General features: G+C 40.4%; 1 protein-coding gene, 1 long non-coding RNA gene and 1 pseudogene across 7 annotated transcripts in view; 1 reads left to right on the top strand and 2 right to left on the bottom strand.

Annotated features, from left to right (window-relative positions):
- Positions 1 to 9,006: 9,006 nt before the first annotated feature.
- Positions 9,007 to 22,926, top strand: LOC138353097 (gelsolin, cytoplasmic-like; annotated as a pseudogene).
- Positions 22,927 to 26,746: 3,820 nt separating this feature from the next.
- LOC138353098 (uncharacterized) lies at positions 26,747 to 38,962 on the bottom strand. The gene is made up of 2 exons (XR_011223047.1): positions 31,703 to 38,962; positions 26,747 to 31,199 (listed from the first exon to the last, which is right to left on the bottom strand). It is a non-coding gene; the product is annotated as an uncharacterized lncRNA (long non-coding RNA).
- A 6,964-nt stretch (positions 38,963 to 45,926) lies between these two features.
- LOC123770855 (agrin) overlaps positions 45,927 to 72,089 on the bottom strand; it is a 419,139-nt gene continuing 392,976 nt past the window's right edge. For 5 of the 6 annotated variants that reach the window (XM_069305808.1, XM_069305809.1, XM_069305810.1 and 2 more), the window contains 9 exons: positions 71,159 to 71,402; positions 68,601 to 68,765; positions 68,057 to 68,188; positions 66,707 to 66,825; positions 54,431 to 54,512; positions 52,794 to 53,192; positions 49,146 to 49,335; positions 48,774 to 48,921; positions 45,927 to 48,542 (listed from right to left, as the gene is read on the bottom strand). In XM_069305808.1, coding sequence (XP_069161909.1) covers positions 48,391 to 48,542; positions 48,774 to 48,921; positions 49,146 to 49,335; positions 52,794 to 53,192; positions 54,431 to 54,512; positions 66,707 to 66,825; positions 68,057 to 68,188; positions 68,601 to 68,765; positions 71,159 to 71,402 — 1,631 coding nt within the window. In that variant the 3' untranslated portion in view covers positions 45,927 to 48,390. The remainder of the gene's footprint in view (positions 48,543 to 48,773; positions 48,922 to 49,145; positions 49,336 to 52,793; positions 53,193 to 54,430; positions 54,513 to 66,706; positions 66,826 to 68,056; positions 68,189 to 68,600; positions 68,766 to 71,158; positions 71,403 to 72,089) is intronic. The other variant, XM_069305813.1, reaches the window with a different exon arrangement.

Raw genomic sequence — 72,089 nt, forward strand, 5'->3', positions numbered from 1 at the left:
GGCCAAAAATCGTGCGAATTTTGCCGCTACCGGCAAAAATCGCGCGATTTTCGCCGCTACCGGCCAAAAATCGCCGATTTTCGCCGCTAGCGGCCAAAAACCACGCGATTTTCGCCGCTAGCGGTCAAAAACCGCGCAATTTTCGCTGCTAGCGGCCAAAAATCGTGCGAATTTCGCCGCTAGCGGCCAAAAATCGTGCGAATTCTTCCGCTACCGGCCAAAACCGCGCGATTTTCGCCGCTACCGGCCAAAAATCGCGCGATTTTCGCTGCTACCGGCCAAAACCGCGCAATTTTCGCCGCTAGCGGCCAAAAAGCGGGCTATTTTCGCCACTAGCGGCAAAAAATCGTGGAATTTCGCCGCTAGCGGCCAAAAATCGTGCGAATTTTGCCGCCACCGGCCTAAAACCGCGCAATTTTCGCCGCTAGCGGCCAAAAAGCGGGCTATTTTTGCCGCTAGCGGCCAAAAATCGGCGATTTTCGCCGCTAGCGGCCAAAAACCGCGGGATTTTCGCAGCTGGCGGAAAAAATAGCCCGATTTTTGGCCGCTAGCGGCCAAAAAGCGGGCTATTTTTGCCGTTAGCGGCCAAAAAAAGGCGATTTTCGCCGCTAGCGGCCAAAAACCGCGCGATTTTCGCCGCTAACGGCCAAAAACCTCGCAATTTTCGCCGCTAGCGGCCAAAAATAGGGCTATTTTTGCCGCTAGCGGCCAAAAATTCGGCGATTTTCGCCGCTAGCGGGCAAAAATCGTGCGAATTTCGCCGCAGGCGGCCAAAAATCGTGCGAATTTCGCCGCTACCGGCCAAAAACCGCGCAATTTTCGCCGCTAGCGGCAAAAATTGCCCGATTTTTGGCCGCTAGCAGCCAAAATCGCGGGATTTTCGCCGCTACCGGCCAAAAATCGCGCGATTTTCGCTGCTACCGGCCAAAACCGCGCAATTTTCGCCGCTAGCGGCCAAAAAGCGGGCTATTTTCGCCACTAGCGGCAAAAAATCGTGGAATTTCGCCGCTAGCGGCCAAAAATCGTGCGAATTTTGCCGCTACCGGCCTAAAACCGCGCAATTTTCGTCGCTAGCGGCAAAAATAGCCCGATTTTTGGCCGCTAGCGGCCAAAATCACAGGATTTTCGCCGCTACCGGCCAAAAACCGTGCGATTTTCGCAGCTGGCGGGCAAAAATCGCGCGATTATCGCCGCTAGCGGCCAAAAACCGCGCAATTTTCGCTGCTAGCGGCCAAAAATCGGGCTATTTTTGCCGCTAGCGGCCAAAAATCGGCGATTTTCGCCGCTAGCGGCCAAAAACCGCGGGATTTTCGCAGCTGGCGGAAAAAATAGCCCGATTTTTGGCCGCTAGCGGCCAAAATCGCGCGGTTTTCGCCGCTACCGGCCAAACACCGCGCAATTTTCGCCGCTAGCGGCCAAAAAGCGGGCTATTTTTGCCGTTAGCGGCCAAAAAAAAGGCGATTTTCGCCGCTAGAGGCCAAAAACCGCGCGATTTTCGCCGCTAGCGGCCAAAAACCGCGCAATTTTCGCTGCTAGCGGCCAAAAATCGGGCTATTTTTGCCGCTAGCGGCCATAAATTTGGCGATTTTCGCCGCTAGCGGCCAAAAATCGTGCGAATTTCGCCGCTACCGGCAAAAATCGCGCGATTTTCGCCGCTACCGGCCAAAAACCGCGCAATTTTCGCCGCTAGCGGCCAAAAATCGCCGATTTTCGCCGCTAGCGGCCAAAAACCACGCGATTTTCGCCGCTAGCGGTCAAAAACCGCACAATTTTCGCTGCTAGCGGCCAGAAATCGTGCGAATTTCGCCGCTAGCGGCCAAAAATCGTGCGAATTCTTCCGCTACCGGCCAAAACCGCGCGATTTTCGCCGCTACCGGCCAAAAATCGCGCGATTTTCGCTGCTACCGGCCAAAAACCGCGCAATTTTCGCCGCTAGCGGCCAAAAAGCGGGCTATTTTTGCCGCTAGCGGCCAAAAATCGGCGATTTTCGCCGCTAGCGGCCAAAAACCGCGGGATTTTCGCAGCTGGCGGAAAAAATAGCCCGATTTTTGGCCGCTAACGGCCAAAATCGCGCGGTTTTCGCCGCTACCGGCCAAAAACCGCGCAATTTTCGCCGCTAGCGGCCAAAAATAGGGCTATTTTTGCCGCTAGTGGCCAAAAATTCGGCGATTTTCGCCGCTAGCGGGCAAAAATCGTGCGAATTTCGCCGCAGGCGGCCAAAAATCGTGCGAATTTCGCCGCTACCGGCCAAAAACCGCGCAATTTTCGCCGCTAGCGGCAAAAATAGCCCGATTTTTGGCCGCTAGCAGCCAAAATCGCGAGATTTTTGCCGCTACCGGCCAAAAATCGCGCGATTTTCGCTGCTACCGGCCAAAACCGCGCAATTTTCGCCTCTAGCGGCCAAAAAGCGGGCTATTTTCGCCACTAGCGGCAAAAAATCGTGGAATTTCGCCGCTAGCGGCCAAAAATCGTGCGAATTTTGCCGCTACCGGCCTAAAACCGCGCAATTTTCGTCGCTAGCGGCAAAAATAGCCCGATTTTTGGCCGCTAGCGGCCAAAATCACAGGATTTTCGCCGCTACCGGCCAAAAACCGTGCGATTTTCGCAGCTGGCGGGCAAAAATCGCGCGATTTTCGCCGCTAGCGGCCAAAAACCGCGCAATTTTCGCCGCTAGCGGCCATAAATTTGGCGATTTTCGCCGCTAGCGGCCAAAAATCGTGCGAATTTCGCCGCTACCGGCAAAAATCGCGCGATTTTCGCCGCTACCGGCCAAAAATCGCGCGATTTTCGCCGCTACCGGCCAAAAACCGCGCAATTTTCGCCGCTAGCGGCCAAAAATCGCCGATTTTCGCCGCTAGCGGCCAAAAACCACGCGATTTTCGCCGCTAGCGGTCAAAAACCGCACAATTTTCGCTGCTAGCGGCCAAAAATCGTGCGAATTTCGCCGCTAGCGGCCAAAAATCGTGCGAATTCTTCCGCTACCGGCCAAAACCGCGCGATTTTCGCCGCTACCGGCCAAAAATCGCGCGATTTTCGCTGCTACCGGCCAAAAACCGCGCAATTTTCGCCGCTAGCGGCCAAAAAGCGGGCTATTTTTGCCGCTAGCGGCCAAAAATCGGCGATTTTCGCCGCTAGCGGCCAAAAACCGCGGGATTTTCGCAGCTGGCGGAAAAAATAGCCCGATTTTTGGCCGCTAACGGCCAAAATCGCGCGGTTTTCGCCGCTACCGGCCAAAAACCGCGCAATTTTCGCCGCTAGCGGCCAAAAATAGGGCTATTTTTGCCGCTAGTGGCCAAAAATTCGGCGATTTTCGCCGCTAGCGGGCAAAAATCGTGCGAATTTCGCCGCAGGCGGCCAAAAATCGTGCGAATTTCGCCGCTACCGGCCAAAAACCGCGCAATTTTCGCCGCTAGCGGCAAAAATAGCCCGATTTTTGGCCGCTAGCAGCCAAAATCGCGGGATTTTCGCCGCTACCGGCCAAAAATCGCGCGATTTTCGCTGCTACCGGCCAAAACCGCGCAATTTTCGCCGCTAGCGGCCAATAAGCGGGCTATTTTCGCCACTAGCGGCAAAAAATCGTGGAATTTCGCCGCTAGCGGCCAAAAATCGTGCGAATTTTGCCGCTACCGGCCTAAAACCGCGCAATTTTCGTCGCTAGCGGCAAAAATAGCCCGATTTTTGGCCGCTAGCGGCCAAAATCACAGGATTTTCGCCGCTACCGGCCAAAAATCGTGCGAATTTCGCCGCTACCGGCAAAAATCGCGCGATTTTCGCCGCTACCGGCCAAAAATCGCGCGATTTTCGCCGCTACCGGCCAAAAACCGCGCAATTTTCGCCGCTAGCGGCCAAAAATCGCCGATTTTCGCCGCTAGCGGCCAAAAACCACGCGATTTTCGCCGCTAGCGGTCAAAAACCGCACAATTTTCGCTGCTAGCGGCCAAAAATCGTGCGAATTTCGCCGCTAGCGGCCAAAAATCGTGCGAATTCTTCCGCTACCGGCCAAAACCGCGCGATTTTCGCCGCTACCGGCCAAAAATCGCGCGATTTTCGCTGCTACCGGCCAAAAACCGCGCAATTTTCGCCGCTAGCGGCCAAAAAGCGGGCTAATTTTGCCGCTAGCGGCCAAAAATCGGCGATTTTCGCCGCTAGCGGCCAAAAACCGCGGGATTTTCGCAGCTGGCGGAAAAAATAGTCCGATTTTTGGCCGCTAACGGCCAAAATCGCGCGGTTTTCGCCGCTACCGGCCAAAAACCGCGCAATTTTCGCCGCTAGCGGCCAAAAATAGGGCTATTTTTGCCGCTAGTGGCCAAAAATTCGGCGATTTTCGCCGCTAGCGGGCAAAAATCGTGCGAATTTCGCCGCAGGCGGCCAAAAATCGTGCGAATTTCGCCGCTACCGGCCAAAAACCGCGCAATTTTCGCCGCTAGCGGCAAAAATAGCCCGATTTTTGGCCGCTAGCAGCCAAAATCGCGGGATTTTCGCCGCTACCGGCCAAAAATCGCGCGATTTTCGCTGCTACCGGCCAAAACCGCGCAATTTTCGCCGCTAGCGGCCAAAAAGCGGGCTATTTTCGCCACTAGCGGCAAAAAATCGTGGAATTTCGCCGCTTGCGGCCAAAAATCGTGCGAATTTTGCCGCTACCGGCCTAAAACCGCGCAATTTTCGTCGCTAGCGGCAAAAATAGCCCGATTTTTGGCCGCTAGCGGCCAAAATCACAGGATTTTCGCCGCTACCGGCCAAAAACCGTGCGATTTTCGCAGCTGGCGGGCAAAAATCGCGCGATTTTCGCCGCTAGCGGCCAAAAACCGCGCAATTTTCGCTGCTAGCGGCCAAAAATCGGGCTATTTTTGCCGCTAGCGGCCATAAATTTGGCGATTTTCGCCGCTAGCGGCCAAAAATCGTGCGAATTTCGCCGCTACCGGCAAAAATCGCGCGATTTTCGCCGCTACCGGCCAAAAATCGCGCGATTTTCGCCGCTACCGGCCAAAAACCGCGCAATTTTCGCCGCTAGCGGCCAAAAATCGCCGATTTTCGCCGCTAGCGGCCAAAAACCACGCGATTTTCGCCGCTAGCGGTCAAAAACCGCACAATTTTCGCTGCTAGCGGCCAAAAATCGTGCGAATTTCGCCGCTAGCGGCCAAAAATCGTGCGAATTCTTCCGCTACCGGCCAAAACCGCGCGATTTTCGCCGCTACCGGCCAAAAATCGCGCGATTTTCGCTGCTACCGGCCAAAAACCGCGCAATTTTCGCAGCTAGCGGCCAAAAAGCGGGCTAATTTTGCCGCTAGCGGCCAAAAATCGGCGATTTTCGCCGCTAGCGGCCAAAAACCGCGGGATTTTCGCAGCTGGCGGAAAAAATAGCCCGATTTTTGGCCGCTAGCGGCCAAAATCGCGCGGTTTTCGCCGCTACCGGCCAAAAACCGCGCAATTTTCGCCGCTAGCGGCCAAAAAGCGGGCTATTTTTGCCGTTAGCGGCCAAAAAAAGGCGATTTTCGCCGCTAGCGGCCAAAAACCGCTCGATTTTCGCCGCTAGCGGCCAAAAACCTCGCAATTTTCGCCGCTAGCGGCCAAAAATAGGGCTATTTTTGCCGCTAGCGGCCAAAAATTCGGCGATTTTCGCCGCTAGCGGGCAAAAATCGTGCGAATTTCGCCGCAGGCGGCCAAAAATCGTGCGAATTTCGCCGCTACCGGCCAAAAACCGCGCAATTTTCGCCGCTAGCGGCAAAAATAGCCCGATTTTTGGCCGCTAGCAGCCAAAATCGCGGGATTTTCGCCGCTACCGGCCAAAATCCCGGTAGCGGGATTTTGCTACTCAGCAAAATTTTGCTACTCAGCTGATTTTGCTAATCAGCTCTTGATACTGGTGATGGCTCGAAAGGGCCACCACTTACGAGCTATTCATGCCCGTGCCACCTATTGGGTGGCTTCATCTTCATCTTAACACATTCACAAGGGAGACATCTCCCATCATGCAGGGTGCATTCGCACCTCCACAGATCTCCAGTATCAGCTCTTGATACTGGAAATGGCTTAAAAAGGTCACCACTTACGGGCTATTCATGCCCGTGCCACCTTTTGGGTGGCTTAATCTTTATCAATCAATCAATCTCCTCATCACAATAGACTTGATAATGGTCCAGGACGGACTGAAACGTCGTCGTCCCTTCAACTTCTCCCACTGCATGTGGGAAGGGGGGTGCAGCGCCGGTCCCCAAGTGTCCCGCTGTCCGCAGCTAATACTTTGCCCAGTCTAGTTGCTAGTAAGCCCTACTTGTAGTCACACCCCCTTCTCCTTATCCATTAGGTCTTTTACGGCCTCTTGGCCGGGTACATTACGTGTTATGTGGTCTCTCACTTATTAGTTATTCTTTGTGTCCTGCCTGTTATATCCTAGTGTTATATAATTACTACACATTTGCACTCGGCCTTAATTCTAGTACCAGTTAACCTTTAGGTTTCTGCAGAATTAGTTTCCATGTCACTATAGGCTAAGGTCTCATACTTACTACGGGTGTACCTTTTAAGTTAAATCTAGTCCTCGGACTTGGAATTGTTACTGTTAATTCTTACTTTATATATTTACTTTATATATTTTAATATAAACGTTATATAGTCCTTAAATTATATATTTTGAAACTTTATATATTTACATGTCCAATATTAAGTTTAATAATATCAACTTTGTTATAAGCCTATAATATAAACCGTGTTTAATATAAACTTTATATAATTACTTACTTTATATTTGAACTTTATACATTTACATGTTCTGCAGAATTTAATCTTCAATAAACTTTAACGCCCCATACTGCCAGTATCTTTCTCCCCCTGGTCAGAAAACTCCAATTAAAACTCCGAGTTGCGTGGTGACCGCCGGCCAGGTCGGACGTTCCTGAGGGCTCTCCGCTCCTGGCTAGTGTTTACGTGGGGTGATTGCTGGTTTGCCCTGCTGGTGGTGGTTTGCCACTGACAGGGTGACGTTCGACTTAGCCATGGGGACGTCTCGCCCTCCAGTGAAGAGAACGTTGTCGGCTGGTCTGGCGTTTACGGTGCCGGTGGACGTGCTACATGTACAGCTGTCTGACCTGGTGGGCATAAGAACATAAGAACAAAGGTAACTGCAGAAGGCCTATTGGCCAATACGAGGCAGCTCCTATTCTATAACCACCCAATCCCACTCATATACTTGTCCAACCAACGCTTGAAACAATCGAGGGACCCCACCTCCACCACGTTACGCGGCAATTGGCTCCACAAATCAACAACTCTGTTACTGAAATAGTATTTACCCAAATCTTTCCTAAATCTAAACTTATCCAATTTATACCCATTGTTTCGTGTTCTGTCTTGTGTTGATATTTTTAATACCCTGTTAATATCCCCTTTGTTATGTCCATTCATCCACTTGTAAACCTCTATCACGTCACCCCTAACTCTTCGCCTTTCCAGTGAATGCAACTTAAGCTTTGTTAATCTTTCTTCATATGAAAGATTTCTAATTTGGGGAATTAACTTAGTCATCCTACGTTGGACACGTTCAAGTGAATTTATATCCATTCTATAATACGGCGACCAAAACTGAACTGCATAATCTAAATGGGGCCTAACTAGAGCAAGATATAGCTTGAGAACCACACCAGGTGTCTTGTTACTAACGCTGCGATTAATAAATCCAAGTGTCCGATTTGCCTTATTACGAACATTCATGCATTGATCCTTTTGTTTTAAATTCTTACTAATCATAACTCCCAGATCCCTTTCGCAATCCGACTTCGCAATCTCAACACCATCTAGCTCGTATCTTGTAACTCTATCATCATTACCTAGCCTCAGAACTTTACATTTATCAGCATTAAACTGCATTTGCCAATCATGTGACCATTTCATAACCCTATCTAGATCAACTTGAAGTGATAGCGAGTCCTCCTCCGAATTAATTTTCCTACCGATTTTCGTATCATCGGCAAATTTGCAAATGTTGCTACTCAAACCTGAATCTAAATCATTTATATATATATTATAAACAACAGAGGTCCCAGGACAGAGCCCTGAGGTACTCCACTAACAACATTATCCCACTCTGACTTAACCCCATTTATACTAACTCTGTTTCCTTTGGAATAGCCATGCCCTAATCCAAGTTAATATAGCACCCCCAATACCATGAGCTTCTATTTTTTTAATTAGTCTTTCATGTGGCACTGTATCAAAAGCTTTGCTAAAGTCAAGGTACACAACATCACAATCCTTACCACTATCAACTGCCTCAACTATGCTGGAATAAAAAGTTAGCAAATTTGTTAAACATGAACGGCCATTTGTAAAACCATGTTGCGACTCATTTATTAATTTATGTTTTTCAAGATGGAGACGAATTGTATATGCAATTATTGATTCAAGTAACTTTCCCACAATAGACGTTAGGCTAATTGGCCGATAGTTTGACGCAAGTGCTCTATCTCCTTTCTTAAAAATTGGTACCACATTAGCTACCTTCCATGACTGGCACTCTGCCTGACTCTATTGATTTATTAAATATGGTAGACAGTGGCTCGGAAAGCTCCTCTTTGCATTCTTTAAGCACCCTGGCAAACACTTCATCCGGCCCTGGGGATTTGTTTGGTTTTAGTTTTCCTAATTGTTTAATTACATCCAGCTGCTTCAGGGCCACCGTGCTGTGGTCAAGTTCCGCCTCCAGGCTGCCTTTCAGGCGTTTCTCGAGCGGTATAATAATGACTATAATAATGAAATATGCATAGTTTACCTTTTAGGTAATAACTCAATATGCTGCCAGATTAAATTACTTTGAAAAACATAATTGTATTGATGGCATTTTAAATAATGAACAAGAAAAAATGAGTGATCATAAGTGGCCACCAGCTACACACACCTTTATGGTAATTAGTAATTAATCTTAAAGACGTACAACAATGTTTAATTAATTTTGACCGCTTTTTTACAAGTGAGAAAAAATCTCGGGTTGGTAATGATGCGTCTTTTCTTTAGGACTGCTTCCTTCTCGACACTGGCTCTGGGGTGTACGTGTGGATTGGCAGTGGCTCCAGCAAGAAGGAGAAAGTCAAGAGCATGGAGATGGCAGGTAAAGAAAGTTATTACTGTATTATGAGAAAGTGCCAAGAAGTAAGGCAGGTTAAAGCATAATGTTAACATCACAGTGCTAAGTCTAGAGATTTTTAAAAGGAATAATGTATGGTAAATCTTGCAATTGTAGTATGTACAGTATTTATAATTGCAGATAATATCCTAATATAAAAGCAGTTCTGATTGAAGGCCATACTATAAAGCATTATAATACAGTAATACAAGGCTTGGAACCTTTTTTTTTTTAATAAACTTGCCCTCAAATGTACAAATGCTGAGGTTTATTCTATTAATTACATTACCTTGTATCCATGTGAAGCTTCAGGACAATTAACAAGAAACTTGATATAGTATTTATGAGTAGTAACAGATACTTCAGCATTTCAAAATACTGTACATCCAATTTTTAGCCAACTACATGGAGAAGAAAGGATATCCCAAATGGAGGAGCGTACAACGTGTGGTTGAGAAAGCGGAACCGGCTGTATTTAAAGCATACTTCAAGACGTGGAAGGAGCCCCAAGAACAACTTGGTCTCGGCCGTGTCTTTACTCAGAGACAAATGTCAGCAGGCAAGTCCTAACTTAATGTTGAATACAGTGTGTGAATTTTTTAAACTAATGATTTTATTGGTTATCCAAAGAATATTTATTTGAAAAATTACTGCCTTGGGAAAGGGCATTGAAATTGTTTTTAATATACTGTACTGTAACAACTTGTTTAATATTTGACATTAAGATTCAATGCATCCAATTTTATTTTGGTAGCAATGCATTGATTTTCTCTACATAGTATTTTTGGGCCTTTCAAATGAGACCACCATATGGGTTAAATATTAATTAAAATGTAATAAATGTAAATTTAAACCAATATATAAATGCAATTACCAACAGTGTTTGTCAAAGGTGCATGTGATGTATATTGTGTTTGAGCCACCTTAAGAATGGAGTGCGTATGAAGCTGTCACTGTGTTGTAAGCTAGACTGAAGAAATATTTTCCCTGTATCACAGGTCTCGGATTTTCCGATACTTTACAGGGTTCCATATGTTTGATGAGGATCTAGCTTCTCTTGATTGATACATCATCTTATGAGGCTTGACCTCAGTCCTGTAATTTGTTTTTTTGGTGGGTGGGTGTTCTTCTACCAGTATTTTATGTTTTAAGGTGGTCAGGCTCTTTCTCTACCTGCCTTGAAGCACATTGGTTCCCATCCTCCCACATTGGGTTATAAGACTTAAAAAATTTGGATTATCCATCAAAATGTCAAGATGATAGTTGTAATTAATAATTCATTGTATCGGGGACAGGCAGCCAGTGTATTTATTCACGATAGGCTTATATCGCGGTCCCCCTCAAGGTTGAATTACTTACCCCCCCCCCCTCTCATCCAGGATGCAACTCTACAACAAGCTGACTAACTTCTGAGTACCTATTTGTTGCTAGGTGAACAGAACCATTAGGTTATAGGAAATCCTCCTAACCATTTCTGTCCCGCTCGGGTTCAAACCCAGAATTCTCGATTGGGAGCCGAGAGCAAACCCGACTGTACTACCGAAACCCTCAAGTAGAGGGTTGTTGTGTAGAGGATAGGGGTTCTGTGCTGCCCTTGTCACAAAGGGGCAGGGAGGCCTGATGGCTGAGTAGACAGCACTCGGGATTCGTAGTCCTAAGGTCCCGGGTTTGATCCCCGGCGAAGGCGGAAACAAATGGCCAGAGTTTCTTTCACCCTGATCCCCTTGTTCACCTATCAGTAAATAGGTACCTGGGAGTTAGTTGCTACAGGCTGCTTCCTGGGGATGTGTAAAAAAGAGGCGTGGTAGAGACTCAGACCACGGGGACCCTAAGCCCCAAAATCATCTCGAGATAATCTCAATATAACCTCAAGATAACCTCAAGAAGGGCATGCTGAGTCTACCTGAGCCAGTGGGGTACATCTTTGGTTCAGTCTTTTCACAGGTGGCAGGATACTTGTCTACCACAGTATAGGATGGTTCTCTGGATAAAAACTTTTGTTCTATCTGGAGAAAGGATGGCTTATGGTTTCCAGCTTAGCCCATCTTCATTTGTGGCCGAGGATTAAGCATTGTCAGAAGTGATATTAGAGGAACCAGTCTGGCTTTATTTTGATCTTCCTTGGGTGTAAATCTCTTGGCCAGAGAGCATATGGGGAAAATGTTATATCCCCCCACAAAGTATGTTGTTATTTAATTTATTTTTTCCTTGAGTTTGATTTAGGAATCATCCATATACAGAGGATGATAAACTGGCCTTTCAGAAACATTTGACATCTTGTCTCCCTGCTCCTCAGATCAGGCAGGACCTCAAACATTTCTCTTTGCAAAATATGGGCCAAGCTTATGAGGCTGATCGAGTTCTCATGAAGATTGGTTCGCTTCTGATTTCTGGTTTTAGTGCCAGATCCCTGCTACCTTCTGAATGCTGGCAATGCCTTTTTTTTTATTAGAAAGTGGCAGCTATTTTGCCATTCATGTATGTGAGAGTTGTGGGATCTTCTGTGTGTAATGCGACCTGGTAGGTGAGCATCTGGACAGCACTTAACAAGACTGTCAATTCTCCTTTTGTTCCTTGTGAAGGAAGCTGCCAGCTGCTGGATATACAGATTACCACACTTGTCACATCATCTTGTTGCAGTGGACTTGAAAGCTCTCTTACTTGGTAGAGCAATTAAACAAATATTTTTTAGTAGTGTCCACCTTCCTAATCAAGGTTGGGAGGCTTTGCCCAAGATATTTGCCCTGTTGGGGCCTGCCACTGTTTGCTGAACTTTTGTCCGGTGCTTTACTTGCAGATGTGCAGTTTTGAGTGTTCAAATCCCCCTATTTTGGTTTTGCATTCTACTTTTTTTCTTGACACAGGCAAATGTCACTAATGAATCATGTAGAGGGGACATGATTAACAAATAAATCTCCTAAATCATGTTTTTGTCATACCTGAAATGTTCTGCATATTAGTGTCTTTTATGTAAAGTGCATGTCTTCCCTATGAATTTTCCAATTTCATGAATGAAATGTGTATACTGTACTTTCATATACAGTAAATGAAATATTATGTTGTGACAGAAATGTCTACTTGTTGTTTGCACTTTTTGCTCTTTCTTCAAGCTCTTTCTAATTTCAAACGAGAAATAAGATAATTTACAGAAGACTTTATATACCAATATGTGGTTACAAAACTATGAGAGATGAAATGTATTGCTCCTCCAACAGAATACTGTATTGTAGATATTTAACAATGCAAGTGAAACTAATGCAATTGTCCTCTTCAGTTACAGCTACAGAGACGGACTTTAATGTTAGCTCCCTGCATGCTGAGAAGCGCCGCCTCTTGCAAAAGAATGCAGGTCCTGCCTTTGGTTTCATGCCTGATGACGGCTCTGGCAAGGTTTGTAATAAAAAAAAAAGCCTGTTTATAAGAAATTAACTATTGGTTATATGCTCATTAGTCTGTTCTTTGGCACTTTAACTTCTCCTCAAGTGTCACATTACCTTACTTTATTTTTTTCAAGATTTCGTATTTTCATTGTCTCCGAGTGTGGTTTTCACATTATATATTGTGCCTTTAAAAGTTCATAAATTCACTTTTAATAAATTTTTGTACTTTGGTGTCCATCTTTGCAGATTGAAATTTGGCGCATTGAGAACTTTGAACTTGAGCCTGTCGATGAAAGTGCTTATGGGTTCTTCTTTGGTGGGGATTCCTACGTCATGAAGTACACATACGAGATCAACGGCAACCAGCGTTACATTCTTTACTTCTGGCAGGTAAGTTCAGTGATGTTGGAAAAGCTTTCAAATTATACAATCATAATCAGAATTAGACATTCTTGGTAGAGGATATCTAATTCATATTCTTGTACACTTTGGATACCTTAGTTTCCTCAAGTTTGTTTATTTTGATCTTGTACTGTGTGATACACTCATTTAATGTTTAAAATTACAAGGTGCTATTATTTAAAGAATTTTGTTTAAATAGTACATTCTCATAAAGCCGCTGACACCATTTCAGGCAAGTCTTAAAGCTATCAAATTAGTTGCCATTAATTATACTTCGGGAGTTTGCAAGTTACTGTAAAAGATGAACAGCCAATCATAAATTCTTGACCCTGATGACCGAGATACATCAAGAATTTTCAGTTAATGAAAGTACAGTACAATCCACTTTTAAATAAAGTAATTAACATGAGTTATAGTTAATATGCTGGCCCTTTCTGTTTGTTTAGGTAATGTTTACTGTATATAATATTAGTACTAGGGAAAAAATGATGATGATGATAAAATTGAGTTTTACGACTGTTTGTGGTACCAGAATCGATGTACTGGGAAGCTACTGAAGCCTCCCAGAAAAGACCATTTCCTTACATTTAATACTTATATATTGCACTAACAATATTGAAATGTTATGGTAGAAAATATTTTATTATTTAGAAATGTACAAATGCAAAGCCATGATAAATTGTGTTGCACTGATTTTTAATTTTCTTGTCCTAGGGAAGTGCCAGTAGTCAGGACGAGAGGGCTGCATCCGCTATTCACACCTTTCGCCTCGACAATGAGCTGTGTGGCAAGGCTGTACAAGTGCGTCTTGTCCAAGGATATGAGCCAGCACATTTCCTAAGAATTTTTAAGGGTAGGTTAATAATTTTTCATTGATAATCAAAACAATAGAGTATGTGGTCTGAACTTTAAAATAAAAATTCTGTAGGTAAAATTTGAGATGGGAAAATAATGTCAGTTTAAAACACTTACACTTTCATTATTTTGTAATTAACATGCTTAGTATTACTTCTCTATTATTGCATAACAAACAAATCTGATGACCTACTTTGTGGCTTGAAGTGTAAAATGCTATTCTTTTGTGTAGAGCAGAATTAATACAAAATGGTAAAAATGTTTTAAGGTCGTATGGTGGTATTCCTTGGTGGTAAGGCTTCTGGCTTCAAGAATGTACATGACCACGACACCTACGATGTTGATGGTACAAGACTCTTCCGGGTAACTACAGTATTTTATTATTTCTCTGTAGGAGTTAAACTTCTGATATGCAGCAGATTTCTGTTTAGGCTTATGAAAGATATCCCTTACAGCTTGATATAGCACTTATTATTAAACTAATGAAAAAGGTATATAATATTATACCAGTCAGCCAAAAATAGTTAATTTGAGAAATAGATACCAAATGCTGAAGCAAGATGTTTGGTTCAGCTTTTCAAGAGCATCGGTATCTTTCCTATTATAAGCTATATCTACTTCCTTTAAATTACATGACCTTGTTATGGAAAATAGTATGAATATATTTTTTAAATACTAGTATTTAATATGCTTAGTATAACATTTGTGTGATCATTGCTGCAGGTGCGTGGCACGTGTGACTTTTGACACCCGCGCCGTCCAGGTGCCTGAGGTGGCCGGCTCACTCAATGCTGATGATACATTCGTTTTGGAAACACCAGGAAAAACTTACCTCTGGATTGGCAAGGTCTGATTTACTAGTTCCAAATATTTTTTCTTGTTAATATTAAAAAACAAAAAAAACAGTATAAAAACTGAACACATTAACGTAGCTAGATTTCTTGACAGCATGATTTAGTTCTCACTAAGTTAATTGCCTTTGTAAAATTGCTGAACTCTATTTGTGGACTCATAGCTGTAATAGAATATACAGGTATTGTAGCAAAAGTTGACAATGAAACAATTTATATAACTACAGTATTTGAGAGAAACAGATTTGTAGAGCAATGCTTGGTGGATATTTTCACGAATCACTGTGTTTAAAAAATCTCCTACCTTGACTATCCAGGGAGCAAGTGAAGAGGAAAAGGCTATGGGCGAGAAGGTTGCAGAGCTGGTATCTCCTGGTCGTGACCTGCAGGTGGGTATACGTGCACATTTGGATAAGTTATTTTCACAAGATATTCCTTTGAAAAATAAAAATTCTGATGTACAGTACAATACAGTATTTAGAAGTGCTTGTCAGTATCACCATCTGCTACAGCTCAGCAATGCTTGGAAACTTGTGATTTTGATATTTTATTTATAAATATTACGTTTAGAGTATACAAAGATTTCTTGATAACTCAAGCGTGTAGGTCAAACTACTGTATTCACTTTAGTGACGACTGATCATTTACAGTCATTGTGCCAAACATTTGCTCCATTAACTAAACACCTGGGACACTGCAATTGAAAGAAGGGTTAACTTTTGTTCCCCAGGAATGAGAGAACTCTTGCACATGATTAGTCCCATGGCAGTCATAACATGAGAGGAGAGGATTCCCAGGACCCAATAGAATTAGGTGGAATGAAATATAAAAAAAAAACTGCTATTATTGAGGGAACGGTTCATTGGCATTCAAGACAATGATGATCCTCTAAAGAGGTTTACCTTCCTTGCAGTACATACTCCTACCCTGAAGACACCAACAATATTGTGATTTGTCAAGTTATATAAATAAAAATTATTAAAACACCGTATATTAGAGATATGATACTATGGAGTAATCATAGGTACACAATGTATATTATATAATGACTCCAGTATACAGAACTTCTGGGGCATAATATAATTAGGTCATTTGTAAGTTTAATGGGATAACTTAATTATGTTGCATTGCTTCTCATTTGGTATTGAGCTGATGAAGAGCTTCAGCAAATGACCTACAAGTCCTAATTGATATTTAACTTTTTAGGAAGTCTTGTAACAAGATAGTCTTGAATGTCTTAGGACAAATGATGGTATCTTGGTGAAAGCCAAACAAGATGCCATCATTTACTGGTACCATCAGGTTACCAGTCCCACCTGCATCAAGACGATTGATACCTCATTTATGACTTGCATATATGATGTTATTTGAAGTGCATGTGATTGCTTATATAGCTAGTGGACTATAGGGTCTCTGGACAAATCTAGTACATTATACCAACATGGGAAGAATTTAAAGACTATTCATTCCGTATACAGTACAATATCTCTCGGTAAATCTTCAAAATATAGTAGAATAACCGGTAGTACTGTATTCTTGTTTCACTTGATAGAAAAATATATTTTACAGCAGAGAATCTCTAAATTTAAAGTCTGAAGCATTATAGTATTTGTTCAGAGATTCCTGAACACCGGGAGCCGGTCGGCCGAGCGGACAGCACGCGGGACTTGTGAGCCTGTGGTCCTGGGTTCGATCCCAGGCGCCGGCGAGAAACAATGGGCAGAGTTTCTTTCACCCTATGCCCCTGTTACCTAGCAGTAAAATAGGTACCTGGGTGTTAGTCAGCTGTCACGGGCTGCTTCCTGGGGGTGGAGGCCTGGTCGAGGACCGGGCCGCGGGGACACTAAAAAGCCCCGAAATCATCTCAAGATAACCTCAAGATCCTCTCAAAAGGAATCTGATAAAATGTATTTGCCTTTCAAAAGGAATTGTAAATGTTTATATAAAGCACCATTAGAGAATAAAAAGTTCCATAGTTTTAGAGGTTTATTAATGTACCTTCATGTACAAGGTTGTGGCTGAAGGGGAGGAAAGCGATGACTTCTGGGCTGGTCTCGGTGGTAAAGGTGAATACTAAAATGTTCGCGAGCTAAACAGACCTCTGTTGTATCCCAGACTCTTCCACTGCACCATCTCTCCTGCTGGCTGCCTCAGAGTTAATGAGGTGTCTAACTTCTCCCAGGAAGTAAGTGGACTGCATTTTGTATGGTGTATATTGCATTGATGATTCCACTAAAGAATCTAAACTAATCAGCTACTGAGACTAGTCTGCAAGATAGTAATGAAATACAGTACTGCATTATACATTCATTTACTAAGTTAATTTCTCCCAACAGGACCTGAATGAGAATGATGTTATGGTTCTGGACTCTGGCGATGAAATCTATGTTTGGGTTGGACAAGGTTCCGATGACCAGGAGAAAGAGAAAGCCTTTGCTATGGCAGAGGTAAGATAAGGAGCTCATTTGATTTGTAAGATTTGAGCTCAAAGAGGAGCTCAAAATTATGGAAAATATGAAGCCATTCATCTTTCTAAAGGGTACTGCCTTTATTTTAGTGATTTATAGAGAAGTTGTTACGAACATTTTCCGATTCTTATAACTGTGATGATTTTTAAATCACTGATAAATGTAGCTTCTAAATCAAAATCTTTAGTGTACAGTGCAGTATATAATTATAGATATTACACGTTATGTTGTTACAACTTTCCTAGGTAACTAATTTACTGTAAATCTGTGTACACTAACTCAGTTATTAAGAGCAATATTACTTTTAATATATTGGAAAGAGATCCATATGAAAGTAACTTGGTGAACTCAAAGCTTCATCTTCCCATTGAGGTCACAAGAGATGGTGCCCGCTGGTAAATTCAGTTAAATTTTCCAAGTAATATATTTAGGCATTTAGTTTATTCAATAGTTTACAATGCTTGCCCAGCAAATGCACTGCTTTCAATACATCACAAATTTTTTTTATAAGATAAGTAAAAAAATCTAAGTTTATGCTGATAAACTCCAGCTGTAGCAACTATCTTTGTGAGTAGTAGGGAAACTTTACACTAATTAAATGGTAACCAGAATATATATTCTAAAAATTATTGTAGAACTGTAAATAATCAAACTCATGCTTGCACTTCATGTGCTTAACATTTTAAAGTATTATACAGTACCATAGAATGCACGGTGTAAAACACTTCTTCGTTACAGAACTACGTCAAGACTGATCCGACAGAACGTACCCTGGACTCGACTGTGATCCTACGTGTGACGCAGGGAGAGGAACCGGCTGCCTTCACTGCCATCTTTCCTGCATGGAACCCCGACATGTGGCAGGTACGTGAAGAAATGTTGAAATGCTCGGTCCAGTACAGGAGATGGATTGGGATATATAAAATAATATATAGTAAATTCATTAAAATATTTATATACCAGAAGTACAAGTTCTTGTGAACAAAACAGTGGCTAGTGATATGATTATGTAGTACAGTACAGTAATAGGTTGAGTAAAATAATTTATTATGGGGAAGATGTGGTACAAGTGTTAATATGCAGCTCATCCTCCTGTGTATGTAGTACTTACAGTAACGCTGAGGACCATTGTACATAGATTGACGTAAAAGGCAAGTAGAAAGTAGAACCCGATACTGAATTTGGACAAACTGGAAACATTTTTGTAATGGTGCTGTAAAGAAAACTTTATTTAACTAACCTCCCTAGACTTAATGCATGCTATCCGAGGCATAATACAGTACACACATTATTTACCAATATTCAGGTAAATCGGGTAAAATGTATGTGCTATCTTAGCCTAGGAATATTTGAGTTTGGTTTATAGTTTAATTTTTTGAACTCAATAAAGTGAATAGTACCAATTTCTACTATCTACTTGTCCGTTACGTCTATGTAAGTTCGATGGGCCACATAGTTGCAAAAAGTGCTATCTAAACAGGAGGATGGCTTGTAATGATAGTATTACTTTGTAAACCAAAATTTATGTATTGTGCTCAAAATTAGTGGTGATGGATTGGAGTAAATATTAATAAAATCCTAAAAAAAGTACAGTACAGTACAGTATACACAAAAGTGGCAAATACGTTGTGAATATATTGTGTTCTTAGGTTGTCGTGAAGAAAACATGCTGTATGTGCATTATTTTATATTAATAGTGCTCATTTTAAGTTTTTTTTTTTTATAAAGTGATAACAGTACACACGCAACTATAATAAAATTGCATAAATATGCAAGTGTTTCAAATGAAGTGGCTATCTTTTTATAGAGTGCACATAATGCTTCGTGGCTAATGTGTACATTTATCAAGTTTTATAGCCCTTTGAAAACTCACCATTATTCAGTGTTTCAGAATGGAAATAAGGGTATGTGAAGAATGTCAAATTACAATAGTAATAAGAGGTTAACGTTAATATTTGAACTTAAAGGTTCTTTACTTCTGAAGTACAGTACTAACATACAGTTCTTTACGATCAAAATATTAATTAACATTAATTCTAAACTGTGTACAAATTGTAAAGATGCTAACTTATAACGAGCATTAATTATAATGCCCATGGCATGCAAAGCATCATGGTTAGTTCTAAAGTGATAATTAAAAACAAATATACCATTTGTCTAATAATATAAGCATAGGGCAAAGAAATATATGCATTTACAGTATAACAGTTATATTTAGCTACATGATAAAATTAATAACAAAATTTGGCTTTGAATGAAAACGAAAAGCTTCATTCTGAGCATGACACTCGCATGCTCCTTAAGACAAGATATCCTGGTTCCAAAGCTCCTTAAGGGAAGATATATCCTGGTTCCAAAGCTCCTTAAGGCAAGATATATTCCAGCGTATTAGATCATGACAAGTCAGGCCAAGGGTGACAATCTGCATTGGCACAACAGGGATGGAGGGGGAGGAGGCTGTTGGTAGAGGACAAAGAAAAGGAAAACCACTAGAGTTAACTGAACTTTGATGCAGGCGTGAGATCATGATCGTGTAGGCCATGACCCAGATATGCTTCCACAGAGCATCCACATTTCCACCAGAAGAAATGACAATCATCTGATAGCTCTCGGTCAATAATGGTGCATCTGTATAGAGCTTTTATAACCATATCATCATTTTTTATAAAGACTTGGCAATAATAATGAAAATTGTCATATTACAATAACTGCAATGGTTCAGAAAATCAACAAACAATGACTGCACTTTTGAAGGTTAAAATAATAATCTACTTTCTACTAGAGACTGAAAGTTAAAATTTAGTCATGCATTATGATTTAGCAATAACCCTCTTGGTGGTGTGGTTTTGAGACATTATGCCCATTATTATTAGATAAAATCTGGTGGAAGTACTAGGCTGGTAGAAAGGAGCGAGGGATTTTGATAGATTTAATGTGTATGACCAGAGTACTGTAATCATGTGACAAGTGTCATGAATGACGAGCTAATGGTAGCAAGCATAACATGCATCCCTATACACCAAAACAATTCTCATAATTTACTTTGAAGAGAATTTTAAAATCATTATTGTATGCTAGTTTGTGTTTGTCGTTTATACTAGTAAATGATCATTATTGAGTATACATTACTGCTGTGAACATTTCAATTTTCTTGTGTAGCTTTTCTGTTAAGTATCTAGGCCCTTTTAGATTAACTTTTCTTTAAACACTCCACATAACTTTTAATGAGCATGGATCTTCAGTTCACTTGCACATATATGGGAATGAAGCTTGTTCTCCTCTTGCTCAAAATTGATATGAAACCATGTATACACTTTATAAAAGCTATAGAAGCAATTCTATTTGCCACTTAATTTTCAGTAATTGCATTATGTAGGTATAGCATGCTGCCTCTCTCATCACTTTCAACCAAATTATGCTTCACTTTCTATATATTCATTATTAACTTAAAATACTCTTCTGCTTTTACTGTTGACCAAATTTAAAATATTTCCTATTCCAGCACTTATAAATAAGTATTTTTAAAATATACTTCAACAAAGCAGATGGCAGTTATAAACAAGACTAAATGTTTCTGCTTATTTCCGTTGCAGAAGGTGGATCAGACTGCTTGCCGTACTGTGATGTGCGTTGTGTTTTGATAGGTGGTATTGCTTGTAGCTTCATCTACACACTGCTCTGCCTGTAGTGCATGCTGCCCTAAGGCATTATTCTCCTGCAGTTAGGCTGGGCAGACCTAGGTGTGGTGTGTTGCAAGATGCTCTTGTACAAGATTTGGTCCTCTGTTCCATGTTGGAAGAGGCTTTGGGGCAACAAAAAGACATGCAAAAATATCATCTCAATTTTACCAGTGTTAAATATTAAGGATTTACCGTCTAGAACAGTGGTTCTCAAAAGGGGAAGGCACTTGACTTCTGAGTGAGGTACAGTACCTGTATTTAAAATCTAATTGGATGGATATATGTCAGGGAAGGAATATCAGTGAGGGAATGAACTCCAAAATACAAAAGAATATACTTTGAGGAAACCTGGGATCACAATGGAAGGTTTGTGTCCTGGCACTCTGAGAACCACTGCTCTAGAACATACCTAGAAATGTGTGATGAGTGCTTGTAGCAGTATGCGTAGTGATGCATGTGTATCTTAGTCTGCCTGAAGCTGCTGGCGAGACCCATCAGTACCTTCATATGCAGCAAATGACGACAGTTTTGAGAGGGGCGGGCTGCACAAGACTTGTGATGCCCTTGGTGAAAAATTTATCTCGACACTACATCTGATCATCTGGGATAGAAGATGCAGTCAAGTTAAATTAGAGTCCTGGACACTAATGTAGCTGTAGGAAGATCAGAACTCATAATGAACCATTCCTAATCAGTGTATTTGACATTAAATTTGCTAGATTGTGATGACTAACATAGTGGTTGTTGCAGCAGCTTCCCAGACGAGCCGAGAAGTCTCAAAATATAGAAAAAGTTGTCAAAGATCAACCTGAAAAGAAAGACTTCTAACTTGCTGTTGCCAATGAGCGTGAAGTAAAACCGATCAGCTGAGGAACTTCAAACATACTAACCCTTTTGATGTATCCAAGGCTTCCCTCCTAATAATGTTGCAAACACTCGGGTCATGTTTTGGAAGCCGTTTCACCAAAGAATATTTAAAACATGTACAGTAGTATGCCATTTGCCACCTAATGCAAAGCCAAGGTAATATGCAGAATAAATATGAATTCAGTATCTTTACAATTATTCATTTGAAATTTAAAATCATATTGATTACCTAGTTCATACAGTTGGGGTCATGGGATTCTGAGTGTGTACATTTTAAATTTTCATCCAGTATTTGAAAAGCTGGTACATATACTTATTATATTTATTTATTTAAAAAAAAAACAATAAATTAACTGCCAAGTAAAGTCATATTGGCAATTTTTCTTTAAGGCCGACCCCAAAAAAGTTTAACTATTGTGATAGTGAAGATTAAAGTTCAGGTCTACCAAATGACACCACTATGATGACCAAACCACACATCAAAAGATGGAGAAAAGACGACATTTCGGTCTGTCCATGACTGTTATCAAGTCAAGAAATTATCGAGTTCACGACTTTAAAAAGGTCCAGAGCGGACCTAAACATAGTTGATTCTGCATCTTCTGATATGTAGTTTGGTTATCATATAACCACATTATTGTGACTCGTCTGCCATTACTATGCTACCACCTTAGGCATTGCAGAGACTGATATTTTATTTGTCAGTTTTGCTTCAGCTAGGTTTATGGTGTTCAGACAAGTACCCAAATTTTAAGTGCAAATTTTCTCAGGAGCAGTTGGGTCTCGCTACAAAAAGTTGAGCATTTTATACATGCTAGAGCTGCTAAAGCTCATATCAAGATAATGCTTAAAAAATACAATACATAAACTAGGCCAAGAACTCTATGTATCTTTTTTTTTTTTTAAATACAGTATGGGTAGAGTTAAAATGTTAAAATCTAACCAAGCTGCCAGTCACTTGCTACAGTCTCTCGATGCATACATCTGGATGTGTGATTTCCTATTTGTGGTTTACAGAATAGAACATGTTTTGTTTTTGTGTGTGTATATTCACAGTATACTGTGCTTGTGTGCTCATTTTTGTTTGGCCTCATTAACAAAAAACTATGAACTGCAATAAGTTAAAAATACTAGTACTGTATCACCATTCTTATTTTATAATAATTGGCATTTATAAAGTTAATCCTTAAAAAGAAAATTAACCCAATTTCCTCAAATGCCATTTTCTTCTAATAAATATACACATGTAAAAATAAATATATTTTATCACTGTTCTGTACAGTACTTGGGAATAAATCCTTCTTGTCAGTAATGTATTATAACGGCCTAAATAAAACACAAATTATTGTTAATGCCTCTTAAATCTAAATGTAATTAGTACAATAGGAAATTTTTGTATAGCTTTTTATAGAGCACTAAAAAATTCAAGCAAAGCCTTGGTCATTTCTCTAGAATCACCACCCACACATAGCATTATAAACTTAAATTAATCAATATACAGTATAATCATAAACCATCTCTATAGTTCATGGCAACATCACATTTAACAGCAAATGGTATATTAAATTTGTGGTAGTATGGATATCTTCATAAACATGACTGATGCAATCACATTCAATTTGCACCTTAGCCTGACTAATGCTGGCTCAGGTTGATCTGCGTTTTAGAATGGCGGGACTTGTGGTTACGCAGAGTGGGGTCTTTCCTCCCCACTCGCCGTACGTGCTGTTGGGCGTCGGCCCCTCCCCGGGCTCGGTTCCTTGGCCTTTGAGTCGGTTGGTTCCGTCCTGTGGGTGGATGTTTCCTCCCACCTTTTTTGGGGACGGTGTTTTCGTCATGTTTCCCCGTTCGATGGGGTTCTACGTGACTTCTGATCTCGGGTGCGCCTGCGCCTTTGTGTGCCTTCGGGACTAGTGTTGGCTTCTGTGTTCTCGAGGGTTCGGGAAGGTTTTTCGCTACTTCCCACATTATTGGAACGTTTGTCGGCTCCTCGTCCTTGTCGCCGTTTTGGGCTACTTGTGGCCCGGTTGGGCTACTTGTGAGCCGGTTGGGCTACTTGTGAGCCGGTTGGGCTACTTGTGAGCCGGTTGGGCTACTTGTGAGCCGGTTGGGCTACTTGTCGCTCTGTTGGGCTACTTGTCGCCCGGCTGGGTTCCTTTTTGGGCTCGTTGCTTCTTTGGCCGGTTTTATTGTTCCTGCTTCCTCTTTTGACTACTTTTCTAGTGCAGTAGTCCTGGTTGGCGCCTTCCCACAGAGGGTTGTGCGGTTCGGCCAGCGTGTCATGCGCTGTGGAGTTTGTTTTGGTCTGGGCGGTGTTTCAGTGCTGGGGTTTTGCGTCCTTTTTGCTACGGTGCTTCGCCTCTCGTTCTTCTCCCTGGCTGCGGTATGTGCCCCTTCGCTCCGGGGGTGTCCTGGTTCCCAGTTGTGGGGAGGACACCGCGGTTTTCCCTGTGTCATGGGTGTGGGCCCCCTCCTTCGCCTCTCCCTGCTCTCCTGTGGGTCCGGCTCTGGCATCTTCACTTGGCGGTGCTCCCAGGTTCTTCTGGGCACGGTTGAGTCGTGTCAAGTTCTTGCCACCGTTCGCCAGGTGAGTTTCTGCGGTTTGACGTCTTTAGCAGCCTTGCTGCTCGTTGTTCTCGTGTTGTTCCCGGGACTTTTCGGGGCTGTGGCGCCTTGGGTTGGCGTTTGCTGCCGGTTGTCTCGCTTCCGTGGGGGGTGCGTGGTGTCCGCCTCCCGGTTCTGTCCCTTTGACCTTCCTCTGTGGGTAATTAGCTCCGGGGAGCCGACGAGGCTCCCCCCAGAAAACCAGCGTTGAATGTAATGAAACGCCATTTTCTGGGTGAGACCCGGAGGCTCCCCGGCAACCCTCCCTCCCTCTGGTCGGCGGTTAGGTCCAGCGAGAAATGCTGGACCTACTGGGCTGTGGTGGATACATGGGTCCGTGGGCTGCTCCAAGCAACAGCCTCTTGAACAAAGCTCTCACAAGTCAAGCGTGGCCTCAGGCTGGGCTTGGGAGTAGAACTTCCAGAACCCCATCAAGCAGGGTACATTTCTACCTATTCAGATACTTTTTTACTTATATGAAAACTAGTTGCTGTCCTCTACATGCACCTCTAGCTTCTACTTACTCAAATTGGTACTATTCTATTGATATAGGTATATTTCTACCTATCTTTCATAGGTCCTTTTCACGAGTAGGTCCTTTTCTACCTGTACAGTACTTATTAAAACGAGTTACAGTACTGTCTTTACATATTCAAATATTTATTTTTCTACCTATTCAAATAGGAACTTTTTTTTTTACATTCTCAAATTCATATCATATCCCTATGAAAACTAGGTACTGTATCCTACATATGTTGGAATTTATTTTACAAATTTGTACATGTACCTATTTTACCTCTTCCCGGATTGGTGCCTTTTTTTGATAATTACCTATTCTATTTAAATAGGTTTTTCCGTATTAAATAGGTACTTTTCTACATTTTTATGAAAACTAGTTGCCCTCTCCTACATCTGTGAGAATCTATTGCTATAAATTTGTAGCTTTACCTTTTCAAATAGGTACTTTTCTATCCTTATAAAAATTAGGCTTCCACATTTGTTGGTCTATATTACTACAAATTTGTACATATACCTAGTCATATAGGTATTGCATATTCAAATGGGTATGTTTATACATATTCTTATAAAAAATAGATACCATTTTCTACATTCGTGGGACTCTTATTACTATAAATTTGTACTTTTACCTATTCAAATGTGTTTTTCTATCCTTATGAAAATTAGTCTTCTACATGTTGGACTATTATTGCAAATTTGAACATATACCTATTCTAACTATTCAAATAGGTACTTTTTCTATCATGAAAATTAGTCTTCTACATTGGACTATTATTGCAAATTTGAACATATACCTATTCTACCTTTTCAAGTAGGTATTACCTATTCAAATAGGTATTTTTTCTATCCTAATGAAAATTTGTCTTCTACATTTGTTGGACTATTATTGCAAATTTGAACATATACCTATTCAAGTAGGTACTACCTATTCAAGTAGGTACTACCTATTCAAATAGGTATTTTCTAACTATCGAAATAGGTACTTTTTCTATCCTTGTGAAATTACTGTTCTACGTTTGTTGGACTATTATTGCAAACTTGAACATATACCTATTCTACCTATTCAAATAGGTACTACCTATTCAAATAGGTACTACCTATTCAAATAGGTACTACCTATTCAAATAGGTACTACCTATTCAAATAGGTACTACCTATTCAAATAGGTACTACCTATTCAAATAGGTACTTTCTGCCTATTTAAATAGGTACTTTTTCTATCCTTGTGAAAATTACTGTTCTAAGTTGGACTATTATTGCAAACTTGAACAAACTTGCAAATTTGAACATATACCTATTCAAATAGGTAGTACCTATTTGAATAGGTAGTACCTATTCAAATAGGTACTTTCTACCTATTCAAATTTTTTCTATCCTTGTGAAAATTACTGTTCTAAGTTTGTTGGACTATTATTGCAAACTTGAACTTGCAAATTTGAACATATACCTATTCAAATAGGTAGTACCTATTCAAATAGGTACTTTCTACCTATTTAAATAGGTACTTTTTCTATCCTTGTGAAAATTACTGTGTTCTAAGTTTGTTTGACTATTATTGCAAACTTGCAAATTTGAACATATACCTATTCAAATAGGTAGTACCTATTCAAATAGGTACTTTCTACCTATTCAAATAGGTACTTTTTCTCTCCTTGTGAAAATTACTGTTCTAAGTTGGACTATTATTGCAAACTTGAACAAACTTGCAAATTTGAACATATACCTATTCAAATAGGTAGTACCTATTTGAATAGGTAGTACCTATTCAAATAGGTACTTTCTACCTATTCAAATAGGTACTTTTTCTATCCTTATCCAAGTTGTTTTCCACATTTGTTGGACTTTATTATTGCAAATGCGTACATATTCTACCTATTTGAATAGGTACTACCTATTTGAATAGGTACTACCTATTTGAATAGGTACTACCTATTCAAATAGGTACTTTTTACATATCCTTGTAAACACTAGTCTTCATTTGTGGGAATTTAATAATACAAATTGGTTCATGTACCTATTTATTATCATGGGAACATTCATGCACAATAATGCAAGGGTAATGAAAAAAGGCTTGCTAGCTCACACGCACCTGAAACGTAACTCAAAGTTAAATGTATTCGTAGCCATGCAGTCACCTATTCTACAAAAAACCTGCAGGAAGTTTTTTGTACATCCTATAATTGTCCCGAGTTACGTAGTGCAAAAAAACGGCAACGAATGTTATGAAGAGCCTTTGATGGGTCCTTGAGACCCTCCCTTCCCCATTCAGAGGCTTTGGTTTTCTCGTCTTCCTGGCTAAATGACAGATTCGAGGCTAAAGGACTGAGGAAGTCGAGTAGTCCCTTTGTAACGTGCAGGTGGGACTAATAAGTGAACTGCTTCATGATTGAGTTCTCTGTTTTGTGGCATCATGGCCTCATTTTCTATGCTGTGTTTACTTTGTAGATTCTATGTTTAGGTCCCCCCCCATTTTTTTTTTTTTTAGGGACAATGAAGAATCCCCTGCTGCTTGTATTTCTTCAGCAGGGGGGGGGGGGTGCCTCTGGCAGGCTTACAATATCTTGCAAGGATGTAGTGTGGATTAAACTGGGAGAGCTTTCTAAGTAGCACCACAAAGGAGCCACCATATTAGCCATCCCAGAAAGATTACAGAGACCCTAGAATTTATTTATAATTGTTGGTAACATAACCACTGTTTACACTGCAACTACTGTATGTAACATTACACATTGTACTTATTTTAGAAACACTGCAGAACTTTCAATATTAAACATTACAGGGCAAGTAATTATCAAAAGAAGGCACCAAACCGGGAAGGCTATGTAAGGTAATTATCAAGAGGGCACCAAACCGGGAAGTTTATGCAATTATCAAAAAGAAGGCACCAAACCAGGAAGGCTATGTAGCACCATCAAATGTGTGGAATAATCAGAGGCCGCTAAATATCACCAAGGATGCAAATACGAGAACAGAAATGCATAAGGTGAACGATATTAAAAGCATCTGATTCACCAAGAATTCCATTGAGGGACAAGTGACTGCGAGGCACGGTCGGAAAGCAAGATACACACTCGTCCTGGAAGTCAGGACATTCAACAAGGATATGCACAACTGTAAGAGGGACAGTGCAATTTGGACAATAAGGAGCAGGGCGGCACTCCATTAAGTGACCGTGAATTAGGCGCGTAGGGCCAATACGCAACCTTGCTAGAGCCGTTTCCCACCGCTGGTTACGGTGGTAGGAGGGCCACGGGGAGACACTACACTACGAGTACGCAGTTTGTTACCAACAACAGAAGACAACATTCCTCCAATCCTGCCAACGGGCAAGGATGGAGGAATGAATAACCGAATAAAAGTCGGAATAAGGAATGCCTTTACAGGAGATGGGACAAGAGCAGACAGCTTCCCTAGCGGCAGCATCCGCACGCTCATTTAAACACAAATATGGCTGGGGACCCAGCAAATCTCTACGGATTTAAATTTACTGGAGATAAACATCCAATGTTGAATCTCGACGACCACCGGATGAACTGGATTAAACGGCGATGGGTCATATTTTGCCCAAACCCCCCTGCAGTTTTTAAAATGTCTGAAATGCCGGAAATTTGACTCCCGAGCGTGATTTTTGAGCTGAATTCTGACTCTCTGCACCTATTTTCAGTTTCAAATTACGACTTTTTATACCGAAAATATGCCAATTACTGTAAACGGCGATGTCCCTGACTGTTAATTCTTACTTTATATATTTTAATATAAACGTTATATATTCCTTAAATTATATTTGAAACTTTGTATATTTACATGTTCAATATTAAGTTTTATATAATATCAACTTTGTTAAGTCTATAATATAAACCGTGTTTAATATAAACTTTATATAATTACTTACTTTATGTGAACTTTATATATTTACATGTTCTGCAGAATTTAAGTTTTCCTGTTTTCCCTCGGGTGATCCCGGTTGCCGGTCTTCCGGCTTCCCTGGGATGTCCCCAGGGGTCGGGTCTCCCTGAGCGGACAAGCGTCGCCCCTGGCGACGACTCGTGGACAGGTCCAGCCCTCCGCCCGGGCCTGCTACGGGGCACACGCCTGGTCGTGCTGCCACGTGGCACGGCGTTCCGTGGCGCGCTCGGTTGGGCTGTGTCCCGCCCTTCCTGTTCCCTTTTGGGTGCTAATCCACGTGGCTTTGCGCCACGGCTTCCCACGTCGGGGCTCGGGCCGCCTTGCGCCCGTACGGCCGCGCCTGTGTGCGCCCCCCCCCCTCCCCTTTTCGTCTAGGCCCTGAGCATGCCGTGTGGCAGCGCGTGGTTGGTAGGCCACGGGGTCCTTGCCGTGTGTGGTGTGTTCTCTGCTAGGCACGTCGCCCTCGGGCGTCTCGCCCGGCCGTGTTGCCCGGGGTGTTAGCCCCAGGCCCTTCGGTGTCCCGGAGTCCCCAGGTACGTCTTCCCCAGAGTGGCGCCGATCAAGATGTCCCCAGACGTCCGTCGGCCGGTGTAAGTCCGGCATGTAGTCCCCAGACGTACGTCTGGCCGGTGTTGCCCGGTGTGTTATTTCAAGCTTTCCGCCGTCCAGGCCCTCAAGCACTTGCCCTGCTTGCCTGGGGGGTAGCCAGGACCGTTACTCCATGTCCTCCGTCTGGCCGGTGTTGCCGGCAGGTTGGTTCCCAGGCGCTCCCGCCCGGCCAGTGTAGCCTGGTGTGTTTGACTTAAGCGCCCTGCACGTCCGTTGTAGCAAGGATTCCTCCTACGTCGTAAGTTCATCGTTCGTCCGCCTGCCCGTCCGCCTGTGTCGTCTGTTGTTCTTCTTCGTCGGAGGGAGACGCCGGCGTTGGAGCAAGGACACGAGATCAGCTCGACGACGACGGCAGGTTTACGTCTAACGGTACGCACCACAGGCCCTGGGTTCGGCGTTGCCGCCGGCAATCCAGGATGACTTCGTTATGTCCGTTAAGTCCTCGGCGTCCAGTTCCAGGGGCCGTGCCCTGGACAGGGGGGTGGCCCCCATGTTGCCTGGGGCACGGTATCCTCCAGCAGACTTCCCGCGACATGCCTTGCCCTTATTCATATTTATGTTCTACATTTCAGCTCCGACATGCCTCTGCTTTCAGATCACCTCGGATTCACTTTGCCCCAGCCTAACTTTACTCAGGCATTCGTAGCCTTGTGCATGTCGTACGTTCAATCTTCGCGTCCGCTGTGTCACAGTTTGCTTGTTCACTTGTCCTTGACTTTGACATCTGACTGTCCTTGACATCTGACGGAAACCTTGACAAAAGAGCGGCGAGGGCAGGCGGAGTGAGGCGGAGCCCCGTTTGCGCCCGTATTTAATACGGCCCCAAACTGCCCGTGCAACGCCGCGGGACGGGCTGCGCAATTGTTTCTTTCTCCCCCGCCAGAAACATCCCCGCTTGTGATGCAAGCAGTGACCATTTTCTGACCAGGGGAAGAAAGATACTGGCAGTATGGGGCGTTAAAGTTTATTGAAGATTAAATTCTGCAGAACATGTAAATATATAAAGTTCACATAAAGTAAGTAATTATATAAAGTTTATATTAAACACGGTTTATATTATAGACTTAACAAAGTTGATATTATATAAAACTTAATATTGAACATGTAAATATACAAAGTTTCAAATATAATTTAAGGAATATATAACGTTTATATTAAAATATATAAAGTAAATATATAAAGTAAATATATAAAGTAAGAATTAACAGTAACAATTCCAAGGACTAGATTTAACTTAAAAGGTACACCCGTAGTAAGTATGAGACCTTAGCCTATAGTGACATGGAAACTAATTCTGCAGAAACCTAAAGGTTAACTGGTACTAGAATTAAGGCCGAGTGCAAATGTGTAGTAATTATATAACACTAGGATATAACAGGCAGGACACAAAGAATAACTAATAAGTGAGAGACCACATAACACGTAATGTACCCGGCCAAGAGGCCGTAAAAGACCTAATGGATAAGGAGAAGGGGGTGTGACTACAAGTAGGGCTTACTAGCACCTAGACTGGGCAAAGTATTAGCTGCGGACAGCGGGACACTTGGGGACCGGCGCTGCACCCCCACCGCAGGCCAGCGGCCGGACCCCCCCCCCGAAGGGCGAGTGCCAGCTGGCCGCGTGAGGCACTCAATGTAGCAGAGCAACAACGTCCCGTCTGACGTAGGATGTGAGCACTACTCTTCCGCCTGCCGTTTGCCATTATTTCTGATGTGGCGAGCCCGTCCCGAGACAGCTGGGTGCGGAGCATAGTCATCTGAAGTCAAGCCTAGCGCCGAGAGGGCAGCGCGTAGGATCCTGGAGAAATCTCGCCTGGTGACAGGAGCGCTTGTAGGATCTGTGCTTGTAGGATCCGAAGAGTGTTGATTCCTGACCATGTAAGCGATACCTGGTCCAGTCGGAGCGTGCGTCGATTTTTTGTCGCGTAGCTCACCTCCCCCGGGCTGAAAGATATAAGGCAGTAAGGGTGGGCAGAAGCGGCGTGCAGTGTTATCGTGACAGGCAAGAGCACAGACGAGAGGGAAACCCTAGCTGAATCAATACGGAGACGAAAAACGGGGGAGGGAGCCCGGCAGCAGGAATTAAGAGAAACCTTAATTAACAATCCTGGATGAATAAAGAGCATCCGAATAATTATACTGTAGCAATGAAGGGGGGCTAACAAATCTAAGAATCTTCCAGCAAACGGAAGGGGGAAGTACCTTTGCTAAGAGCAAAGTTGGGAGAAAACCGGTAGGAGAACAGCAAGGAGGCACAAAGCAACTATAACAGGGTAAGACGAAACACTATAAATCTTGAATATAAACAATACATATACCAAGAAAGGGTATAACAACTAAGCAACATATACATAAACAATAAAATGGAATAAGAACCAATTCTTAAAGCCAAATCTATAACATGCTTGTGTCCTAATCGGATGTAGAATGTGAGCGGGGAACATTACCCTTGGTCTCTATCCCATCTCTGCCTCCAGACGGGTGATTGGGCTGGATAGAAGCCAAGGAGTCTGCCTTGAGTGGCCGCTGAGTGTAGTCTTGTGTTGTCAATGAGCGTCTGCGAGCCGCAGCTAGTACGCCGTGAACTTCGGCAACATCTTTAGAACAGGAGCAAAGTGAAATCGACGGCAGGGAGCTGCCATTCAGTAACTAATAAGGATAATAATAAGAATACAATGTCGTAAATAATCGTACAATGAAGAATACAATGTAATATCGTAAATAACAGATGACGGCAAGTGCCGCAGAATGGAAGAAATTAAGAAAGCAACGCCAAACCATAATAACAATTTATATTTTAATAAAATAATACTGGAATGACAGTAACGGTACGGAGTAATATTAATACTGCCATATAGCCCAGCAAATAAAGAGAAGATAATAGTATTAACGTAGGCCCTGGGCGGCTGCATCCCGGCACCACTGCGTGCGTTGATGGTGATCAGAGGAATATCCGGCTCGCGTTCTCTTCCTCGCCGCAGTAGGGTGTGAAGGGGGGGGGGTTCCGGCTTGTCGTGGCTGCGAATAAAGGGAACAGAAGAAACCGGCATTGAGCGCCAAGCGGCCAGAGCGCAGTGGAAGGAATAGCGGTTGGAGGTAAGGGGCCCCTAACCTAATGATAGATGAGGTAAAATTAAATAGAATACTATTACGTAGTAGGAAACAACAATGGCGAAGGAACAAGAAGAGTAAAATAGCCCAGAAGGCCGGATGGCCAAAGAACGTTAGCGACCTATGGCCAACAGCATGCTGGGTGCGCTGGCCAACCACAAGCTGGCCGACGTCATGCTAACTGACTGGCTTGAGCTTGCCGAAAGGAAGGCCGAATGGCCAGTTTTTTGCATGACACCGTGCGCGAGGCCATGCTAAACTTCTCGGTAGCATCCAAATGTAACTTAACACTTTCGCGTTCCACAGACTGAATAATTCGTCATTTATTTTTCTACTGAATGTGTTCCAACGACGCAATACTGAGTCACTCATTACAATATTTTTTAAAAATTTAAATTTTATCAGATCAATCTGGTAGTGGTTTTAAAATAAGCGCCTTTAGATTGCACACAATTTGATACCAAAATCAAAGATATAACATGAAACTTGATGTCCAAACACTTGAAATATTATAAATAGGTCTATGGTCTGAATATTAAAATATTTGTTAAAATTCTATTTATTGTCCTATTATCTTGGGACTTGTTTTAAAATGTGCGCCTTTTTATTGCGAACAATTTGATACCAAAATGAAAGATGTAACACAAATATTTATGTCAGAACACTGGAAAGATATAAATAAATTTGTGATGATTAGCGTCCAGAATTAAAATATTTGTTAAAAATCCAGTTATTGCTCTATTATTCTGGGACTAGTTTTAAAATAATCGCCTTTTTATTGCGAACAATTTGATACCAAAACGAGCGACGTAGCACGAAATTTGATGTTATCAAATTGAACGAGTTGAACATTAGGTTGCAATGTACAAAATGGTGCTCGTTCATGGGTAACTTTAGGCTTTTCTGCGGGGAGGCACTCCAGCCTTTTGTACATTTTATTCATACACATCTGTAGGGAATTTAATTGCGAACACAATGATACCAAAATGAGCGACGTAGCACGAGAATTAAGGTAAAAAAATGGAACGAGAATGCACATGTTACTGATTTTGTGCGTTTTTGCCGACTTTACGCTTTGCTGTTGGGAGTCACGCTAGGCTTTTGGACATTATATTTATACACACCTGTAGAGAATTTAATTGCGAACACAATGATACCAGAATGAGCGACGTAGCGCGAGAATTAAGGTGAGAAAACTGGAACGAGTATACACATTTGAGTGTCACCGCGCGCTTACCCGCACGGAGGGGCCACGATCCCCCTGTCAACCGCGAGTTTCCACGGAGCGCGAAAGTGTTAATGTACTGTCGATACGATGAAGAATGGGTGGTCAGATATAATGCACAAAATTCAGAATAGAATATATAATGAGGGAAACGAGTGTAATAGGACGAAATAACCGGAGGAGAAAAAAAAATTGTGGGGGGGGGGGGGCCACCCGAATGCACTGCAACTAGCGTACCTTAGCTGAAAATAACTTAAAGGCACAGAGGCAAAGCAATAGATTAATACAAATCCTAATTGATAGTCCCTTAATAACAAATTGAACGTGAAACTTAAACAAAGAGTAAATTGCGGGAGAAAAATTTTTCCGTAATAAATACAAATCAAATTGCGAGTCCAACAATAACAAAATTAACAGACACGCAGACGTAGGAGGAACCGATAAGCCGCGGCTCGCGCACCGCTAGCCATACCTAAACATACCTAGACAGGAAGGGGAGAAGCATAAAGGTGGCCCAGCAAAAGACTAGTAATTAGTAATTAGTAACTCTGCAAATAGCACATCCTGGCTGACTTAATAATTTACTTAGTAACTCTGCAAATAGCACATCCTGGCTGACTTCTTAATAATTTACTTAGTAACTCTGCAAATAGCACATCCTGGCTGACTTTACTTAATAATTTACTTAGTAACTCTGCAAATAGCACATCCTGGCTGACTTTACTTAATAATTTACTTAGGAACTCTGCAAATAGCACATCCTGGCTGACTTAATAATTTACTTAGTAACTCTGCAAATAGCACATCCTGGCTGACCTTACGTAATGACGTAAGGCAAGGAAAATGAACAAACATACTGAACACAGCAACGCAAAATTAAACATGCGACATGAGCAAAGCATCAACTGTCGGAGTAAATTAAGGTAGGCTGTTTGGGAAAAGGAATCCGTGGTAATCTGAAAGCAGGAGGCATGTTAGTGCTGAAATGTAGAACGTAATTAAGAGGAAGGGCAAGGCATGTCGCGAGATGTCTGCCAGTACAAAATAAGAAACCTTCCATATAAGCGTATAAAATCTTAATTTACATTGTCTTAGGAAGGCAAAGAACGGGATATCATTAAATATACGACGTTCCCGACGACGCTTCGACGCCGCCATCTGCTGGAGTGTACCGTGCCCCAGGCAACGTGGGGGCCACCCCCCTGTCCAGGTCACCTGAATAGGGCAAGTCATGGCACGTGAAGTCTGCAGGTACAAAATAAGGGTATACAATCGGCGTGCATATATAACCATTTTTACATTAAGAGAACGGAGGGAAAGCATAACAAATATAACCTGATAAGTAACGTGAATAAACTGCAAGAGCCAAGCGTAAATACTGTAACCACTGAGGAAACTAAACTGCAAAGCTAAGCATAAACTACTGTAACTACCGATGAAACTAGGCAAAAATGCAGGGCCAGGAGACGTGAAGCTAAAATAAGGGCCCGCGAATACTGCAAATAGCACATCCTGTCTGACTTTACTTAAAATTCTTAGGAACTCTGCAAATAGCACATCCTGGCTGGCTTTACTTAATAATTTACTTAGTAACTCTGCAACTAGCACTGCCTGTCTGACTTTACTTAATAAATTACTTGGTAACTCTGCAAATAGCACATCCTGGCTGTCTTTACTTGATGACGTAAGGCAGGGTAAAAGTGGGCAAGCATACTGGACACAGCAACGCAAAAATAAACATGCGACATGAGCAACGCATCAACTGTCGGAGTAAATTAAGGAGGCTGATTGGGAAAGAAAGTCCGAGGTAACCTGAAACAGGAGGCATGTTAGCGCCGAGATGTAGAACATAATTATGAATAGGGCAAGGCATGGCACGTGGTATCTGCAAGTACAAAATAAGGGTATACAATCGGCGTGGAAATATAGCCATATTACATTAAGGGAACGGAGGAGATGCATAACATAAATATAACCAAATAAGCGACGTGAATAACTGCAAGAGCCAAACGAAAGTACTGTAACTGAGGAAACTAGGCAAACTGTGCTATTATAACATAATTACAATTAATACAATTATAACATAAATAATTATAAATTGCAAAACAAAGTATGCTCAAAATAAAGCTGGACTATAATTCGTTAGAGAAACGGGATTAACACTTGTAAGTTTCCACAGTCGGTGGCTGTGGAAACGTTCCGGGCTACACCGGCAGATGAAACGTCTGGATAAACCAGCGGCCTGGGGGGGGGGGCCCCACTGTGACTTCCGGGCTACCAGGCAGACAACACGTCTGGATAAACCAGCGGCCTGAAAGACCACATATTTATATGGCCAATGTAAATAAGATACCTGAATAACATCGCCAGCTTAACTCACCACAGGAAGAACGTCGGCTGGACATGAACCCCCGAGCGCAGACAGCGAAGACGGCAGCGGCTATGACAACCTTCGTGGCTACATTGGGCAGACAAAACGTCTGGAGAAACCAGCGGCCTGGGGGGCCGCAGTAGATTCCGGGCTACACCGGCAGACAACACGTCTGGATAAACCCGCGGCCAGAAAGGCCGTGTATTTATATGACCAATATAAATATAATACCTGTAGAACATCGTCGGCTTAACTCATCGCAGGAAGGACGTCGGCTTAACTCATCGCAGGAAGGACGTCGGCTTAACTCATCGCAGGAAGGACGTCGGCTTAACTCATCGCAGGAAGGACGTCGGCTTAACTCATCGCAGGAAGGACGTCGGCTGGGGAGCAGCCCCTGAACGCAGTCAGCTAAGACGGCAGCGGCTGTCAACCTTCCTGGCTACGTTGGGCAGACTAAACGTCTGAATAAACCAGCGGCCTGGGAAGCAGCAGTATCTTCCGGGCTACACTGAGCAGACAATACGTCTGATAACCAGCGGCCTGGAAGGCCGCAGTATATTCCGGGCTACACCGAGCAGACAATACGTCTGATAACCAGCGTCCTGGGAGGCCACACATGTCTGGATAAGCCAGCAGCCGGGAGGCTGCAGATTCTTCTGGGCTACACCGGGCAGACAAAACGACTGTAAAAACGTTTACTGGTACTGGTAAACGAAACTGGTACTGTCTAGCGTCAGTACTTAATAACTTTGACAAAGTCAAGGAAACAAGTATAAAGGTAAAACAGTAAGTAAAATGACATGCACTTAGGCAATGCATAATTAGTAATAAATTGCTGATGGAACTAATCAATACGAGTCCGAGATAAACTTAAAGGGAGAGGCATGAGGCCCGAAGACAGCAACTAGGACATCCTAGCTGACTTTACTTAAAGGTGAAGCATAAGTTAAACAATTGTAAACCAGTAAAGTAAAAACATGCAGCAAGGGCAATGTAAAATGCAGGACATTTGCTGAGGAAACTAAACATAAATGCAGGGCCAGAAGAAACTTAAAGCAAGAGGCAAGGGCCCGATCCCGACAACTATCACATCCTAGCTGACTTTACATAATAACTTAAAGGCAAAGCAGAGGTTAAACAAACGAATGTAAAACCAGCAAAGAAACTAGCAGCTTGACACTGCATAAAATTCATTAATAAATTAAGGAAACTTATGGAAAACAAGTCCATAAAAACTTAAAGCTAGAGGCCGGAGGCCTGTGACACAGCAGCTAGCATCACCTAGCTGACTTTACATAATAACTTAAAGGCAATAGCAAAAGTTAAACAAACAAATGTAAAACCAGCTAAAGAAAACATGCAGCTTGACACTGCATAAAATTCATTAATAAAGGAAAGTTATGGAAAACAAGTCCATGAAACAAAGCTAGGAGCCAGAGGCCTGAGACACTGCAGCTAGCCTAACCTAGCCGACTTTACCTAATAACTTATAGGCAAGCAAAGTTACACAAACCTAAGTGTAAAACCTGCAAAAGAAAACATGCAGCTTGACACTGCATTAAATTCAATAATAAATTAAGGAAACTTATGGAAAACACAAGTCCAAGAAAATTTAAAGCTAGAGGCCGGAGGCCTGAGACACAGCAGCTAGCATAACCTAGCTGACTTTACCTAATAACTTATAGGACCAAAAGTTAAAACAACCTAAATGTAAAACCAGCTAAAGAAACACGCAGCTTGACACTGCATAAAATTCAATAATAAAATGAGGAAACTTATGGAAACAAATCCAGAAAACGAAGCTAGGGGCCAGAGGCCTGTGACACTGCAGCTAGCCTAACCTAGCTAACTTTACCTACTAACTTAAAGGCAATGACCAGAAGTTAAAACAAACCTAAATTTAAATCCAGCTAAAGAAACATGCAGCTTAACACTGCATAAATTTCAGTAGTAAATTAAGGAAACTTGTGGGAAAACAAGTCCACGAAAACAAAGCTAGGGGCCAGAGGCCTGTGACACAGCAGCTTGCCTAACCTAGCTAACTTTACCTACTAACTTAAAGGCAAAGACCAGAAGTTAAAACAAACCTAAATTTAAATCCAGCTAAAGAAACATGCAGCTTAACACTGCATAAATTTCAGTAGTAAATTAAGGAAACTTGTGGGAAAACAGGTCCATGAAAACAAAGCTAGGGGCCAGAGGCCTGTGACACAGCAGCTAGCCTAACCTAGCTGACTTTCCCTAATAACTTATAGGCAATAAGCTAAAATTAAATAAAACTAAATGTACAACCTGCAAAAGAAACAGGGAGCTTGACACTGCAATAAATTCGTTAATAAGTTAAGGAAACTTATGGAAAACTAGTCCATTAAACTTAAAGCTGGTGGCCAGAGGCCTGTGACTCGGCAGCTAGCCTAACCTAGCTGACTTTACCTAATAACTTATAGGCAATAAGCAAAAGTTAAAACAGACCTGAATGAAAAGCCTGCAAAAGAAACATGCAGCTTGCCACCATTAAATTCATTAATAAATTAAGGAACTTATGAAAATACAAATCCATGAAAATTAAAGCTAGGGGCGAAAGCAAAGGTAAAATTACAGTAAATATTGTAGCGTGAGGAAACACACCCTGACTAACAGTCAGACTGTAAGGAAGGACATATAAAGAACGTAAATAATAAATAACGGCATAACAGAAGTCGCCCAACAGCATACCTCACGTCGACTGGGTGGGGAGCGGCTGAGCAGATGGGGAAGGAGAGGGTAGGGGTGGACAGGCCTCCTCCCGAGTGTGGTTCAAATAACAGCCACCTACTGGAGAAAAACCCAGTGCCCCATAACACCGAGGGTCACCTTCCCCTCTAGGACCACTGCACCTGCATTTGGTCACCAACGCTGAACCAACAGGCGTGCTTCAGGGCGCGCGCGCCAACAAAGAGACACACTGGTCTGACGCGCCAACACAAACACTGGTCCCGCGCGCCAACAAAACACAAAAACTACCTTAAATGTTGAGAAGGGCAGGACGCCCCTAACGGGTCGCTCCGAGTCGTTGTCGCGAGGAACTGTTGTAGGGTCCATGCTGTGAGAACAGTTGAGCGGGCTAAACTTCTGTGTTTACGACTCGCTGAGCAGCAGTGAGTTTTGCGAGGGCAACGGCGAGGGCAGGCGGAGTGAGGCGGAGCCTGAATCTGAATCTGAATAATACAGGAGAAGATGCCCATTGGGGCGAGCCTTGAAGTGGGGACAGCTGAAGAGTAGTCGGTGAGAGGAAATGCTGAAGTTGAAGAAAAAGTGCCAGGGCTAAACCCAGCTGCGTGGCAATACGTCGATGCTGCAAACAACCCAACAACTGGCTAGGCTTGGAGGCGGGTCTGGAAGGCGGCGGTGGCAGTGCTTCAGCATTGAAGGTGGAAACAATCAGTCTTCATGTGGTGTCTTCTTCTTCTTCAATTTGGTGTTTCTTCTTTCTTCTTGCTTCGAGTAATCATTTGATGTTTGTAATCGGCGTAGTCTGGTGGGAAAAGGTCCTTTGACAATGTGGTTTCGTCGCATTCAACGAAGATTACTTCGTTCCTTAGTATGTACTTGGAGTTTGGATCATTCAGCAGGCATTCCGCATACCTTGTGTTGAGTATTTTGCTGGAGAGGCGTCTGTATTCGGGAGTTCCAAGTGTAAGTTCGGAGCCTCGATTGATTGATTGATGAAGATTAAGCCACCCAAGAGGTGGCACGGGCATGAATAGCCTAAAAATGTCAATATAAATATATATATGTACATGGTATTATTTAGTGATGATAGTATGAGTATGAATGTTGATGAGTTAGGCGAGGAGAGGGAGGGAGTGGTAGCCAGTGGCGGGCTGCCATTCAGCATACCAACTTAGTTGTTTGCTATGGTGAACACAAATGTAGATACAGTACAGTGGGGCCTAGACTTACGATGGTAATCCGTTCCCAGAGACAGATCGTAAGTCAAAATATCCTAAGTCGAAGCGATTTTTCCCATAAGAAATAAAGGGAATTGAATTAATCCGTTCCCCACCTTCCAAAATATTAACTTACAAATACATTTTATACTGAATACAATTTTGTTCTCTAACTACAATATAGTACATATGTTTATCTTACCTTTATGGAGGACTCTTGATGGTGTATGGAAGATGGTGATGAGGGTGGAGGAGGAGAGGTGTTACCGTTTGGAAGGGAAGTCCCCTTCCATTATAACATCAGGCAGTGATGACTTTTCTGGGATACACTCTGGCATGTTTTGCCTGCATACCACTTGAACCTGCTTGTGATTCATTGCTTGCTTGTCTTACTAAGAATCTGTCTAAAAACACTTGTTTTTCCCTACATTTTAACACTTGTCTGTAGTAAGACATCACATTGTCACTGTAACGGCCTGCTACAGCTTTATCTAGGCGAGTTTTTTCAACAAAACTTTGCAGTTCTTCCCATACTTCACACATTTTCTTATTAATGAGGAAGGTATATCCTCTACTGCCTCAACTCACAACTATTTTCTTAGGTTGAACCTTACCACTGACTTTCTGGGACCCATGGCGTGATATATAATAATCAGTTTTATGTTCAAAAAGCAAAAAATCACCACAAAAATGGAATTTCTTATAGGCGTGATCGTCACTAAGTGGACAGCTCTAGTAAACTGAGGCAGGTTGGCCTGCGTGACCGAGAACCACGTGCACGGTCGACCCAAACGTGTACCAACAAATATCGTTAGTCGACAACACTATCGCAAGTCGAGTCGCATTTTTCGATCAAATTTACATCGTAACTTAAGACAATAACGTTTGCTGATGAAAACTCATTTTCTTAAATACCAGATCAGTTAGCTTTAGGAGTTATTTCCAGAATAAAATACCTCTACTGTCATGTCAATGCTCACTGCTGCAATACAGTGCTAAACACTAAAAATCTATAAATATTTCTAAAAATTAAATATGATAAAAGGTAAACTACTCAGCTAATAAAATGTATCTAAAATAATACAGCATACAATATTTAGATAAAATTAAAATATTAAAGCCAATAAAGCCTTGCTACTTTGCCCCTTGATACATAGTATATATTTGATGCTTAACATTATAACTTAAATTTGATTATGAAAGCACTTAAAGCACTCTTTGTACTTGCTTAGTTGTACTCACCTAGTTGTGCTTGCAGGGGTTGAGCTGTGGCTTGTTGGTCCTGCCTCTTGACTGTCAATCAACTGTACAGCTATCGACGTGTCGGACCTTAATGATGTAACAGAATGGGAATTAAATCATGCACTAAAGATGGGAAAATCAACTGCTCCTGGAGAGGACGGTATTACTTACAGTCTACTGAGATTAGTCTCACACGTACCAGGTAATCCACTGTTAGTGTTGTACAGAATGAGTTTACGTGAAGGAGTATTACCTGATGCTTGGACAAAGAGTGTCATTGTTCCCATCCCCAAACCACACTCAGATAATTATAGACCCATATCTCTAACATCGTGTGTTTGTAAAGTGCTTGAACGTATTGTTCTTAACCGACTCATGTATCGTATACAGGGGCACCTGTCACCTCAACTGCTTGGATTTATGCCTGGGCTCAGTACACAACACTGTTTTGCTGAGTACTTCGCACATATTGAAGCTTCCCCTCAAACAGTCTTCATCGACCTAGCAGCAGCTTTTGATACAGCAGAGAAATCATACTGGAACAGCTTGCCGAGCTGAGAATACAAGGAAAATTACTGAAATGGATAAAGGGCTATTTGTCTAATCGAACAGCATGTTTTGTTTAATGGTGTTAAAAGCACAGAGAGCAAACACTTTGAACTGGGGTCCTCAGCCCCTTGTTGTTCAACGTTTTGATGCATAAACTTATTAAAGTTCTTCCAACTAATAACGAAGACACTGTCATTTGTTATGCTGATGATATATGTTTACAGGCTGCCTCCGAGTCTAGAATGCAAGTTCTGCTCGATGCTTTTGCTACTAGAGCTGAGGAATGTGGCCTCCTTATCTCTGTACAGAAAACTCGTGCCCTCATTCCATGTGGTATTCCACCACAATTATCATATAGATGGGCGAGCACTTGAGAACTGCGAGAATTGCAGATACCTTGGTGTCCCCATTAACGACCCTGGGTACCTACTCTCAAGAGGAGACTGTGGGAGAGATTAAAGCCCTTGCAGGTCCTTGTTGGTGTCAAACATGGAATTAACGTGAGACTTGCTAGAATGTTTTATGTATCATTTATACGCTCTGTGATTGACTACAATGCTCTACATCTCACACTGTATACTGACAAAGAGCTGAAATCTCTTGAAACGTTGCAAAATGAAGCTATGCGTCTCATCCTTGGGGCTCTAAAGTCCACAAGAATAGTTAATATGAGAGCAGAGTTAAAATTACCTACCATAAGCGAGAGAATTTTGTCTATTAGCACAGTTTTCGGCGTGAAGGCATTGAGTAGATCTAGACAACACGAAGTTTCAAGCTAAACTTTCTAATATGCTGCACTCACCTGAGGTCTATAGAAGAAGAACGAAATCTGATTATGTATTTTGGTTCTAAAAGGTAGCCAACTCCATCAAAATATTAAATATGTACCCAACTCGATGATTAATCAACCAATTACTCCATGGGATAACTGGGATCTATCAGTTGATTTTGTAAATGCGCCCAAGAAAGATAGTGTGCACTCTACATTATTAAAACAGTTAACACTGAAAAGCATCACTGAAAGTACTCAAGAGTATGGGTAACGATGTGTATCAGTGCTATACCGACGGCTCTGTAGAAGAAGGTGGACGATGTACCGGATGTGCATGTAATATATTTGAACAATCTTCTCTCGCACATACAGCAATGAAGCGTGTCAATGACTGGGCAAGTACAACTCAAACCGAACTTGCAGGCATATACCTTGCCACTGAATTTTTAAAAGACAAAGGCTGTGGACTTATATACTGTGACTCGCAGACTGCACTCCTGGCATTGAACGCACATAGTAGTGACACCCAGAAAATAGTCAGTGACATTCGAATGAATGATTTAGCTGCTAAAGAAAACAGATTTGAAATTAAATTCCTATGGATACCATCACATGTTGGCATCTCAAGGCATGACACTGTTGATATGCTTGCAACGACAGCCTGTAGAAAACCAGTGATAGAAATTGATATGGGTGTTTCATTAGCAATGACAAAGAAAATACTTAAATATCTAATGAAGATCTCACCGACCTAACAAATTCACAAAGACCTGAAAGTTGTACCATTAAATATTATGATAGATATCATGAGGAGACATTCACATATGGGACTAATAGAACAAGAACCCGGCAATGTGATGTTATAGTGGCCAGAATACGCCTGGGATATAGACGTATCTGGCAGCTTTCTCAAAACCCAAATGTCGAGTACACAATGTGTCAACTTTGTGAAAAAGAAAACATGCACTCCCTTGAACATTATATTGTAGAATGTCCCATATTGACTGACTTTTGCCCTCCTGTGCTAAGGTATGCTGGACTGTGTAATTACTATACGAGTACTGGAACACTTGATATATTGGACTTGTACCCAAGATTGACCATGTAATGTACCAATTATACAAGGTATGTATGTGATGTAACTATATAACCTGAGCTTGTAAAAGCACCTTAATCACCTTCAGTGATTAAGTGCTTAAATGCACACTAGTGTATGTATATGTATGTGTATAAAGTACATATGGAAGCTGATCAGAATTACATTTCACCTTTGTAAATGCACACTAATGACACTATGTAAAAGACACATCGAACACTTTATGTAGGGCATACGTAAATCTGTGTATCTATGTTTTTACGTATGTAGGTTAGCTTAGCATTTTAAAAACACCGAATCACCTTCTGTGGTTGATTGTTCAATAAACCCCTGAACTATATGTTTAACACATCTCTAACCCTGTCCACGGAGGATAGAAGAAAATGTATATATGCTGGTTAGCATTGTAAGTGTGTGGCCACGTCTGTGGTAGAAAAAAACAAAAAAATCTAGGGACAAGCGACCATGGGGAACGGATGGAAAACAAGACACATGCTCGTTCTGGAAGTCAGGACATTCAACAAGGATATGCATGACCGTAAGAGGGGACAATGCAATTTGGACAATAAGGAGCAGGGCGGCGCTCCATCAAGTGACCATGAGTTAAGCGTGTATGGCCAATACGCAACCTCGCCAGAGCCGTTTCCCATCGTCGGTTACAGTGGCAGAAGGACGGCCACGAGGACACACAACTCTTAAGAGTACACAGTTTGTTACCAGTAACAGATGACCCTGCCAACGGGTAAGGATGGAGGAATGGATAACAGAGTAAAAGTCGGAATAAGAAATACCTTTACGAGAGATGGGACAAGAGCGGACAGCTCCCTGGCGGCTGCATCTGCACGCTCATTTAAAGAGACACCAATATGGCTGGGAACCCAATGAAACTCAACCGACTTAAATTTACTGTGAACAAGAAACAGCCAATGCTGGATCTCGACAACCACTGGATGAACCGGATTAAAGGACCTAAAAGCCACGTGGACACCAAGAGAGTCAACAACTACAAAGGAAGATTGACAACGAGAAAGCAGGAGACGAAGAGCATAGAGGATAGCATAAAGCTCCGCTGTGAAGATGCTAGTCTCCAGAGGTAAGCGAAACATATAAGTGCAATCAGGAAAAACAACAGAGTAGCCTACACCGTCCGCAGACTTAGACCCATCGGTGAAGATGGAAACGGAGCAGGAGTGAGAAGAAAAGTGCTCAAGGAAAAGGCGTTTTAGAACCGTAGGAGGGGTAAAAGCTTTAGTGATGCGGGTTAAGGATGTACAAAACTGCGGAAGGGGGGACTCTTCACGGAGACAAAGAAGGAACAACACGAGTAGAAATATTAGAAATACGAACTGAAAGTGAATCCTGTAGGCAAGATAACTGGACAGAAAGAGGGTGGTGGTGAAGAGGAACAGGAACCGCAGGAGGGGTAAAAGTTAAAGCACAACAGAGGCGAGAAAAAGGATGTTGCAAGGACCGCGCAAGATAGCGAAGACAGTAGCAGTCACGACGGTCCTGGAGAGATAGGAAAGCCAGTGTCAACATACAAGCTGAGACGGGAGTCTAACGAAAGGCACCAGAACTGAGGCGTAACCCAGTAAGGTGCAAAGCATCAAGACAGCGAAGAGTAGGAGAAGCAGACGAGTAAGCAGGGCAACCATAATAGAGCTTAGACAGGACAAGAGACGAATGTAAAGTGAATAGTGCGCGCCTATCTGCTCCCCAAGAAGTATGGGACAATACCCCAAGGAGGGTAAGGGCCTTAGAGGATTCAACACAGAGGTAAGAGATATGGGGAGACTAAGACAAACAAGTGTCAAAGATCAAGCCAAAAAATTTAATATAACTTAGTTTACAGACATCACAATAACGTGATGCATCAAATGAACAAATCCACAAGGGCTGTGACGAGGATTCGAACCTACATCCGAGAGCATCCCAAACGATGCCTTAATCGACTGAGGTACAACATGGTCAAAAGAATTAAAATCAGAAGTTCTACTGAACTTACTTGGATCCTGCCGCCTCTCCGAGACACAAACCAGTGTTTTACACAATTCCCCCATGCACTCGAGCTACGTCAATAGGCCAGTCTACTTCTTCACCCTTGACCATGTAGCTCAAGTCGATTAAGGCATCGTCTGGGATGCTCTCTGACGTAGGTTCGAATCCTCGTCACGGCCCTTGTGGATTTGTTCATAACTTAGTTTTTTATTTTGTCTTGTTCTTCCGAGATTTGTTCCGAACATGTTCAATATTTGCAAGTTTCAAACCTTTACAAGCAGCACGTTGTACATCACGCAGAACATTTATGCACCTTATCATGATGAGTCTTACCCCAGTCCATTACTTATTAAAAAAGGAAACAAAAATAACATATCTTTGTATTTTGTATTTTCTACAAATATGTGCAAACACACTGTGAATTATCTACATAAAAGGTCTTCGAAACATTTCAGAGCTTTACAAATTATTTAAAAGTATCTGTAGGAACATTACATTTTATGGCTGTTGAAAAATAGCAACTGTTAAAAGTATACTGAATAAAAATTATCTTAAGTTTGTTAACAACGTAACAAGTCTTAAGTATGACTCGCGATGTTCTGATAACGCTCGATTCCAGCAACGACTTCATTTACTTAACACATAAAACCCTTATCCTGGCTAAGGTCAGATTTAATCAATCTTTGTTTTGATCAACAATTTCTCTGCTTTTTGCAAAAGCAAAAAGCAATCAACCAATCGTCCGGCAAACCAATCAACATCTCAGAACAGATCATGCTAGGGAATTACTGGCTCTAAATTCTTTAAATGACCAACTTCTCAATTTTTAATCAAGTGCTTCATGTACATCTTGAGGCAAATTCAAGACTGTGGAATGTTTTGAAATGCCTGAATTATGGAATGAATTGTGTTTTTTAAAACTTACAGTATGAACTACATATGACATTATACGTTTAATACTAACCTTGTGAGTTTGCACAAACCTACTGTTGGCACGTCTTGTAAAAATTAGTTTCTCTATTATCTTACATTATGTACATATTACACATTCTTCTGGAAGACAAGTGGGCTCTTTTTAAAACTTCACAAAAAATATGACAAATTACATCTGGGTTCTCACCATTGCTGAACACTCCCCTTGCTCTGCCAATGGGGAGGACAGGCAGCTAACAGTGGCAATTTTCAACCTCGATGCAGGTCCCTGATTAATAACATTCATGGGAGGAAGCTGAAGCTAGAAATAATAAATGGCAGAAAACTAAGTATGGCTTGATCATTAGTTATTAATGCTCAAAAAATCTTTGATTATTATGTAAATATTTTGAAATAGTGCAATTAAAATTGTATACAGGTAAGGTCTGTATTACATATCACAAATATTTTATTATTTATTAATAAATTACAAATATTATTTGTCTGTATTACAAATATCAGAAGAAAGCACTAAGCATATAGTGCTATATATATATATGCACCATATAGCACTTGGAAGGAATAAGAGGAAAAGGATTTAGGATTGGACGGAGGAGAGAAATGGTGTTCAACTGCCTGGACTGGACGGTAGTGACAGTCTCTCTCCTTGCAGGTCGGTGTTCATTCCCAGACTGTCCAAGTGGTTGAACGCCATTCCTTTCCTCCACCATATCCTAAATTCTTATCCTCTCATTCCTTCCAAAGTGCTATATAGTCGTAATGGCTTAGTGCGTTCTGATAACTGCCTTACCTGTATACTCAATTGTATAAGACAATTACAAGTAAAAGTATTTTAAAACCATAAACTTTTACAAGTGCTCCCACATCATCCATGAATGTAAGTGCTGTACATAATCTTACACTTAACTTAAACAAGAAGTATGGATGGATTATCATAAACTGCCAGTGCAAGAACTGCAGGGCAGACCCCACGTGACTTCCTTATGTTGACCTCGCGTGATTCTGTACAGCTTTAGGATATTAAAAAATAGTTGAATATGTCTAACATAATTAACAAAGAATAATAATATACAATGTATAGATTACACACAGTATTTCACTCACAGTTGGTCAATTCTTTTTTCATATACAACATAAGATCCCCCCCCCCCCTTGAATACTCTGAAATTCGAATGCTAAAGCTTTCTGCAAGTGCAAATTTATTCAAGAATTTTCTAAATACTGCAGAGGTACAAGTAGTCAACAGTTATTGGACAATGTTTACAAACCAGAAATTCAGCCCTTTCCTTGCCTTTCCAAATGACCTGGCCTTGTCACACAACCACTTGCACTCATTCATTCAAAGTAATTTTAATGTTCTGTATATATACACACACTGAGAACACACAACAGTTGTGGTGTTCCCTTTGCACCTTCCTGGAACTGAATCCCAGATTCAAAGGCAATTTCTTGAAAAAAATAAAGTACACTATTTTTGCATTTATAACAATCCTTGTCGTGTGGCTTCTGTGCAACAATGAAGACCGTCTATAACATGAGGTTTGCGACACAGTATCAAAAACCACACCAAGAACACAACCTTTGACTTGTTATAATTTAAGACTGCACCATGGCACAATTATTTTTTGGTTCAGTACTTTTCTCTTAAGTATTACAGTTTCTTGTGCTTTGCAGTGCATAAGTTTGAACCACAATATATTTTGTGAAGTCACTGTGAACACTAATGTTTAATGCCTTGGCATCTTCCAGGTTGTCGTACCTTCTCTTATACAGCAGTATATCTGTTAACTGATGGTAATGACACTATACTGCTTGCTTATGCACCTAGAAGTATTTAATGAACATTTTACAAACAAATTTCTCTCGGTCACACAACTTTAACGTTTCTTTTACTCTTCCTGTTCACTCACCGCATCTCATCACAGAATCTGATGAGTGGTGCGTCTCCATGAGTTACGAGATTGAGGTCACGGTTTTCCACTTGGACAGAATCAATGCAACCATGGAAGCCTTGATAGTAGGCATGAGGCAAGCCATCCGGCATTTTAGAGGATCCACCTGAAAAATCAAGACAAATACTGAGTTCAGAGTTCTCCAAAAGTCACAGACTGTGTTCCCCAACAATAGAGAACAGAGAACAAACAAATGATGAAGGCACTTAATTGAACAATGAAATTTACAAGTGGAATAAAATTACCGCCAACTCTGTAAACACAATCATTATCCTCCTGTATAGCCAAGCATCTTGGGAGCATTTAACTCATAATAAAATTGGGAAAGTCTATTTACCAATCCAGAGTTTGCCATTTGTGTTAAGAGTGGTGGCCCCCCGTTCAGCTATGCCTTTGACTGGCCGTTCATTATCCACTCTGAGAACTCCAAGACGCTTCCGTCTATGGACTACTAGTGTGTGCCACTGACCATCATCCACTCTAATCTAAGAGATAAAAAGCACCATAAAGTTTGGATAACATACATGGAAATACTGTAGGCATAAAACTACAAAATATTTGACATTAACACATGTAGTTGGTGTTTAATAGCTCATCACATTTGAGATAAGATTTTGATGGTTAATCAGTATCTTAAATGTCAGTTTCAACCTAACCTTTGGTAGTCAAATTGAACATGTCCTTTAGCAAAAAAATAATAATCTTTCACCTTGGATTTAATGATGAGCATAGACTGCTGTGTGCCCAAGTTGAAGGAGAGCTCAACAAAGCCACCATTAATTGCGAGGGAGAGGTAGTCCTTGGAGACGCTGGTGCCTTTGTTCAGCCACACAAGGACTCCATTTGGGGCTGTTGCACGGAACCTGATCTCAAAGTGGTTGGTAGTTTGCCCACGTTTACTGTTGCAATAAAGACAAAAAATGTATGACAACTATAAATGAAAATGTTAAATAAAGCTATAATTTAAAAAAACATTTGCTTAAATCATGCAAATAAAACATGCTTTTAATAGTGTATAATAAAAAACTTGTGTGTTTTCAATATATTTTGTTCTATTTTGTGGTTATTAACTTTCAAGTTACAAAAAAAAAAAAAAAAAATAATACATGTTTTCATAAATAAACTATATAAATTAGTTTGGTTGAAACGTGGTCAGATAAGTTAATTCACAAATGCCCCTGATGACCCTATACAAACTCAAAATGGTAATACAGTACTGTACTATATACTGTACCAGTTAAAAATGTGCATTACTTAAGTGTCACTAATTGCTCTCCCAAATCCCTAAAAATAATTTCAAGAAATTAAAATGCTTACACACAAATAACAAGCCAGATAAACTGTACACACTGGACAGAAGCAAAACATTCTGGCATCGTCGAAATTAGTCATACATGGAGCGGAAACAGTGTCTTGAATGATCGATTCCACCATTTAGGAAAGATAAATCAACAAGAGTAGAAAGTGTGATATTGCACATTAAGAGAAGACCTAATAGTAACAATGTAGAACTGAAAATGGGACATTCCAAATCTGTTTGGTGTAATCAAATGCATCTGGTAATGTGGGTGTGCTACAGAGCAGATTTAGAATCGGCAAAGGAAGTTTCAAACCTGTATCAAATTATAAATAGTCCTCCCATGTTAAAGATTTTAACAATGAGACCACTTAAATCTGTCATCACAATACAAATGAGAATTTCTCACCTGTACACAAGATTTATTTATCCTTTATCTTGCAAGTTCAACTAAAAAATGACAGCATTTTGAATCTGGTCCACATAACAGAAGTTATGTACTACCAAAGAGTGAAAACTTATGGAACATAACCAGAGGGAAAATACTAAACCATCATGGGAAAACTTAATTAAATTGTTATATGTATGTGTGCAAATATGTGCCTAAAATATCAAAGATTAATACATGCAGTAATGGCAATAACAAGATCACCCCCCCCCCTCCCCCGAGAAATATGCTGCGTGGTTATTACTGGTATATTCCTTGGCACTGGTAACCTATATTGGTGCTTTAACTACAGTCACTTGGGAAAAATCGAGGCTGAAAAGACCAAAACATAACCCGCACACAATATTCTCAAAAAATCATTCTCCTTTGTCCAAATAAGAAGCCACAGAAAGACAAGTCACCATAAGACCTCTGAAATATTAAAACAAGCAATGAGAGAGATGGCGAGTGGGAGGAGAGCATTAAAAGAAAACAGAGGGGGCGGGTGTCACTCGAACTCTAGAAAACCTTATACGTATACCACCATGAATACAGAAGGTTATCGAGCGTTAGAAATACAGTACTGTACATTGTACGTTCCCCCTATTAGCTTCTGCATTCAAGACTGGAGATAACACTTGCCAAGAGATCTGTACAAAATGCAACTCGGTGTGATGAAAATCACCTCAAAACAGAACTACATCTCATACCAGTACAAGTTAAAGGCTACAGGACTGACAACTCTTCAACCAAGTCATTAATGTTATTAATTTAAACAAGTTTAATAACTTGCACTCTGACAATTAAGTAGCTGAAGTCATTGAAAGGTACAGTCTCACAACATTTGTAGATTCAAAAGCTTAACAGACCATAAATGGGCCTAGAATGTCAAATAAGAAATACTGTACGTATATGAGCCTCTGCACTGTGCAAAAAATAATGGCTCTGAATTTTTTTTTTTTTAATTTAACATTGTTAATTGGCATCTAGGAAACACAAAAATCCAAGTTAAAAGTCTCTACTTGTGGTTTAGTTGTAGTGGCACAGAGGCATTTTTGGGCAAAAATTAAATGAGGTGCTACACGGGAATTACATTGTCGATTTATTTTCATTATTTGCCTAATTAGTTTTTTGTTGTAACAAGTTGCACTGATGTGTCAAAGGTGATGCTCAATAAATATACTAATATACTCATTCATACTAATAAACTACAGAGGAACCTCGAGTAACGAACGTCCCTCTTTATGAATTTTACGGGTTACGAACTCAATTTTTTCATTAAATTTGAATCGGTTTACAAGCTTTGGGAGTTTGTTGATACACATATGGGTCAACCGAGCACGTGGTTCCTGGTGGCATGGGCGAGGGGCGCTTCAGTTTACCAGTGTCTCCCCCCCCCCCTAGTGACGATCACACTTGAATATTGTATCTGGGAGGACAACAGGAGGGATGGTTGGAGGGACTGGATGGATGGAGGGATGGTTGGAGGGATGGTGAGGGGGGACTGGATGGATGGTGAGGGGGGGACGGGATGGATAGTAAGGGGGGGACGGGATGGATGGTAAGGGGGGGACGGGATGGATGGTGAGGGAGGGACTGGATGGATGGTGAGGGGAAGACGGATGGATGGATGGTGAGGGGGGGACTGGATGGATGGTGAGGGGGGGACTGGATGGATAGATGGTGAGGGGGGGACTGGATGGATGGATGGTGAGGGGGGACTGGATGGATGGATGGCGAGGGGGGGGGGGAACTGGATGGCAGGTGAGTGGAATGGGAAGGCTGGTGTGGGGGGGGGGGGGGGAATCTTTTAGAAACACCAGCCCTAGAATCATATAAGGGAACAACGCTTGGAGGATGTGTGGGTGGACAGATGACGAGAGGATTTTTTTGTTTCCCTAAGATTGGAAAGGAATGGTTACTGAAGATATGAGGAAGCAAGAGTGAGACCCATTTATGCATGGGAGTTTAAAATTTTATGATAGGCCTAAAAAAACGATGCTGATTATAATGCACAGTGCAGGGCGTTAAATTCACAGCCTCATATCCTGACGTTCTTTATGGTTTGCTAGGTCATATGAAAACAAATCTGTCAGCTTCCAGTTAAATACGATTATCTCCCATGTCAAAACCTAATGCCATTTTCCTGAAACCTCTTCTGAATTTTTAAGACACTTTGAAAGCTTGAGACACAAGTTGAAGGATTCTGCCTACCATTTTGGTTATCCAATGTTTGCAGTGGCAGCAATTTCCTCACCACACAATGGAAAATTAGTACTGCATATTGTTCATAAAATGAACATGTTGCCATATAATAGACCTAAATGGCCCATAAGATATATAAAATGCATAAAAAACAATAAAATATTGAGTATAGGAGATTAAAAACAACAGAAATAACTGATGGTGGTGTTGAATTGAAGAGTTACTAGACCTTCAGGTCTGCAGTATGAATATGAATAAAGAAACCAGACCATGAATAACTATCTTCACTGGCAACCTAAGCAGCCTGACCACTATATATAATAAAATAATATGCAAACTTGTCCTATCAAACAAGAAGCATGAGCATGCTCACGATAAAAGGAGTGCTACAGAAAAACTCTATCATGCGGTTAGTACAAGCTTCTCACCCTCCCAGATCCTCCCCCTCTGTTTCTTGGTCTGTTCTATTGTCTTGTATAAGGTTGTTTTCATGCTTGCTGGCATCCTTTTGCATTGTCGCCAAGGCACTATAGTATTCCTGCTCCTCCAACAAAGCTTCTTCGTCATCATACAGGGAGAACAGGCCAGAACCCTCTTCAAGTTCCTCAACTTCCTCACCCAAGGAGACCATTTCTTCTTCCTTCTTTTTTTCCAACAACTCCATTTCTTCTGCCTTCTCTTCATCTTCGTAGTCTTCCTCTTCTAAAAACGCTATGTCATCTTCAAGATCATATTCAGTTGGGTAACTGAGGTCAACATCTGTCCAGGGCTCCGGAAAATCGTAGACATCATAGTCTTCGGCAGTGAGGTTGTAATGGGTGAGGTTGCTGTAGCGGGACCCAACACCGCAGGATGCAAGGGAGGAGTTAGTGGAAGTCAGCAATGAAGAATTGTGTAGTAGTAGTTGTAGTATTGGTATAATAGAAAGAAGAAGGTAGAAGGTAATAGAGGTAGTAGAAGAAGAGAAAGGATAAACAGAGAAAGGAAGCGATGAAAGTTATATTAGTTTATTAGTAAAGCAGTAAGGTTCAATATTTCTAATACATAAGCAAGATTATGAGCAAATATATTAAGGTATTCAACGACAGCATTCACTTAGTTCAGGAGATTATTCTGGAAAAAAAAGGACGCATACCCTAAGTAGCACACAGCCCTAAGAAATAACTCCATGCATAGAAATATCTACAGGTTGCTATTACTGTATAACGTAAAATAAAAGCCCTGCTCATATTTCCACCACCCATATGACACTACAGTAATTAATCTACTGTCCAACAGCTCTATATGACATATCTCCAGCACTTTTTAAGTACACAGAATGAGAGCAAGGAACTTTCACAAATAACATTCAGTTAAAAAGAAACTAATTTGTAATTACAGAACTGGACTCAGATTAACAGATTTTCCTAACATCACACTTGATGTTTTGAAGGAATAGGCATAAACTTTGTCATTAAAATAGTTTGGCTAAATACCTTATGATTTACATATAGTACCATAATTTTGTTTACATTCTGGTACTATTAAATTGTTGCTTATCTAGAAGGCCCCACAAAATTCTGATAACCAAACATAAGCTCATACTAAGCTAATGCCAACCTCAGAGGTGACTGGTAGCAAATTGGATAAACTATTTATCAGGCAAAAGGGATCTCTTGACAACCATACAAAAGGTAATTTTAACCAAATGATCCTAGGTACTTTATTTTAGAAGTTAGCTATGAGGAGACTTATCAGCAACAAGGTATCTCCTGCAGGGTAACGAACATCCACTAAACCAGCCATGTACCAGCTCATCACACAAGAAACTAAATCAAGGATATCGAGGATACTCTCAGCCGTATGGAAGCCCCTTCATATTCCAGTGAAAGCTAATGCTAGCCATAACAATGTGCCTCTAGCTAAGTCAAAGATAATATCAGGCAAAGTGCATATTTGGTACTCTAATGAATACACCCAAAAATGAAAAAGTTAATTAAAAATGTTAAAAAGCAGTATGTTATATATATTTATATTATAGAAATTTCTTATTTGTGACTACAACCACAAATTTTCAATCACTTACATTCTGTACACCATGTTGGGGAACTTGAGGAATGTGCTGCCATCGAACTTGATAGGCTTCATCATCTGCTCCTCGTTAACACCTAAAAGAGTAAGGAGAGAATTTTTGCATTTATGTATTTAATACAAATCTGTGTTAACAGGGAATGCACTTCAGCTCCTCTAACAATCGGGTGAAAGGCGAGATACAAACAAATCCTATGCATTTTGTTGTAATGTATTTATTTACATTACATATACAGGTACTGTACAAGCTGTCATACCTAATAGCCCAAGTTGCCTAACAAGGCTGAGTTTTCTTGAAATTATACATATATTTTTCACTTTTTTCTTATGGAATGGTAAAGCTTTCTATTACGTATGATTATTATTTTAGTTTGATTTAAACTAACACAGAAATTTGATAAACCTAACCAAGTTAACATAGCTAAGGCAGTAATTATGTTTATAATATAATAATAATTGGAATACAGTACAACAATTTGAAAAACAAATACAGTATTTGAAAATTGCAAAAACTATTCTGCTTTTTAGGCAAATCAGTCCTTACATAGTGCAGTTCTAGCTATTAGGTACAATACTATACTGTATGTACTCAGTTGTGCTTGTAGGGGTTGAGCTTTGGCTCTCTGGTCCTGCCTCTCAACTGTAAATCAACCGGTGTACAGATTCCTGAGCTTATTGGGCTCTAACATACCTACCTTGAGTAGCTTCCATGGGATCAACAACCTCCCAGTTGGTCATCTGGTCAACCAGGCTGTTGGACATGGCTGCTCACAGCCTGATGTATGAATCACAGCCTGGGTGATCTGGTATTCTTTGGAGGCGTTTGTCGAGTTCTCTTGAACACAGAGAGGCTGGCCAGTTATGCTTCTTATGTGTAGCGGGAAAATGTTGAAAAGTCTTGGTCCTTGATGTTGATAAGAGTTCTCCCTCAGCGTACCTATTGCACCTCTGCTTTTCAACATGATTTTTTCTGCACATCCTGCCATGTCTACTTGTCTCATGTGATGTTATTTCTAATGATGATATTATCATATCTACATTTGAAACTGTGTGTAGTCTGCCTCCACCACATCACTGCTTAATGCATTCCTTTTGTTAACTACCCTTACACTAAAATTCTAATGTCTCTGTGGCTCATTTGGGTACTGTACTCGGTTTCCACTTGTGTTCCCTTTGTCATGTTTCACCCCATGCTAATAGGTTGTCTTTATCTACCTTGTCAATTCCTCTGATAATTTTGTAGGTAGTGATCCTGTTTTACCCCTTACTCTTCTGTCTTCTGGGGACAAAGTTTAGCTCCTATAGCCTTTCCTAATAACTAATACATCTCAGTTCTGCGACTAGTCTGGTATCATACCTCTGAATCTTCTCTAACTTTATCTTGTGTTTAACTAGGTATAGACTCCAGGCTGGGGCTGCATACTCCAGGACTGGAATGACGTAAGTGGTATACAAGGTTCTGAACGATTCCTTATTCAAATTTCTAAAGGCAGTTCTTGTGTTGGCCAATCTAGCATATGTCGTCGATGATATACTTTTGATGTGGGCTTCTGGGGAGAGGTTCAGGCGATATCAACTCCAGTTCTTTCTCTCTACTTCACTCTTGCAGGATTTCATCTCCCAGATGGTACCTTGTGTTCAGCCTCCTGCTTCCTTCACCTAATTTCATTACTATTATTTTACTAGTAAGAAGATTACGATTACCAAAGTTAAACTTTAATAGTTATTTTCTACACCATTTCTCCAGTTTGTCCATGTCGGCCGGTCGGCCGAGCGGACAGCACGCTGGACTTGTGGTCCTGGGTTCGATCCCAGGCGCCGGCGAGAAATAATGGGCAGAGTTTCTTTCACCCTATGCCCCTGTTACCTAGCAGTAAAATAGGTACCTGGGTGTTAGTCAGCTGTCACGGGCTGCTTCCTGGGGGTGGAGGCCTGGTCGAGGACCGGGCCGCGGGGACACTAAAGAAGCCCCGAAATCATCTCAAGATAACCTCAAGATAAGATGTCATCCTGTAGTCTCTGTCTACCTTCATCTGGCTTGATTCTTCTCATAATTTTTGCATCAGCAAACATTGAGAGGAATGAGTCTATACCCTCTGGAAGATCGTTTACATATACTGTATTTGGTGATCTTTATTTTAACTCCCTTTGGTTCAATACTATCAGATAACACTCCTAAAATAACAAACATGGCTCTCCAGTGTTCGGCTCTATGATTGTCAGAGACATGCATCAGGTATCCCAATGTTCACCAGATCATTTCTTCGGAACCACTCATTGTTAAGGTCTGATACTAATATGTAAGGTAGCATGGTGTGTTTGGCATGCATCAGTGACATTTTAAATTGATTTGAATATATAGTACAGTCCAGTACCTAGGTTTTGGCATCTGAAGACAAACATGGTAAATTTTGAGACTGGTCTACGAGCACCACCTATTACCCAAAATGTAACTTTTCTAGGTTTTTTTGTTAAGAACTTGAGAACTTAACTTTCATTACAAGTTAAGAACCATGCAGTGAATCATGGAAATATCAATGTTGTAATATTTACAGAGAACAGGCTTCCATAAGATACCTTTCAGATTTTGAATACCTTTATGTTTATTGACTAGTGCCTAGCAATTTTCTGGTTTTGTTTTATGAACTGGTAAAGGTACTAGCCTTTACATTTTTAGTGACAATGTCTGGAGAGTGACTACCATTTAGATGTTGGAAACCAGAGACCATACCTAGGACATATTTTCTTTTGAGAGATGTTCACTGTTACCAAATAGGATAATTATAATACTAATATTACAGTACAGTATCTACTGGTATTTCTTATTTTTTTGAGTAAAAATTAAGTTACTTTACCTCTTAAACATAAATTAATGTTCAATTTGATTATGAGATGATTCTGTAGTAGACGATGCACTTTTAATATACAAAACTATACTGTATCCTCTTGACCATAAAAAAAATTATTTAGTATCTAAAAATACACTTCAATACTGTACTGTACTGTTTCAATTCCCTAAAGAATTAAAACAAAATACAGTATAAAAATATTTTATGGGTAATAATATTAAAAAATACACTTAGCACATAATATGGGTACTCACCATAGGTCCTGTTGTTCCTCCATACACAATTATGTTTAGATGCGGATGGTTGTGTTAAATGAGTTAAGACCCGGAGGTCTTAAGGCCGAGATGGTCGAGATGTTAAGGGTCCAGGTTTTCCGAGGTGGAAAACACAGGTTTCAGTTCAAGCTCTCTTGGCATCATATTAATAAATCTTAAGTTCCAGGTATTGATATCATCTCTTCCTGCCATGATATTTAAAATGCGACAAAGTGCTTCTCCACTTCCATGTTTTCTTGAGCTCTTTGGTCCTCCATATACTCTGAACACTTGCTTAATGGGGTTCTGGGAGTCCTCCTACTCCCCCAAGCCAATACTTCTTGTTTTAATTTGCCTTTTCATCGATTTTCACAAATCCTTTAATGTTAGGCCCTATTCTTATGTACATTAATGTTTCTGGCAAACTCAGTTCTGTAGTTGTCTATGAAGTTCAACATTATTCCCTAGATCCATGGGTTGGATAAGGAATACAAGTGGCAAGAATGCAAGCACAGTGCCTACTGCCCTTGTCAAGTCTAGCTCATCTTCATATGGATGTGATGAGCTGTAATCAGTAAATAACCCCACTTTCCAGTTTGCTGGTAGGCCCACACTTTCAGAATGTTTCCAATCTCAACATACTTCAATTCAGCCTATGCATACCAGCTGCATCACATGTATAACAATGCAAATGCCACATTATAAATTAGTTTTGAATTATCTTGCTGCACAAGCAATCTTAGATTTGGAAAACATACCCCTCTGCACCTTTTGTTTCAGCAAATTGATTTTCCACCCATATTTTATACACTAATGACTTGTTTTTGTGGGCCAATACATAAAATGCCTTCTTAATAAGATGACCCCATCTTTCTCATGTTCTTCCCATGCTAGCTTCCTTATCTATAGATTTTAGATTGATCACCCAGTACCAAAAATCTGACTATCCAAATTTGCTGTTTAAACTGTCTCGTGGGGAGTCCCTCGTTTCTCGATTGCCTCTCATCCAGGTGTTATTTTCCAGTGGGATAAAGTATTTATGGTTATATTATCGTCAATTTGAATGTCTACCATTACACTTCACATCTTTTGGATCACGTTAATGACTCTGGACTTGAATGGTTCTTTACCAACATTACATTTCATTTTTAGTTATTTCTACAGTATCTTGCCTCTAAATTGGCTATCCCTTCAGTAATACTATCATCTTTAGTTAAGCACTTCATATATTTAGTTTGACGGCTGCAATAACATACAGTATCTTATTTATAAACTTTAAATGAAAATTATTGGGATTAAAAAATTGCTAATATAATAACACATTATATTATATTAATATATATATATATATATATATATATATATATATATATATATATATATATATATATATATATATATATATATATATATATATATATATAATAATCTACTGTTCGAGCTCTTCCGATTTATTCTACTGCTTTTTCAGTTTCCACTTTACAGGTACACTGAGCCCTCTCACCTTGTAAAAGAATGCATTTCTTTCTTCCTCGCTTCTGCCTTCGTTCATTGTTTTTGCAATTTCCAAATTCTTTTTCAATACCTCTCTATCATCTTTAGAGAGGTCCCTCCTCAATTTCCACAGTTTTCCTTCGGGATCTTGCTGTAGCTTCTTGGAGCTCTTGAGCACCATTTCCCTCAGAAAGGGGCTGCTCAGCGTTACTCTTAGGGGGTTATCCTTCCCCTTTTCATATTTACCAATTCTTCTGTAACTAACTACGTTCTCTTTAATGGTAAGACCTTCAACAACACTGATAAGTTTTGCCACGTTCTTTTCCTCCGCTTCCTTCCTTTCCGTCTTTGACGCTATGTCCTTCTCTTTGCATCCAAAGATGATAATCGATTTGGTTCGATCGATTGGATTTTGCACCATGTTTGCGTATGTGGCAAATGCTTTTTCGAGTCGCCACAATCACTTGAGGTGCATTGCTTCCCTTGGCTAACTACTTTTCAGTTAAGTCTTTCTCTTTAGTCGAAGAATGATTATTTTAATTTCAGACGTACTCTTCTAGCCTTAATGTCTTATTAAATAACCTATAAATACGTGATTTACGCAGATTATTCAAAGTTGGATTCTTATCAGTGAAAACAAATTAATTTACTTCAATTCAATTTTATCCTAGTTTACTAGTTCACCTGCAGTTATCCTTCTTTACTAGTTCACCTGCTGTTATCTTTGTTTGCTAGATCACCTCTTGTTATCCTAGTTTACTAGTTCACCTGCGGTTATCTTTGTTTACTAGTTCACCTGTGGTTATCCTAGTTTACTGTGACTCCGTGTCAGCAGTCACTGGTGTACATGTAAACTTTGTCCTGTCGTAACCACAACAAAGCTTTTTATGCAAGTCACTTCCTGGCAATTCTATAATAATTTCTCACGAGGCTTGTAAGTAAGGTTGGCGTGAGCACCGGTGTACTCAGTGGCACAGGGAGCGTGAGCCCTGCTGAGCAGTGCTCAATATCGAGCTCTGGGCTGGCCGGCCTCACACGAGACAAAGATGGCGTTCGTCGGTGGCTGCGCACTAAAGACTACTTTATCTCAAATATTTCACCAATTCTCAATCCCGTTCTTCGTTTTCTGCGTGTGTACCGTTGGCCTAGATATCAATAGTGTCCTGCGTCACCACTCGAAGGGAAAATACTGCCTACACGGCTAGATAAGTCATGAAAATGACGGAGCTTCCTAGCGTGGTCTGCTACACCATTGTTTACTCCCCGGACAGGGTTGCCAGATCACAATTGTAAATAAATAAATAAATGTTTATTTAGGTAAAAATATACATACATACAGGATGAGTTATAAAACAGAATGTTGGATTTTTCTAGATAGAGCTAGTACATTGCTTAAAAATTGCAGGTTGACACTGATCAAGATCAAATTGACATTGAATTTCCAAACGTCGTAGTTCCCATCGGTAGGGAAAGCGTCGGCCAAGAAACCTTGTTTAAAATATGAATATCTTTCCTCTCTGTTGATGTGACGACTTATATTGAATTTTGTAACTAGCTCATCATGATTGTAACTTGCTTAGCTAAATGAACTGTGGGGTTCAGTCCCTGAGCCCATTATGTGCCTCTGTAACCCTTTCCACTACCGCCCACAAGATGGGTATGGGGTGCATAATAAATGAACTAAACTAACTAATAAGGTATAATCTCTGTGATGGATTCGCAAAAACTATTTTATCTCTGCGCTTTTGATAACATAAAACAAATATAAGCTTTATTTGTCAATCTCTATTAATTAAGCAATATATCAGAAAGCGTGTAGGGTTCGGTGTTCTATAAGCGTAAACGACACGAGTAGTTTAAGTAGCGAACGCATACCAACGAATGATTTGTGTATCTGTACTCATTGAATTTGTGCGTCCCTTGAGGGACTTGAAATAGATGGGGGTAGAAATAGCCTTAGTTACTCTATCCCTTTGAGATGTATCTTTTTTCTTGTCTCAATAAACATACTTGAACTTGATGTTAATTTGCACTTAAATTCCATTTATCTACCTTCACCCCTTCAGGGTGAAGGGGTGAAGTGAAGTGAATTTTCATTAGCAAGACATTTAATAATACAATCAGAGGTACTTTTTCCTCTGAGGAACCCGAACAAATTACTAGACAGCTGATCACCCATTATATATAAAAGTCTATTTAAAATGATCCTCTCCAACATTTTACAAAACACGAGGTTAAAGACACAGGTCTGTACTCTCCATTGGCTTTAGGGATAGGGATGATCATAGCTTTTTCCATTTACTGGGAATACTGCCCTCTTTATAACTAATATTAAAGAGGTCTAACAGTGGGCTTTTCGTCATAATGGCAAGTTCATTAAGTATTTCATAAGTTACTCCATCCTTCCCAGGGGCGGTAGATTTCCCAACTTTAATCACCGTTATTAGTTCTTCTCTGGTAATACCTGTGCAAGTGACATCACCACTGTTACCTGCTGTAAGTATAAAATCCTTTCTTAGATCTTTCCAAGAATCTAATGACTCTCTTGTTACAGCGGTAATGAGCTAACATCAAGCTTTGCATGATAAGGATGCAAGATTCTTCAGAGTATTCCAAGAGTGAAGTTTTCTGTCAGTGTGAAGGCTACACTGATCTGTTTCATATTTTTTATAAACTAAATTCATCCTTTCAAAATCATTTAGGATTGGTTTGAGGAATGTGAAATATAGCTTATTGACAGGATCAGAGTACACTGAAAATAGTTGCCTTGCAACATACTTATCACAAAAGGAAGAAGTGATTTGATAATGAGTTGTTCAAGACTCCCACTGCTCTACACTTTATTTATTTATATATATACAAGAAGGTACATTAGGATTGTGAGGATACATAGCATAGTAATTACATCCTTGTAAAGCCACTATTGTTCCTTGCCAACCATCATGTTCCTTGCCAACCATTGACAAAATTATCAACTGTAAGGGATCGTTCCCATCATTTATAAGTCTGTAAATCTCTAGAATCTAGATAACACTCTCCTGAATGAATCTGTGGAACCATCTGTAGCTTTCTCATCATGAAGTCGATGCTGGATGGTAATCCCTCAGATGCATGAAAACACATTAAATGCAAAGAATGACATGTGCATTTGATTAGAAACAAATAATGAATATTCGTCTTCATCACGTCTTTATTCATGTGTATTTTATATATATATTAAACGCTGAACTGTAATATCAATTCTGACCTCAAAAGCTTCCTAGAAGATTGTAACAGAACCCATGAGCACAACACCAGAAACAAATACCTATTTGATATTCCAAGAGTATGACTTAATCAAACTAAAAATGCTTTACATATAAAGGGACCCAGAATGTGGAATGACCTTCCCAATTATGTTAAAGACTGTACCTCTCTCAACCAGTTTAAGATAAAAACTAAGTACTGCCTAATTAACATCATGTAACCTACCTCACCCCCAAAATGTCAACCCATGTCTACTATTTTAAACAATGCTGTTGACCAAATTGTATTTTTGCTTTTTTTTCTGCCATGTTCCCCCCCTTTTTTTAATTTTTTTATTTTGTTTATTTTCTCAGCACAATTTATACTCTAATCTCAATTAGTATTAAGTTTTAGTCTTAGTGTTTTTCCTGCCTGAAACGCTTTGTGGCTTTAGGCATTGTATGTACTAGCTCTCTCTATAAATCCATCAACATTTTGTATCTCACCTTGTATGTTTGTACTTTACCAGAATAAATATTTGTATTTGTATCACAGTGTAAAATTAAAAATGAAGTCCACACAGTCAATGACTGTATAAGACCATGCTTTAAATAAACTCGAATATAGCCAAAATAATTTTTGAGGTGTTGATACTAGGCTTTAGAGGTACTGGTTGAGACTGAAACCAGTCACATACACTGAGGTAAAAATCTATCGTGTTTAGCTTTATAATAACGAACACATAAACACAAAAGTTCTTCACACACAATATCAGTCGACTGATCTATAAGTGGTTTACTGGTGGTCCATCACTACATATTGGTACTTTCCACCAAATAGTTAAGTACAGGTACTGTACTATCATTTCAGGAGGATGGGTTGCTAGGAAAAACAGAACCCAGGATGAAGCATTAATGACAATTAAGGTTAGGAAGCATATCGCCCCGGGGGAAGGATTACCTCACGTTTCAGTTACTTTTTCTTTCGAAGATTCCAAGGATCAATGTCCCCAGGGGCCCAGTCTCTAACCAAGCCTCCTGCAGTTGGTGATCAGGTCAATCAGGCAGTTGGGCGCAGCTATGTTTTACAAACATTGCATTATAAATGCATAAATAATGAGTCATTGACTTTCTTAACATTAGTAGCCCGACTTATTTTTAAATTAGCCCAAAAAAGTAGCAAGTACAGTAGTGAGATTAAAAATTTAGGAGTACAAAGCTCTCTCAAAATAGCCCAATTTGCTATTTTTAGCCCAATTTGGCAACACTGTTTACAAGGGATGAGCCACCGCTCTTAGGTCCCATCAGTCAACATGTAAATGACATGTTTACGCGCCAACATGTAATTGCCTAGATATATTCAACTCATTCTAGATATTAGTGTAGATGTGCACACCTAGATGCACTCAGCTAGACATGATTGTATATTAACATAGATATACTTACCAAAATGAACTTAGTTAATATTTACAGGGATAAGCATCAGCTCCTAGCCCCATGAAATGTAAATGTTGTTATTTAATACAATTATGTATCGAGTTCACTTCAATCATAGCTTTCTTCAATCCATTCTAATTACAATATTCACAACCCTATTTATTTATTTATTTATTTAAATACAAGAAACATTGGGTTGTGAAAGTACATAATATCAGAGTTCTTACCTTTTTCCAAAGCCACTAACACGCATTGTATTTTGGGCAGGTCACACCTTATCACATCTCTTCCTTGAATTATAATCTATAATTATTAAAAATCTGTATCTTAAATTATATTATCACACCCTACCAATAGCCTACACAATCTGTACCTATAATTATTATTTTTTTATTTATTTATTTATAACCTGTCTATTCATCTCCCTTTGTACAGGCTACAGGTCTAACAACACGGCAAACCAGACATGACAAGGCTTATTCCATTGAAACTTAAAATACCAAAAAATTTGGAGGATATTGATCCAGACCACTTCTACAAAAAGTCAGATGTAACGCAAACAAGGAATATCAAACAAATTCTGGTTGTTAAACGATTTGGTGGGGTTGTATTCCTGGGAACATAAGATTAAGGACTTGCCCGAAATGCTATGCGTGCTAGTGGCTGTACAAAAATGTAAGAACTCTTGTATATATAAATAAAAATAAATAAAATAAATAATGGTTTCAAGCTCAATAACCCACAATGCAGGACAGAAAACAGATGCTTTTTCATTCAGGGTTATAAACCTTTGGAACTGTCTACCTATCAAAGCTATGAATTTACCCGAGAGCCACAAACACTATTGGCTTCGATGAGGACAGGAAGCCGGCGGATTGTTGAAGGTCCCTCCATTTGCCCTGATGATCTTTTCCAGCTGTACTTTAAATTGCAACATTGTACATTGTACATTAAAATGTACATTGCAAAAAAAAAATCCAAACAATAGCTTATCTGTATCTGTCATCACATGCATACATACTTAGTTCAAAAAACCAGCGTTGAATGTAATGAAACGTCATTTTTTGGGCGAGACCCGGAGGCTCCCCAGAACTTATCCAGGTGGATATGCTAATGTCAGACTTTGGCATCAGTCGTGTGTATGAAGTTCTATGGGCCTACCGGGGACCACAAGCCAGAACCTGGCCCCCTCAGAGAGGCATGGGGAGCAATGGCCTATAGAAACTCCCGTGTGGTTGGAGCATTCTATGTCTGCCATCGACCAAGTCAAGCACCCAGAAAGGCGAGGTCCCAAAACAAACCCGGTCGATGGCAGACATAGAATGCTTCCAACCACACGGGTATTTCTATTGGCCATTGCTCCCCATGCCTCTCTAAGGGGGCCAGGTTCTGGCTCGTCGTCCCCGGTAGGACCATAGAACTCCATACACACGACTGATGCCAAAGTCTGACATTAGCATATCAGCCTGGATAAGCTCCGGGGAGCCGAAGGGGCTCCCCCAGAAAATATATAATCAAAAACAGGTATATGGAATAGTAATACTGCAGACAGGGCGGATCTCATTGAAACTTAAAATACTGAACAATTTCTTCAAAAGGTCAGATGTAACACAAACAAGGAGCAACGGTTTCAAGCTCAACAAGCCACAATGTAGGACCAAGAACAGGAGATGCTTTTTTTACCCACAATATTATTCCCTGCACTACACACCTGTTTCTGGCAAAAATTTCATGGTGCAGCTGTTAAGGACATATTTTTGTTGTTTTTATAAATGTTCAGCTAATGTTAATGTCCAAATGTTTCCAAACTTAATAATTTTCATTTCAAATCACAAAGGGCAATGAAACCATTAACAAACTTTAAAATATGACCTAATTAAAAAAAATTGCACAACTCTTAGAGTGCCTTAAGGTGCTTTGCACAGTGCAGTGGTTATAAACCCATGGACCCACCTACTTGCCAAAACTCTGTTAAATTTAAAAATCCAACTGGAATAGATCATCAGGGCAAATGTGGAGACCTTTGACAAGCCGCTGGCTTCCTATCCTCAATCACTAACACTTGAGTGTTAGTGACCCTCAGGTAAATTCAGTTAAATAAATAAATAAATAAATCTAGGTATATTCGTGTAAAATACAGATACTGTACAGTACAGTGGAACCTTGGTTCTCGTGTGCCCCTGTTCTCGTAGTTTTCGGTTCTCATGAATTTCTGAGAAATTTGATTCGGTAGTCGTAGTTTGCCTCGGTGGTCGTACTCTCATTTGTTTATATATGTATGGTTCCACAGCAAGCATGGCACTTCAGTTTACCAGTGTCTCCCGCCTAGTGATGATCTCGCTTGGATTCTTTGAGAAGAATTTAATTGTTTTGTGATTTTTTTGGTTTCTGAACATAAAAATTCTTATTATATATCACACCATGGGTTCCAAGAAATTCAGTGGTAATGTTCAATCTAAGAAAATAGTTATGAGGATGACAATAGAGGAAAAACAAGAGATCATTCATAGTGAGACACTGTGATGTCTCACTACAGACAAGTGTTAATGTAGGAAAAGTAAGTGAAAAAAGAAACGTTAAAAGTAAGTGTCTATAGACAGATTCTTAGTAAGACAAGCAAGCAGTGAGCCAGAACCAGGTCCTAGTAGTATGCCTGCAAAAATGTAAGGGAGAGAGTACCCCACAAATGTCATCACTGCTGTTATAATGGAAGGGGACTCCCCCCTTCAAAATACTATCACTCTCCTCCTCCCCTCCTCCTCACTGTTTTCCATATGCCAACAAGAGTCCTCCATAAAGGTAAGGTACCTAAGAGTATTATTCTGTATAAAATGTATTTTTAGTTAATATTTTTGGAGGTGTGGAACAGATTAATTCAATTTACATTATTTCTTATGGGAAAATTTGTTTCGGTTTTCGTAGTTTCAGTTTTCGTACCATCCCTGGGAATGGATTAACTACGAAAACGAAGGTGCCACTGTATTATATATAACATCAAATTCACAGTACTTACGCTTTTCACAGAACTTTCCACCATAAGCAGCAGGGCATTTACAGAGAAATCTGTTGCGGAAGGGCTGACAAACTCCACCATTCTCACATGGGTTGAGCTGACATGGAGGACCTCTATACCTGAGGGAAGATAAAGTGTTAATCTGAAGAGAATAATTTATTGGAGAGGTTATTGTACTGAATCCTGCAGAGAAGAGGCTTGTCTAGTAAGTTCAAAGAAGAGATGAAGCAATTATGGTTTCCTGCAGAAGTACCTAATTTCATCCTCATAGTTTCCTACATAGTTCTTCAAACTCACACTGTATCTTGTATTATCCACTTCCCCAATATATGTGCCTAAGCCATTCAACTTCACCATTGTAATCATTGCTATTATCTTATATCATGGCTGTTATATTGAATGCATAGTTTACTACATTAGACCTTGAAATAATCCTCAAATTATGCTACAATGTACCTATTGATAATCCTCAAATTTTACTATACTGTACCAACTAATCTTTGTCAAATTTTCTTAGTGTACAATACCTGTTAACATTTCTCAATTTTGCTAGAAATTACCTACTTAAATTATCTGTTAGATTAAAGACCAGCCTGAAATGCTATGCATGTTAAGTGGCTTTACAAGAATGTAAAAACATCAATGCTATGTACTTTCAAACCCATTGTACCTTCTTGTATATACACTGTATATAAATAAATAAATAAATAAATAAATAAATAAATAAATAAATAAATAAATAAATAAATAAATAAATAAATAAATAAAGTCAAGCATCTGTTTTCTCAATACCTGATGAATACCATACTAAGGAATCTCGAAAAGTCAAACCATCAATGATATGCAGAGTGTTTGTACCTAGCTAATTGTAGCCCTGTTAATTACAAACACCAACTTTACAATTTTAAAGTTGCTCATATTAGCAAAATTTGGACACCCAAAATATAACCGAGTCACGGAACATAAAGGTTTCTGTCTACATTATCTGTCTGTTGTGTGTAATTCCTTACAGTCCTACATCAACACTAGTTGCTAAACATTAAACAGGGTCCCTGTAGTACAGTCAGGTTCGTTCTTGACTCACAATCGAGAATTCCAGGTTCAAATACCAAGCAGGACAGAAATGGTTAGATGCATGTCTTATCACATAATGCCCTCTGTTCATCTAGTAGTAAATAGGTACCCAGGAGTTAGTCAGCTTGTTGAGGGGGTCGCATCCTTAGCAGGATCAGAAATTCGACACTGGGTGGTACCTTGCTATAAGCCTAACATGTACTGATGGTATAAACTGGCTGCCTGTCCCCCAACACAATGAATTATTATTATTATTATTCTTAATGTCTATATTACCTGCGGACACCTCGACCACCTGTGGCTCGCTCATCCAAGTTATCAAAGACTTCTGAGTTAACAAGGACACGCTGAATGGCTCCATTGAAACCCATGGTGACACCAGAATCTGGATGTGCCATCGTATAATTTCTGAGGAGAAAATTTCTTTAGTAGTTTGCATATAATCCCACATATTTCTTCATGCTAATTAAGAATTTGTGTTTGCAATTATTGTGAATATTAAATACTGTAAATGAGCTCTTATTAGAGTTATCACTAAAGCTACACAATCTGAAATAAAGTAGTCTATATTGTTCATCATTATCACTTTAGAAACCCTCATATAATTAGCTAAATGCACAGAAAATATTGTGTTGGCATTAAGACTTGTCTGAAACACCATGTGTGTTAGTGAAGTTGCAGAAATGTACTACAGTATTTAATTACCAAAATTAGTAGCATTTAATTCAAGTATCTATACATGTGCTGCAAATACCCCTTCCAACATAGAAGAGAATGATGCATTTTGCATATATATCCAGTACTGTGATACAGTACTTACTCAAGGCCTCCAAGGTAGAGTGGCTGGTTGAGATTGAGTTCTTTTAGTCTCGGCCCACTCTTGCCCATGACTCTACGACCCTGATTAAGTCGCAGAACGCCACGCCTCTTCTTTCGTCGCACACGAACCACATGCCATGTATTGAGGGGCACACGATTCGGGCTCCTGTAAGCAGGATGACAACAAAATTTAGGGTGGTAATGCATTCATTTTGTGCCAAGTTGCTAATTATTTATTATTTGTAATGTGTTGTGTACAGTATATGATTCAGAATTTCTGTTATGTAACAACTGATAACACAGAGGACTTTTATTCCTGTGAGCATTATTTACTGAATTTTTTACAAGATCTGTAGGATATTCCATACATGAAGTTTTTATCATAAGTGACCACAGATCAAATATTGAGCTGACTTTTTGTGCAAGGTAATCAAGTAGAATAGCATAAATGTCTGAGGATGAGCACGTAGTAACTTAATAATCCTCAACAGGACAAGACAACACACAATTACAAGCTGGTAATGACCAAAGTGAGGCAAAAAAAAAAAATACCAAAATAACAAAAAAAATATACAAAACAGTGATACAGTTTACATAGCTTTGTGAAGGAAAAGAAATGTGGAAACAAAAATTTCATTAATTGGCAAATAAAATACATGGCAAAAATTAAGAACTTAAAAAAAAAGTATAATTGAACATGAGCAATAATCTAGTGTGTACTGCAGAGGAGAGTGGCAAGTGTGAGGGTGGCAGTGTGTGATGGTACCAGGAAATCAATTCAATGCATTCAGCCTTCAAGAAGAGAAAGTAAAGAGTCCTCTTGGCAGATGTTCGAATAAAGAGTAGAGTGAGTTTAACATTAATGCAGAAAATGCCACAATAACACAGCCGAAACACATAACACAACCCACACGCTTGAAGTGAAATGAAAGTGCTAACATTACGAGTCATCCAGGATGGTCCAAAATGTCGTCACTTTCAATTATCGTAATTTCACATGCATGGGTTGAGTTATTTAATATAAAAATATTTTATTTGAGGATGCATCTATTGAAATATTTTGAACATGTTGTGGTGGAGGACTGGCATGGACCCATACTTGGTGGAAGCTGTGCTGGGTACTCTGAGATTTCTTCATTTGAAAGACTTATGTAGCAGTAAAGATAGTTATAGACAGCAGTACTGTAAATATTGTGGGAATAATGTTTTTGAATATCTGATCAATGAATACTGGAAAATTATTTTATATGGCTACTATATATCAGCTGGTGTACTCTGCTCCTTCTAAACACTATGTGCAGGTTCTCGATAAAACAAGTACAGTATATGTGTTATTACATTTCAAACTAAATTATTTTGTCAAGCTTCATTGTTAAACGTAAAAAGCATTTAGCTTTGTATTAACTAACAGTACTGTATACCCAAGCTAGTAATGACCATCGTGTGTATAAATAAATGGGATACTTTAGGTTTCTATTAATACTGTACAATCATTATTATGAACTCTCCAATCTTGAAAGATCAATATAAGCTACACCATCTGAGTGTTTCACTTATAAGAATGAACTGCAATGTTTTAAATCTGGAAAATAACTGTTTCCTTATGATAAATTTCTCTCTTGACTGCAATTGCATATTTAACTTCCTTTATTTTATTGGATCAAAGTTTCTAAATTGAATGCAGAATTTTTAGCATAAAATCATTTATAATCAGTTCTCTTCTATTTAAACTTATAGCTAAATCTGTATCCAAATTAACGCTAAACTTGTAAAGCTCAGATTCTTGTGCATTCTTGAAAGCTTTATTTATCTGTTGCTAGTGCAAAGGCATGCAAGTGCAACTACAGAGTGGATGATATCCTTTAGAAAAATTAGAACCCAGCCTAAGCTAACCTATTATAACCTGTAACTTCCGTTTTGAAAAAAAGAAAGAAAACAGACTGTCATAAGCTACAGTAACTTTTTATCAGAGTAATCACGATGTTTAAATATGATTCACGGTTTAAATTGATTAGTATATCCCAGACAAGCTTGAACTAAAGCACAGCTTAGTAACAGCATGGATCCAGACCAAGAGCGTGAGAGTGGCTAAAAAGACGTTACTTGTGCCAGAGTAAGTTCAGGAACAAATTGTGCTTGTTCATGTTGCTCACTCTGACCTGAAGTTTACCACCTACACCAGTGGCCCACTACTTACTTCAGCCTGAATCTGAAACAACACATTATAATTGGTGATTCTGTGTGGGAAGCAGAACTAATTTTGTGACATTAATCTGAATAACAGAGATCAGACATGGAAGTGGTAAACACCGGATACTTCTTAAGGGTGAAATTGTAAAGGTGCAGCACTAGCAACTGGGACTTAGAAGAGCATGACAGTTCATTTATAACCATCATGTCCCATTCTCATGCCCTTGATATTCCTCTCCCATAGAATTTTAATAGTATTATCTAAAATACCGACTACTGTATAATGCAACTTATCAAAAGACTGAATAAGATACCCTAAAGGAAATCATTAAACTGATAAGAGGTGAATTATAAAAGAATATTACTCACACTAGTGTTGCAAGACCAGAGCCAAGGTTATATGAGAATTCAACGTGTCCATTGCGAAGATTCAAGGCAATGAAGTCTCCTCCTCCACCCATCTGTCCATTATACAGTAACACTCCATCCGGAGATCTGGTGAGAAACCAGATCTCCAAGGCTAAAGAGTTGCCGACATTCTCAAGTGTTGGAAGTTCCAGATAAGCATCACCATCGAAGTCTGGAATAACCGACTCCCGAAGAGTACGGTCCACTGCAGAGATAAAGTTTTTTTTAGAAAGTTTTATGATTTAAAACAATGCAGGGATGAATATATTTTAACAACTTCAAGATGATCAAGGATATTTTTGGGAGGTATACCTCTGAAATTAATTCCTTTTCAGTTGTGTATAAACATTTTTAAAACTTGCAATACACAGGCCTGATGCACCTACAACTGATGAACTTGACAGTTTTTCTCATAAAAGTAAAACATTAATAATTTTAAAATTTTGTGTTAAAATAAAACACTAAACAACAAACCCTTAATTAAGGGTTTGTTGTTTAGTTTTTTTTCTATAATAGGGTAATATAAAATACACTATATTCTACCAAGAATTTTGTGTAAGATGTAACACTACATACAAGTCTTGCATCTTTATCACTAGTCTGAAAAATTCTTTGTATTATCCAGAGGCAGACTTTAAATTTTCAGCAGAAGGAATTGTACCCCCATTCACAGACACCATGGCTATCAACCAGGCTGTGAATCATACATAAGGCTGTGGGCAGCTGCGTCCAACAGCCCGATTGACCAGTCCAGCAATGAGGAGGCTTGGCCGAGGACCGGGCCACGGGGACGCTAAGCCCCGAAACCATCTCAAGGTAACTTCAAGGTAAGGTAACCATATACGTACTTGTACTAAATAGCATCAAGAGACAAGTATAGCATAGTAGTAGT

This window comes from Procambarus clarkii, chromosome 56 (genome assembly GCF_040958095.1).
Source record: "Procambarus clarkii isolate CNS0578487 chromosome 56, FALCON_Pclarkii_2.0, whole genome shotgun sequence".
In the NCBI taxonomy this organism is placed as follows: domain Eukaryota; kingdom Metazoa; phylum Arthropoda; class Malacostraca; order Decapoda; family Cambaridae; genus Procambarus; species Procambarus clarkii.